The sequence below is a fragment of the Salmo trutta genome, chromosome 29 (assembly GCF_901001165.1).
Source record: "Salmo trutta chromosome 29, fSalTru1.1, whole genome shotgun sequence".
Lineage (NCBI taxonomy): Eukaryota > Metazoa > Chordata > Actinopteri > Salmoniformes > Salmonidae > Salmo > Salmo trutta.
In genome coordinates, this window is record NC_042985.1 from 33,782,308 (window position 1) to 33,853,141 (window position 70,834).

At 41.3% G+C, this 70,834-nt stretch overlaps 5 protein-coding genes and 1 pseudogene across 14 annotated transcripts; 4 read left to right on the forward strand and 2 right to left on the reverse strand.

Moving 5' to 3' along the window:
- The first annotated feature begins 15,920 nt into the window (after window positions 1-15,920).
- Window positions 15,921-18,973, forward strand: pop4 (POP4 homolog, ribonuclease P/MRP subunit). Of its 3 annotated transcripts, none has more exons than XM_029721859.1 (7): window positions 15,921-16,064; window positions 16,251-16,303; window positions 16,871-17,094; window positions 17,221-17,298; window positions 17,392-17,453; window positions 17,740-17,838; window positions 17,961-18,973. In XM_029721859.1, the coding sequence occupies exons 1-7, from the start codon at window positions 16,058-16,060 to the stop codon at window positions 18,095-18,097; spliced, it is 660 nt and encodes a 219-aa protein (XP_029577719.1). In that variant the 5' UTR covers window positions 15,921-16,057; the 3' UTR covers window positions 18,098-18,973. The 3 variants fall into 3 exon arrangements, with proteins under 3 accessions (XP_029577719.1, XP_029577718.1, XP_029577720.1); XM_029721858.1 differs by having other exon boundaries at window positions 15,922-16,064; window positions 17,737-17,838; XM_029721860.1 differs by lacking the exon at window positions 15,921-16,064 and having other exon boundaries at window positions 16,266-16,317; window positions 17,737-17,838.
- A 2,236-nt stretch (window positions 18,974-21,209) lies between these two features.
- On the forward strand, window positions 21,210-22,873 carry plekhf1 (pleckstrin homology domain containing, family F (with FYVE domain) member 1). Its single transcript, XM_029721861.1, has 2 exons — window positions 21,210-21,369; window positions 21,515-22,873. The coding sequence occupies exon 2, from the start codon at window positions 21,534-21,536 to the stop codon at window positions 22,404-22,406; it is 873 nt and encodes a 290-aa protein (XP_029577721.1). The 5' UTR covers window positions 21,210-21,369; window positions 21,515-21,533; the 3' UTR covers window positions 22,407-22,873.
- Window positions 22,874-25,067: 2,194 nt separating this feature from the next.
- Window positions 25,068-37,347, reverse strand: LOC115167447 (protein C19orf12 homolog). Of its 5 annotated transcripts, none has more exons than XM_029721867.1 (3): window positions 30,601-31,064; window positions 29,765-29,938; window positions 25,068-25,755 (listed from the first exon to the last, which is right to left on the reverse strand). In XM_029721867.1, exons 1-3 carry the CDS (start codon window positions 30,698-30,700, stop codon window positions 25,490-25,492), a joined length of 540 nt encoding a protein of 179 aa, XP_029577727.1. In that variant the 5' UTR covers window positions 30,701-31,064; the 3' UTR covers window positions 25,068-25,489. The 5 variants fall into 5 exon arrangements, with proteins under 5 accessions (XP_029577727.1, XP_029577728.1, XP_029577729.1 ...); XM_029721868.1 differs by lacking the exon at window positions 30,601-31,064 and adding an exon at window positions 30,512-30,585; XM_029721869.1 differs by lacking the exon at window positions 30,601-31,064 and adding an exon at window positions 30,033-30,497.
- LOC115167449 (tumor protein p53-inducible nuclear protein 2-like) lies at window positions 31,208-34,252 on the forward strand. The gene is made up of 4 exons (XM_029721872.1): window positions 31,208-31,354; window positions 32,627-32,793; window positions 33,000-33,129; window positions 33,244-34,252. The coding sequence occupies exons 2-4, from the start codon at window positions 32,667-32,669 to the stop codon at window positions 33,470-33,472; spliced, it is 486 nt and encodes a 161-aa protein (XP_029577732.1). The 5' UTR covers window positions 31,208-31,354; window positions 32,627-32,666; the 3' UTR covers window positions 33,473-34,252.
- Window positions 34,138-36,719, reverse strand: LOC115167711 (uncharacterized protein F13E9.13, mitochondrial-like; annotated as a pseudogene).
- A 253-nt stretch (window positions 37,348-37,600) lies between the features above and the next one.
- Window positions 37,601-47,353, forward strand: ccne1 (cyclin E1). Of its 4 annotated transcripts, none has more exons than XM_029721865.1 (13): window positions 37,601-37,804; window positions 38,310-38,357; window positions 38,550-38,637; window positions 38,728-38,787; window positions 39,030-39,199; window positions 39,649-39,784; window positions 40,199-40,345; window positions 40,433-40,528; window positions 40,800-40,934; window positions 41,192-41,303; window positions 41,424-41,581; window positions 41,763-41,889; window positions 47,166-47,353. In XM_029721865.1, exons 2-12 carry the CDS (start codon window positions 38,344-38,346, stop codon window positions 41,877-41,879), a joined length of 1,233 nt encoding a protein of 410 aa, XP_029577725.1. In that variant the 5' UTR covers window positions 37,601-37,804; window positions 38,310-38,343; the 3' UTR covers window positions 41,880-41,889; window positions 47,166-47,353. The 4 variants fall into 4 exon arrangements, with proteins under 4 accessions (XP_029577725.1, XP_029577726.1, XP_029577724.1 ...); XM_029721866.1 differs by lacking the exon at window positions 47,166-47,353 and adding an exon at window positions 44,910-44,934; XM_029721864.1 differs by lacking the exon at window positions 47,166-47,353 and adding an exon at window positions 42,007-42,432.
- Window positions 47,354-70,834: the final 23,481 nt, after the last annotated feature.

A 70,834-nucleotide genomic window follows, 5' to 3' on the forward strand; every position in this document is an offset into this window, starting at 1 on the left:
TATTTGTATAACTCTCAGCTGACAAACTACAATATGACTTAGCTAATAGCAATTACTAATTAATCACATCACTGGTGAGCTCACCATTGATCGAAATAATTGAGTAAAACATTTTCTAGAAATCGAAAGTAATCCGACGATGATTAGTTTCAGCGTGCTGCCATGCTTTTTTTCTTCACAAAAACCAAAGATAATAAGAGAAGACAAGATGAGTTTGGTACGTTTATAGTATGCATTTTGAAGGGGTGTGTCGTCTACCATTGTTCACATCCCACCATTCACTTCCTGAAGTTATCAAAAAATGAGTGAACCCTTACTCACCTCATTTTGCTATAGCATCTTTGGTCCGACAGACGATTATGTGAAACCCAGAATGCATTGTATGTCAACAAACATGGCTCCACACATAGCTGGAATTAGCTTAGCTCATCATAATCAGTACAACTTTCAAAAAAGTATTTTACACACATAACATGTGCCCATTACAATCTATGCAAGAATCGGAATGCATGATTTATCACTGTTACTTGAAAACGTGAATAAAACAGTAAATATATCAATAATTACCACATAAAACATTTTCTGATAGTGATTTATTGATACAAGTGGTGCATGCCGGCAGTCAATCACGTTTCCTCTCACTCCCACTCTGAGCCATTCAGTGTTGTTTATGTATGTAGCTAATGAACTAAGCTGTAGCATTAGCAATGTCTTTCAAAAGGAGACAACTCACAAACACAAAAATTCTGGATATTTTTTTTAATTCTGACAATGAGTCTGAGTATGAAAGTCAGAAATCAGATTCTGACAGTGACAGTGAGGAGCTGCCCGCCAGCCATTGAGAACCCTGAATCTGAGGACCCCTTGTCCACTGACAAAGTCCCAGTTCCCTTTGAAGATGCTGGTGGTGATGGAGGCAGACCGAAAGTGAACGAAGTACAGGAGTTCTGTGGTAGCTGGAAGGCTGACAGCCATTTCACCCCTCCTGGCCCTGCTGTTTGCTTTGATAAGTCCCAGTCTGGAGTGCAACGCCCCTTACCATTTCCATCTGAGGCAGAGTGCTTCAAGTTGTTTCTGACAGAGGAGCTGGTGGGAGACCTAGTAGAGACCAATCGCTATGCCTTGGAGCTACAGGAGAAGAGAGAGCCAGGAGTGGGGGAGAACTTGCTAAATGGGTAACAACCACAATTAGTGAAATGTATACCTTCCTGGTGACAGTCCCCCGCATGGGGATAGTAAAGAAGAACTCCCTAAGAGAATACTGGGGCATAGATCCTATGTTTGCAACTCCCTTCTTTGCCACCCTGTTTTCCCAAGAACGCGTCTTAGTTCTGATGTGATGACTGCATTTCATCTACTTCCATCCTAAATGACCCGTTATACAAAATAAGAAATGTTAACAGCTGGCAGTAAAGTGGCATGACAAACGAGACATCCATTTCCTCTCCACTGTCCATAGAGCAACCATGTCGGCCACAGGGAAGGTGGACCACCTGAGAGGAGAGAGAAATCAAACCAGACTGCATGCTTGACTATAACGTCAAAATGGGGGCAGTGGATAAGGCAGACATGATAAACAGCTTTGTGGAATGCACTCAGAAAACGACCAAGTGGTACAAGAAGATATTTTTCCATTTTTACAGGCTAGCTTCAAAATACAACAAGCCAATACTTCTGACGCAATTAGCATTGCTTTACAGAGCTAATAGAAGAATGTAGGTAGCTACATAAGCACGATTGACTATAACACCATAAAGGTTATGAAATGAGTAACGTTACCTCGCGTGTCCGCGGTTATAAGGAATATACACACAAATATATTATGTTCCATACACACAGTGAGCTACAGTAGAAACGGTATAACACGACATACAGAAACTATTATAACGTAATAAGGCACTTACTTTGATAGAAACGCAGTCTGAATTTGAGCCTGTGTGTCTGTAGTGACGCTGTGCCTTAGACAGCTGCGCCACTTGGGAGTCATAAGGCCAGGATAGCTTAAAAATACAACACATGCTAAAACGTCTCTGACGCAATTAGCATTGTTTTCCAGAGCTAATAGAAGAATGTAGCTAGCTACCTAAGCATTGAGTATAACACCATAAAGGTTATGAAATGAGTAACGTTACCTCGCATGTCCGCGGTTAGAAGGAATATACACAAATATATTATGTTACAGTAGAAACGACATAACACGACATGCAGAAACTATTATAACATAATAAGGCACAACTTTGATAGAAACGCACACATTTCCAAAGTTATTATTGGTAACGAAAACAACTATGACTGCGATGCAGGCAACAGACGGAAAATGTGAACACGTGTGTGCAGGACGGGAGATGAGCAAATGTCTGCAGACTTGAACTGCACAAACAATTGGGAAGTGTTTGGGGAAATTTGTCCGGGTTAGAAATGTCCAAAAAATGTATTGGTCCGCAAAAGTAAAAATGACTACTTTTATGTGAATGAATGAGGCGGAACACACCTAAATTCAAACTGTTCTTAGAAATGAATTTGAAATTGACAAGTTGAAAACAGCCTATAAACAAAAACAGGCTGTGTGCTTTGGTTTGAGGGCAGCATGGATTAAATGTTCTGTTGCGTAACAATCACATTCTGGAATGGAGAGAACATTCTAACATCACGTGCATAAAAAAACTCACGCTTGGGTGACCGCTAGAGATATTTGGAACTCAGGCATGAAAAGGTTAAAGAGATAGGTGGGGCTAAGGCTTAAGAGGGTGTGAACGATAATGAATGGGGGTAGACAAAGAAGAGCTCTCCAGTAGTTATACCAAAATATTCAAGGACCATTTTCTCAAATGTGGGCTTACAATTTTATCAACTTTCAAAGCAGAATTACTTTCCCATTGTTCCTCAACTGCAGGGTATGATATACTATTTTCTAGCTACTTTTATCCAATGTAAAAAACATAATTTCAAATTTTGCTACATAAGACCGAATCGAGGCGGTCGGTCACATACAGTACATTCGGAAAGTATTCAGACCCCTTGGCTTTTTCCATATTTTGTTACGTTACAGCTTTATTCTAAAATTGATTCAATAATTTTTTTCTCATCAATCTACACACAATACCCCATAATGACAAAGCATAAACAGGTTCTTTAAAAAAAAATGTTTTATGCAGAATAAAAACAGAAATACCTTAATTACATAAGTATTCAGACGCTTTTTTATGAGACTCGAAATTGAGCTCAGGTGCATCCTGTTTCCATTGATCATCCTTGAGGTGTTTCTACAACTTGAATGGAGTGCACCTGTGGTAAAAAAAATTGATTGGACATTATTTGGAAAGGCACACACCTGTCTATATAAGGTCCCACAGTTGATGGTGCATTTCAGAGCAAAAACCAATTCATGAGGTCGAAGGAATTGGCCGTAGAGCTCCGAGACAGGATTGTGTTGAGGCACAGATCTGGAGAAGGGTACCAACACATTTCTGCAGCATCGAAGGTCCCCAAAAACACAGTGGCCACCATCATTCTTAAATTGAAGAAGTTTGGAACCACCAAACTGAGCAATTGGGCGAGAAGGGTCTTGGTCAGGGAGGCAACCAAGAACCCGATTGCCACTCTGAAAGAGCTCCAGAGCTCCTCTGTGGGGATAGGAAAACCTTCCAGAAGAACAATCATTTCTGCACCAATCAGACCTTTATGGTAGAGTGGCTAGACTGAATGCACTCCTCAGTAAAAGGTACATGACAGCCCTCTAGGAGTTTGCCAAAAGGCTCTCAGACCATGAGAAACAAGATTCTCTGGTCTGATGAAACAAAGATTGAACTCTTTGGCCTGAATGGCAAGTGTCACGTCTGGACGAAACCTGGCACCATCCTTACGGTGAAGGATGGTGGTGGCAGCATCATGCTGTGGGGATGTTTTTCAGCGGCAGGGACTGGGAGACTAGTCAGGGATTGAGGGAAAGATGAACGGAGCAAAGTACAGAGAGATCGTTGATGAAAACCTGCTCCAGAGCGCTGAGGACCTCAGACTGGGGTGAAGTTTCATCTTCCAACAGGACAACGACCCTAAGCACACAGCCAAGACAACGCAGGAGTGGCTTCTGGACAAGACTCTGAATGTCCTTGAGTGGCCCAGCCAGAGCCCGGACTTGAACCCGGTCAAACATCTCTGGAGAGACCTGAAAATACCTGTGCAGCGACGCTCCCCATCCAACCTGACAGAGCTTGAGAGGATCTGCAGGGAAGAATGGGAGAAACTCCCCATATCAGGTGTGCCAAGCTTGTATCCTCATAAGGCTGTAACGTAATCAAATGTGGAAAAAGTAAAGGGGTCTGAATACATTCCGAATGCACTGTATGACAGATATGGTATGTACTGGTCATGCAGCCGAGCCCTTTTGTACAGTCAGTTTGTTATCTTATGTTTAGCAGACCTAGGTAGAACATGTGAACTCAGCTCTTTTGTGGATGGTAGAAATTGAGTGGGAAATAGTCAGTGCCTGTGTTATCATAATGATTAGCAGGGCTAGTTTAAACATCAAAAAACAGACAGTGTGTTATGTGTCAATAAGATTCAGATATTTATGAAATCTTTTCCTTGGGTAAACATTTTAACTCAAAGGAGCCCATGGATATGTTTTAAGATTGCATTCCATTCTAATGTATTTTTTTATATTTAATCTTTGTTTAACTAGACAAGTCAGCTAATAATGATGGCCTACACCAGCCAAACCTAGACAACGTTGGGCCAATTGTGATACAGCCTGGATTTGAACTAAGGTGTCTGTAATGATGCCCCTAGCACTGAGATGCAGTGCCTTAGACCGCTGCGCCACTCAGGAGTCATCTGCTTGTAGGTGTTGCAGGGGGGTGGTGTTTTGGACAGTCCAGAGAGGGTCCATCTACAGGTGGTTCTTCGCCCCTTGATTCATCATCTCCCCATTCTGGTTCATCACCTCTCCTGCCCCTCTCCCCAACACCCAGGCCCTTCTCACCAACACCCAACCCACCGTCCAGGCGCACCCTTGCTCTACAACTCCATCAACCTCCACCCCATCTTCTCGACCAAGCTCCAATGGCCGGAAAAGGAAGACAGCTGAGGATCCTTTGGACACTGACATCACGACCGGCATGCTTTTCAATGTCAGGGACTGGGAGACTGGTAAGGATAAATTGAACAATGAATGGATCCAAATCCTTGATGAGAACCTGCTTCAGAGTGCAAACGACCTTAGACTGGGGCAAAGATTTACGTTACAACAGGACAATGACCCCAAGCATACAGACAAAGCAACGCTAGAGTGGCTTGAGAACAAGAATGTAAAAGCCATTGAATGTCCCAGCCAAAGCCCAGACTTGAATCCCATTGAATATCTGTGGAAAGACTTGAAGATTGCTGTTCACCGCCGCTCCCCATTTGATTTGATTTGATTTTGAATACATTTATTAGGATCCCCATTAGCCGACGCCAATGGCAACAGCTAGTCTCACTGGGGTCTGACACATAACGAAAAATACATTACAGACAACATACTTTACAATTTACATACATTTAAAAACATTAACATGTAGTATGCATCTGTCAGTTACACATACATGTCAGTACATACACACAACAAGTAGGTTACATGGGGGAGAGGCGTTGTGCCGTGAAGGTGTTGGTTTATTTGTTTTTTGAAATGAGGTTTGCTGTTAACTTGCGCTATATAAGATGGAAGGGAGTTCCATGCACTCATGGCTCTGTATAATACTGTACGTTTCCTTGAATTTGTTCTGGACCTGGGGACTGTGAAAATACCCCTGGTGGCATGTCTGGTGGGGTAAGTGTGTGTGTCAGTGTTGTGTATGAGTTGACTATGCAAACAATTTGGAATTTCCAACACATGAATGTATCTTACAAAAACAACAACTCTCAGCCAAGAGAGACAGGCATGCATAGTATTAATATTTGACTATATTATTAAGACTGTTTCAATGACAGCTTTTTTCCATCTACATAACACTGCAAAAATCAGAAACTTTCTGTCCAAAAATGATGCAGAAACATTTATCCATGCTTTTATCACTTCTATGTTAGACTACTGCAATGCTCTACTTTCCAGCTACCTGGATAAAGCACTAAATAAACTTCAGTTAGTGCTAAACACGGCTGCTAGAATCTTGACTAGAACCAAAAAATGTGATCATATTATCCCAGTACTAGCCTCTCTACAATGGCTTCCTGTTAAGGCTAGGGCTGATTTCAAGGTTTTACTGCTAACCTTCAAAGCATTACATGGGCTTGCTCCTACCTATCTTTCCGACTTGGTCCTGCCGTACATACCTACACGTACGCTATGGTCACAAGGCCTCCTTACTGTCCCTAGAATTTCTAAGCAAACAGCTGGAGGCAGGGCTTTCTCCTATAGAGCTCAATTTTTCTGGAATGGTCTGCCTATCCATGTGAGAGACGTAGACCCGGCCTCGACCTTTAAGTCTTTATTGAAGACTCATCTCTTCAGTAGGTCCTATGATTGAGTGTAGTCTGGCCCAGGAGTGTGAAGGTGAACGGAAAGGCACTGGAGCAACGAACTGCCCTTGCTGTCTCTGCCTGGCGGGTTCCCCTCTCTCCACTGGGATTCTCCGCCTCAACCCCTATTAAAGGGGCTGAGTCATTGGCTTACTGGTGCTCTTCAATGCCGTCCCTAGGAGGGGTGCATCATTTGAGTGGGTTGAGTCACTGATGTGATCTTCCTGTCCGGGTTGGCACCCCCCCTTGGGTTCATGCCGTGGGGGAGATCTTCGTGGGCTTTACTCGGCCTTGTCTCAGGATAGTAAGTTGGTGGTTGAAGATATCCCTCTAGTGGTGTGGGGGCTGTGCTTTGGCAAAATGGGTGGGGTTATATTCTGCCTGTTTGGCTCTGTACGGGGATATCATCGGACGGGGCCACAGTGTCTCCCAACCCCTCCTGTCTCAGCTACCAGTATTTATACTGCAATAGTTTGTGTCGGGAGGCTAGGGTCAGTCTGTTATATCTGGAGTATTTTTCCTGTCTTATCCGGTGTCCTGTGTGAATTTAAGTATGCTCTCTCTAATTCTCTCTCTCTCTCTCTCTTTCTCTCAGAGGACCTGAGCTATAGGACCATGCCTCAGGACTACCTGGCATGATGACTCCTTGCTGTCCCTAGTCCACCTGGCCGTGCTCCTGCTCCAGTTTCAACTGTTCTGCCTGCGGCTATGGAACACTGACCTGTTCACCGGACGTGCTACCTTGTCCCAGACCTGCTGTTTTCAACTCTCTAGAGACAGCAGGAGCGGTAGAGATACTCTAAATGATCGGCCAAGAAAAGCCAACTGACATTTATTCCCGAGGTGCTGACCTGTTGCACCCTCTACAAACACTGTGATTATTATTATTTGACCCTGCTGGTCATCTATGAACATTTGAACATCTTGGCCATGTTCTGTTATAATCTCCACCCGGCACAGCCAGAAGAGGGCTGGTCACCCCTCATAGCCTGGATCCTCTCTAAGTTTCTTCCTAGGTTCTGGCCTTTCTAGGGAGTTTTTCCTAGCCACCGTGCTTCTACACCTGCATTGCTTGCTATTTGGGGTTTTAGGTTGGGTTTCTGTACAGCACTTTGTGACATCAGCTGATGTAAGAAGGGCTTTATAAATAAATTTGATTAATATTATCCCTCTGATTAAAAAGAAGAGGAAGATGTGCTGCTCTGTTCTGGGCCAGCTGCAGCTTAACAAGGTCTTTATTTGCAGCACTTTACCATATGTGCGTCGTTTCAGGAAATGAGACGTGTCACGGGTCACTACTTCACAGGAGAGCCTTTTGAATGTAAACTTTTTTTTAAAATCAAAATGTGTTTTTTTGGCAGAAATGCCATCTCGATCAGGTGAATTTTCATGTGCCTTAAAAACAAACTTGTATGCCATCTGTAAATAGGAATTAAATTGTTAAATTACGAGCCTAGTTGGTTTAGCCACAGAAAAAGCCAGCAACCTTCCCGCTAGCCATAATTGGCTGAGATAATGAATGTGCTGGACATGCCGAGAGATGAGTTTGGACTGGTCAGTTTGTGTAGGTAATCTTTTTTAACGCGGCTTTTAAAAATATATATTGCATAGTAAAACTGCATAAGTGTTGCGCTCCACTTTCTGGAGGACCGAGTTTTGAAATCAGTGGAATTCGAGTATGATAGCTAAGGAGATGGAGAAAACACATGTCTCCGGATTACATCTTCAAACTAAGCGCAACCATGGCACCCGTGACAGGGAGACACATCCATCCATGATGTATACGGGTAAGAAAGTCTAGCTAGCTACATTTTGGTTAGCTACCTGCAGATTCATGCAGTGTAGAAACGTCAGGAGTTGGGATTATGGTTCATTGTTTACCTAGCTAGCTAGCTAGCTTCATGTCTTAACAAAAGACTCCACTATGCAAGTAACCATTTCGGGTGCGTTTGTAAATTCAGTCTGGCCATGTACTCCAATTTCAGAGCACTCTCGTCTGAGTGTGCCAGAGCGCAGAATAACTGATGAATATACGAACGCTCAACACCCGTTGAATATGGCCGGTGTCTGTAAACGTTGGCAAAAAAGTGTAATTAAATTGTTGCCAGCAGCACAGTTACAGTCACCAACACTGGATAACATGAAAACAGCCTAACCAGCTCTGCAAGGGCGAGTAAAATGGTCCGAGTTTGGGTGGGGGCTAAAGCTTAAGAGGGTGTGAACGATTCTGAATGGGTGTAGACAAAGAAGAGCTCTCCAGTATGTACCAAAACATTCAAAGGCCATTTTCTCAAAAGTTTATCAACTTTCAAAGCATAATTACATAAAAACATAATTTCAAATGTTGTTACATAAGACTGAATCAAGGCGGTCGGTCATATATGACTGGACAGTAATCAAGATAAGATCAAACTAGATCCTGCAGGACTTGCTTTGCTAAGTGTGGTGTCAAAAAAGCAGAGCATCTATTGCATTTATTACAGACCTTTCCCAATCTTTACAACTATTGAATCTACATGGTTTGAACATGACAGTTCACAATCTAAGGTAACACCAAGTAATTGAATCTCCCCAACTTGTTCAACAGCCACACCATTCATAACCAGATTCAGCTGAGATCTTGAACTTGAACCAAATACAATGCACTTAGTTTTAGAGATGTTCAGGACCAGTTTATTACTGGCCACCCATTCCAAAACTGACTGCAAGGATTTCAGTGACTTCCTTTCCTGTGGTTGCTGATGCGTATATGGTTGAATCATCAGCATTCATGAACACACATGCTTTGTTTAATGCCAGTGGCACATCATTGGTAAAAGTAGAAGACCTCAATGCCTGCCCTGTAATATACCACACTTTACATGTTTGACATTAGAAAAGCTTCCACTAAAGAAAACCCTTTAAGTTATATTAGATAGTTAGCTCTGAATCAACGATATGGCAGAGGTTGACAAGCCATAAGACATACATTTTTTCAACAAATACAACAAAAACAAAAAAATCTAACAGTTTGCTAAAAGTTGGCAGCAAGCTGATAGGTCTGCTAATAGAACCAGCAAAGGCCGCTTTACCACTCTTGGGTAGTGGAATGACTTTGGCTTCCCTCCAAGCCTGAGGACAAAGACTTTCCTCTAGGCTCAGATTAAAGATTTGACAGATAGGAGTGGCTATAGAGTCATCTACCATCCTCAGTACCTTTCCCTCTAAGTTGTCAATCCCAGGAGGATTGTCATTATTGATCGATAACAATCATTTTCCCACTTCTCCCACACTAACTTTACAAAAGTCAAACTTACAATGCCTCTATTATTAGTTTTTTAATGCATGAGTACAATGGCTCACTGTTCGTTGTTGGCAATTCCTTTCTAAGTTTGCCCAATGAAGTAATCATTAAAATATTTGGCAACATCAAATGGTTTTGTAATGAATAAGCCATCTGATTTGATTAAAGATAGAGTTGAATTTGGCTTTTTGGTCATCATTTCATTTAAAATACTCCAAGTTGTTTTCAATAATTCTTTATATCATTGATCTTTGCTTCATAACTTAACAGAGCTTGAGAAAATCTGCAAGGAATAATGGGAAAAAATCCCCAAATCCGGATCTGCAAAGCTGATACAGACATACCCTAGACGACTCAAATCTGTCATCACCACCAAAGGTGCTTCTACAAAGCATTGGCTCAAGGGTGTGAAGCCTTGTGTAATGAGACGTTTCTGTATTTCATTTTCAATAAAAGTTTAATACATTCTACAACCATGTTTTCACTTTGTCATTATGGGGTATTTTTATTCATTTTGAATTATGTAACACAACAAAATGTGGAATAAGTCAAGGGGTATGAATACTTTTTGAAGGCGTTATATCTTGCATCACTTCTTCATCGGTATTGCTGTCACAGAAATGCAGGGCTCTGAAGTGAACCAATGGGAATTTTTATGTGAGCAGATAGTTAACAGAACACCCTCTACTTGGTGCTATATTTTAAGAATTCCTCAAAGACAAAACCACTGACTTTAATAGCCAGACACATGGTTATACATTTTATTTTGCTTGTCAGGGAGATTTGTTCTGCTCATTCATTGTGACAGACATTTGAGTCCTTCTAAATCATTGAGGACCTTGCATATCAAGCTTTAAATGATTTAGACATTTTTACATGTGATTAATAGTGTAAATCACGGCCCTATTCAATATGCTGAGATTTTAGTTTTTTTTAGCTTCCAATTACATTCTGCTCTTTGTTCTACCATAGTTCTTGGGATACTGTCTGGAAGCCTATGGCTATGTGTTTTTCTTTTGTAGGTGAACATAGTACACTCTTAGAAAAAAAGGGTTCCAAAATGGTTCTTCAGCTGTCCGAATTGGAGAACCCTTTTTGGTTCCAGGTAGGAACCCTTTTAGGTTCTAAATAACAAACAAAAAAATATGTAAAGAGTGTATGTGCACACACGTTCCTTTTTTATTTAGTAGAAACAATTACTCCGATAGATTTGCAGTCCCTACAGCTATGTATTGCCCATTCAATGACCAAACCCCAACAGTGGTATTAGTAGCAGTCTGTTCTAACCAACTGAGCTACCTCGCTCCTAAGCAAGTGTAAAAACCTGGAGGACAGAACAACTAAGTGTAAAGAAGAGTAAAGGTCAGTGAAGTCCAGCAGAGCTGCAGAGACTGAGGTGAATTAAAACTGATCTGTGACCTTCACAATAACACATCAGAGCACAACAGTAGAGGAGAGCTCTAATCTCCCAGATATCCGGCAAGTAGCCTACCTACTGTGGCAGTAGTCAAAAAGGGCCACATGAGAATCCCCTCCTACCAAGTGCCAATATAAATTTTAAGAACAGTCAAATCAATAGTCAAATCATGACTTAATTCTCACGTCCTAGGGCGTAAGCCAGAGACCAATCATTTAGTCTTTAAGGTGAAAAGAAACAGACAGAAGAATACAAGTCAGTCAGCTAGATAAGCAAAACAGGGGTTGAGTAAAGATGCTGAACATCTTTTGACGGCCTCCTTAATAATATTTGCTGGAGTACATTAAGACTACCTAAACTAGAAGAAACACACAGGTGCATATAACAAAGTAGAACAGGTATCAGGGGAGCAGAAAGCTGGTGGGCATAACATAGGCTTAGTGCACTTCATTGCCCAACAACAGCGTTTTGATGCTTCACTTAAATCGAGTCTTTAAAATAAAAAGTAATCTAGTTTTTCTGGGGCTAAATTGATCTGTCACTATGAAACTAAAACAGCATGCTTGTTGAGGAGGGGGGATTATCACTGTTGGGGCATAAGACTACAAAGAGACTCTCTCGCCAGCAAAACAAATATGACTATAATTGTAGAATATTTGTCTGGTATAATTTGTGTGGATGCCATTTCGATTTATTTTGAAAATGCTATACATATGCTATTTTAGGAGCAGGATGCATGTTCATGACTTATGGAGAATAACTAGCTAGCTAAACATTCAAAAAATTACTCACTCAAGTATCAGCTTCCTAAATAATGTGATAACCATTCATATTAAGCCTCTTCACGCATTAGTCTAGTTGTAGGGTAGCCAACTACACAACTCCTCGATTTACGATGAAGGTGAGCGGCGACTAGTATGAGTGGACTGGAGCTCCGATGTCACATAAAATTACGTTTTTATTCAAAAAACAACTGATTTCAGCACCCAAAGAATAGCCCGCAATTACGCAGAACAATGGCGTGTGTAATTGCAGGCTATTATTTGGGTGCTGAAATTAGTAGTTTTATTTAAAAAATCTAGAAGATTGAAATACTGCTCGCTTTTAATAACTGCTAGTTTTTCGTCAGCATGCTAGGCTAGCTAATGGTCAAGTAGTCCATTAGATCAGAGATTTGGATATAATGACGAGATACCTATGTCTCCACCCTAACAATGGGATTCATTATCCACAGAGCCGAGCGGCGGGCTGTCAAGCTTGCCTATTCCTCTCTTTGGATTGGTGGATAAAACTTTTTTAATATTCAATGTGGGGTGTTGAAGTCAACAGCCTGTATTCAATGGAGAGAGATGCTATGCTACTAGCCTCATGTCATGAATATGCATAGCCATCGAGACAACTCCGATATGAAGTGTTTTTTCTCAAAAATCCTGGGATGTCACGTGTCCTACTCATATCAGTACACCCGTAACAACCTAAGCATTACAAAACTTCTATTAGATCAAATAAACTTCACGTAGCAAATAAGCGATTACATTTTTTGTTGACCAAATTCGACACTCTCATTGACCTCCATACAAAAACTCCTCGCTTGGTGAGCGAAAGAAACGAAACAACACCACCTGCTGGAGAAGACAGCATTTTGTCCCAGTTAGCAGGCTGACGGAACAACTAGCAATCATAAAACACTAGCAGTATTTCAATCTTCTCGATTTGTCAGTTGGGATAATGGGACAATTAGCAGTACACTGCCATCTCCCATCCCTGGATTGAGGTACGTTTCCCGAGCCATATCTTGCAACAGCTCTGCACTGTCCTGATCGTGGCATAGCCACATTCTATGGAGCAATATACCTGCCAAGAGGTTGACCATACATACTGTTATGATCGCAAGAAAATCCATACATAAATTGTTAGGATCGTAAGAAAAGCCATGCGTGAAACATAAATGTACACGTGAAATTTAATCTGTGAACATACAAACACCATGTTATGATTACGGACTAACATTTTAGGCTTGAACAAATATTGTGTTGCAATTCTGACGTACAATAATACCTTTCAGAGTTTTGGCAGTTTCATCTCACCAGCAAAAAAAACATACACCAAATGGCCTGTGAGGAGTGCTACCCAAACTAGCATTCCGGGAAAGAGGTATCCTGCACGTTTTCAAGTTAAAAGTCTCCATTCTCTATTACCTCTCAGTTGGTTTACTTTACATTTAGGTAGCAAATGGATACTGGCCCAATGCTCTTAACCACTAGGCTACATGACACCTAATAAACATAGGCTATAGATAGTCTTGACCATTTGGGACCCCTTGGCTATTTCGCTCCGGACAGGTTATAGACAAGACTTAATCAATATTTTGTTTTGTCTTATTTATTGATATGGATATAGCCTCTGCGTGATGGGGTTATGCAATGAAAATTGGTATAACAAGCCTACATACAGAGTGGAATTCACTAATACAACAGCCAGAATGCCTAATATAAGTCCTACAATCCGTGCTCCCAAATACTGTAAATAGTGTGATTCATTTGGTTACATGATCACCACAATAGCCCCAAGTGGCAAAAAAAATGAATTATGCAATTATATGGCCATTAAATAACACACAACAGCATGGCATATTTAGATAGAGCACTACCTGTTTGGAGCCCAACATTTTTGGGGAGCTTGCCTGTTTTGCATGTTATTTTGATTATTTTGACATTAATACGTGTCACATATCAGTTTGCAAACAATGTAAAAAAAAATATATATATATCATTGCGTTAATAAAGCCGCATATAAACATTGTCTCTTTTTTTGTTTCTTGAGTAAGGCAGCTCCAAAATGCAGGTGTTCCAGCCTAACTCAGTGCTTTCTGTGGTGGTGGGGCAAGCCAGCAGAAAATACGGAGCATTGCGCCGTGATTGGCTCAGTGTTCTGTCACTTATGGGGACACTACGTCACCGCCAAGTCTATGGGTAGAGCTAGAAAATTCTAGCCCCTTGGGTGCTGCCATAGAGTTACATAGAAGTGCCCATCGAAGAAGGCTCAAGGTCATTGTCCACAGATAAAATGAAGTCAAATCAAGTTGTATGTACAGTAGCTTTGATTGGCGGCCTATGCATATTTGTAAACAACAGCTGGTGCACGAAATCTAAGGAAGTCTCGAGGATTTGCTCGCCTGAGGTAGAGTATCTCATGATAAGCTGTAGACCACACTATGTGCAACCAGAGGGAAAACAACTCTGGACCACCTATGCTCCACACACAGAGACCCATACAAAGCTCTCCCTCGCCCTCCATTTGGCAAATTTGACCATAAATCTATCCTCTTGATTTCCTGCTTAGAAGCTAAAACTAAAGCAGGAGGCACCAATTGACTCGGTCAATAAGAAAGTGGTCAGACGAAGCACATGCTAAGCTACAGGACTGTTTTGCTAGCACAGACTGGAATATGTTCTGGGATTCTTCTGATGGCATTGAGGAGTATACCACATTAGTCACTGGCTTCATCAATAAGTGCATCGATGATGTCATCATCACTGTGACCGATCGATCGTACATACCTCAACCAGAAGCCATGGATTACAGGCAACATCCACACTCAGCTAAAGGGTAGAGCTGCCGCTTTCAAGGAGCGGGACTCTAACCCGGAAGCCTATAAGAAATCCAGCTATGCTACGTCTGTAGCCATGAAGTGCTTTGAAAGGCTGGTCATGGCTCACATCAACACCAATTATCCCAGAAACCCTAGACCCCCTCCAATTTGCATACCGCCCCAATAGATCCACAGCTGATGCAATCTCAATTGCACTCAACACTGCCATTTCCCACCTGGACAAAAGGAACACCTATGTGAGAATGCTATTCATTGACTACAGCTCAGCATTCAACACCATAGTGTCCTCAAAGCTCATCACAAAGCTAAGGACCCTGGGACTAAACACCTCACTCTGCAACTGGATCCTGGACTTCCTGATGGGCCGCCCCCAGGTGGTAAGGGTAGGGAACAACACACCCGCCACGCTGATCCTCAACATGGGGGCCCCTCAGGGGTGCGTGCTTAGTCCCCTCCTGTACTCCCTGTTCACTCATGACTGCATGGCCAGGCATGACTCCAACACCATCATTAAGTTTGCCGATGACACAACAGTGGTAGGCCTGATCACCGACAACGATGAGACAGCCTATAGGCAATTTCTCGCATGGAATAGCCTTCATTTCTCAGAACAAGAATAGAATAGCCTTTTAAAATGATAAACTTGGATTAGCTAACACAACGTGCCATTGGAACACAGGAGTGAGGGTTGCTGACAATGGGCCTCTGTACGCCTATGTAGATATTCCATAAAAAAATTGCAGTTTCTAACTACAATAGTCCTTTACAACATTAACAATGTCTACACTGTATTTCTGATCAATTTGATTTTCTTTCAAAAACAAGGACATTTCTAAGTGACCCCAAACTTTTGAACCGTAGTGTATATTTTTCAGAATTTTCAGGGGGTGCTGCACCCTACTTCACGCGGCTATGACCATAAGCGGTGCGTGTTAATGTTCAGACCAAGCATTGGGGTTCTTAACAAAACGCCCCCATACAGAAGACACCTTCTTCCAATGACTCGTATGTATAATATAATGGAACATATAGTCATGATCAAGGGCTAGGTTTACGGTAGGAACGTCTCAAGGATCCCATATAGCAATAACCTTAGCCTCTCGCCGGCCAAAGTCAGTGTTGCAGCTGTGCGCCTGCGTACGGTAGTCCCATGTGTTGTGAATACATGCATTGACAAGTTGAGTGCTAGCTAGCTATTTTACAACGGTAGCTGTGGCTTCTACAGGCATACTTGCATACCAGGTGAAATATGGAGAGTGAGTATCCTAACCTGTCTTTTTTAAACGAACTATTAGTCACATGAATCCATTCGTTGTTCATTATTTAAAGATTAGCTAGCTACAAGTTTACGCACGTTAGCATATGTGTTGTTCCTAGCTACATCTCACAACATTAGCTAAAATGCTAACTGATAACATAACATTTGTTCTCCTATCTTCTAGGACTCGTGCAGGCTAGCCTACCTCCTGATCAGGGACATATTCTGGGCATAGTGGTGGGTATCCTACGGTACTGATGTGATACTGTTGTGTTAGCTATCATAATGTAGCCAGGAATTAGGTTGGACACAACCTGAGACAGGCATTTATAGAAAGCCCTCCACTGCAACTAGGTAGTCTGCTGTTAGGATCTAATCACAGTCACTCTTTAACATATTCACCATTATAAACTGGGTGGTTCGCAACCGAACCAATAGAATGAACGACCAGCCGGCTTGGGTAGCAGCCCTAGATTTGTGTTGGAACTATATCTTGTGGAAGGATGTACTAGTATGAGTAAATTCATACTATGTCAGTCATTATTTGAATATGTTGGTAACCCGTTGTATAAAAGTGATAATGCTTTCGAAGCCAGTGTTTGGAGGATATATTGGCATGGTTTGCCGGCCCTCTACTAATATATATATCCTTCAAACACCAGCTTCTCAGGCATTATCACTTAAATATGCTGTCACATAGCCTAATTGTTTTCAGTTGTGCAGACAAGCTAGCTACATAGCCTAACTAGCCTGTTAGTTGTAGTTGTCTCGTGATGGTGTATGTCTGTTCTGGTGCCCATACAGTCTCAGAGTGATAAGCAGGCGGAGATGTTCACAAATGGCTTTCTGAAGAACAGTTTACCGGGTATGAGCAAGAAGAACATCGGCGACTTCATGCTTCGCAAGGCTGTGGTTCTAAAGTATGCAAAAAAGAAAAAGGAGAAGAAAAAGAAAAAGCGAGCCAAGGGTCTCAATGCTAAACAAAGGAGAGAGATGAAGGTCTTTCAGCTGAAACCAGAGCATCAAAAGTTTGTACATACTTTTTCCTTGTAGTAGGACTAAATATGCTGTTTACACTGTAAGAGGTTTACATCCTAATAAGGCATATATATATATATTTTTTTTTACATGCTTATTATTTTTTATCTCTGTAGATATGAGCTTTTCTTGCCCTTGCATGAGCTATGGAAACAGTACATCAGAGATCTGTGCAACGGATTGAAACCAGAGAGGTAAGAAATGCATTTTATTTGGTTCATGTAGGACAAAGTTTTTTTTGTATGGCTAGAATGTTAAATCCTAATAAAATAACATCTATGTTGAAGCAACCCACAGACAATTCAGCAGAGGCTGTTGAAGGCTGATTTTCATGGTGCCATTCTTACAGGTGAGAGCTTGTTTATTTGGTCAAAACACTTTAGCTGTTACTGTCACTAATCGATGCCAGTCTTCAGGATCTTAATTAGCACATCTATGGCACATTGTATATAATCATCAAATCAAATCAAATTTATTTATATAGCCCTTCGTACATCAGCTGAAATCTCAAAGTGCTGTACAGAAACCCAGCCTAAAACCCCAAACAGCAAGCAATGCATGTGAAAGAAGCACGGTGGCTATATAATCATGTCTATGTAATGATCACCAATGTTTTTTCGTGTGTGAAACAGTAGCCAGGTCCAAATGCCCCTCGTATGTAGGCACCACAGGAATCCTAGTGCAGGAGATGAAGCACGTCTTCAAAATCATCACAAAGGAGGACAGACTGAAAGGTTTGTACGCCACATTTCAGTACCTTTTTGTTTAGGTACTCATTAAGTCCGCTGTTATTGAACTGTTTTTCAACTGCCAAACTGCCATTCTATTTTCTTCCTCATCTCTCCTTCTTCTGCAGTCATACCCAAGCGAAACAGCGTGTTTGCCGTGGAGATTGACGGCTTTGTCTCCCATATCTACGGCAGCAAGTTTGAACTCCGCTCCAGCGAGCGATCCGCAAAGAAATTTAAAGTCAAAGGAACCATAGACCTGTGATCCTGTTGAAGTGTAGTAATGAGACTGAGCTCAGAGGCTCAAAGGACAGAGAAGTAAACGACTCCTGTCAGGATCTACAATAAGGACTATCACCATCTTCAATTCTTATTTTCAAGTCATACGGGAAACCTCAGCATCTGTTTTGGATGCAAGTCCTGTTCTATAGCATTTTGTACTGTGGCAAAGACAGAAGACCTGAGGGACTCAAAGCAATCAAAACATAGTTGTGATTAGAGAGCATTTGTGTTGGTATTTTCTTTTTTTGTAAACGTATCCATTGATTGGTCAATGATTCAATTATTTTACATAATTGTAAATGCATAATGATCTGTTTTCAGTTGTTTTGAGCAACACTACCTATGTCCACAAGGTGGCACTAAATCAATCTGCTTCAATGTATGTACAATAAACATCTATACATTTTTGTCAAATGACAGGTTACATTTTCTTGATCACCTAGTTTGAAGTTACACAATGAGTTACAATACAATTATACTACCATGTGGAAACTGAAAATGTGGCTGTCTTGGTATACAAGATGCTTAACTTCCTGATAATTTGCGAATTTCCTAGTTGGTCAACTTTTTATAAGGTACCTGTTGTATATTGTTGGTTTGGATGTTGGTTTGTCAATTGAAGTGACGTAGGTACTAGAAACATTGCTGACCTGAAATGTTCATTTGGTAGTTGAGTTTTATTGACAAGTAAGTCTCTCATGGTTGGCTTTTGGATAGCTCATATTTGTTTCTTTATTAACCACGAGTATGATTTTGTCAACTTTTTATGCTATTACAATAATGAAAACTGAGTAATTGAATTTATATATATTTTTTAATCAATTTAATAAACAAAGCATTTGCTGTCTGTTTTGTAAAATATTGTAACATTTTATTTCCCTATTCAATACCCAGTAAAAAGCCTATCCCTGTTCTCAGTAGTGTGCTGATGCATGAGATATTTCGTTATTTGGGCAGGGTGGTGTGTATGAGACCGACTGGAAGGGAACAACTTAACGTCATCACTTCCTTCTTCACTGGTAATTCAAATATGCTTTCTACTTTCTTTTCACAGGGTGTAAGGTCTTGGTCTAGAGGCCTGGTGTATCAGTCCATGCAATGCAACACGTGCGTCTATGACCTCATTTGATGCTGTAAAAAGCATTCATTTTATTCAACCAAGTATGTGTAATATTCAAGTCCAATGTTTCTTGCATGCATGTGCTATGTTTATTTGTTCAGCCCTGGTGACTTGGAATTCCATGCTAAAGAATAGCCATACTGGGACATATTGTTTTCCCTCATAAAAAAAACACAGGATGTACATTAACCAGATTTCACCATTTTTTTTTTCGTTCTACTTCTGTATTCTTGTAAAGCGTAGAGGTCGTTGGAAATCTGTCATATTTGTCATGGTATAATGGCCAGTAAGAGTATTCCTTGAAACAATGTGTTCATCTTTTTCTCCACCTGTACAGTCTTTGCTGTATTCTGCTCAACCAGACAGACAACATTGGGGTTATTTTTTACATTTTGGTTGATGATAGTCTGTTTTAAAAATAGAATGCCTTTTTGGTAAACATCAGGCACAGTTAAACTGTACTTTCATGTGTTTTTTTTCTACTGAAAAAAGGCCAACCTTGTTAGCTGTAATAACTCTTGCACCTAGTTCAATGATACACACGTTTGAGCTAACACAACACAATTACATTGTTTACTCATTCTTTTGGGGAGATGGAGATAGTTGTGTTTAAGGAAGTTATGGCCTCTGAAAATGGCAAGTTTGTGCGTTTGCTTTTTTAATCTGCGTGTTTCATAAGGTGGCCTGAGAAGACACCCCTACTGAAGGAAATCACCTATGATTGTTTGAATTGTGATGTCATTACATTTTGCAATGCTTCCCTATCAGAAGTTGGTCTTTGTGTAGGCCTATGTCCTAGTTTATACAACATTCCATAAGAGTGATCCATCAAGAGAACACTTTCTCATACTACCGAATATTTGTGGTTTTCCCCGGAGCGAGAATCTGATCAACATGCAGCAAAATCTTTTGTGATTTTCCATTCAATGCTGCTTTTCAATTATAGCAAGTTCATTGTTTTGTTTTTCAGTTGCAACCATTAGCTACTATCACTAACCATCATTATATTCCTATAATTTATAGCCATGCAATTTTTTCCCTATCATTACATTGTTATTAATATTTCTGCTTAAAGCTGGAATCCTTGGTTGCTACGTACATTTTTGGACCTATAAATTAATGATAAACTTTGAACGGGGTATGGTAGTAGGTGCCAGGTGCACCGGTTTAAGTGTATCAAGTACTGCACACTGCTGGGTTTTTCACTCAACAGTTTCCTGTGTTTTATCAAGAATGGTCCATCAAAAGAGGGTGTAACTCAATATTAGACGATGCAAATAGGAGTCAGGAGTCTTATGACTTGTGGGTAGAAGCTGTTAGTACTTTTGGACCTAGACTGATTGAAGTGGATTGAACAAGTGACATCAATAAAGGATCATAGCTTTCACCTGGATTCACCTGGCCAGTCTATGTCACGGAAAGAACAGTTCTTAATGTTTTGTACACTCATACCCATTGATTCTTGAAGAATTATAAATGCAACATGAGCATAGGTCAACTGTTGTTTTTTACTCCAATGTTTGTAAACAATGTAAATGTAAACAAACACTGTGTAGCCTCAAAACATTGTTCAAAAATATAATGTTGATATCATGGATGATCAGTCCTTGCATCCATAGCTCTGTCTATGAATTTGAGAGTGTTTACATTTCTCCAAGGCCCATCCCTCAGCTTTTAACCAAAACACTGGCGGGATGACAGCTTTGTTATTGTTTCAATTAAGGATGCTAGTTCTAATGCTGTCCAACAGGGGTTTTCCTGTATTCATAGTCCTAGAATTCGCAATTACAATACTTGTATTTACTGTAATTTAACAGGATCTCTATGCCCCGAGTCACATCCCGTCATGTTTGGGAATCTGGTCTTGCCTGTTTTCCCTCTTTCTAATTGCTCTCTTTCTCGCTCTCTCTCCACATCAAGTTGTTTTGGAACTCCCCATGCCGTGCGACTCAACAGGAAATGTGAGTTTCACATATAAAGGACCTCTCGTGGCAACTCACTCTTCATTACAGAAGCTACTACTTGACACTGACAAAACCTGCTGTATGGTGGTCAAACGGGAACTAAGCGATTTACTACTGAGACAGACTGCTGCAGCGTAAACAAGATATTAATCGCAAAACAGAGAGTAAAAGGTACAATTTACTATTTTTCACTATACTTTTATTCGATCATTAGTGACATAGGCCTACCATTTCGTCTCATGTGTAAATCTTAATGTAATCTTTTGTTATTTCAATTGTATTTACATTTTGTGGATGTTTTGTTAATTTCCTGTAGTGTTGTAATCCAGCTCATCATGGTGGACCAGCTGGCATTCACGCAAGAGAACAGAGAGCGGATCCAGGCAGTGGAGAACTCATTTGGCCCCTCTGGGAAGTCCCTGTTCAGACCTGGCCGGGTCTTGATAGGCGAGGGGCGGCTGATGAAGCTGTGTCGACGCCGCCCACAGCCCAAAGTATTTTACTTGTTTAATGACATTTTGGTCTACGGTAGCATCATCCTTCATGGACACTGGCACAAGAACCAGCAGATAATCTCCCTGGAGGATATCCAGCTAGAGGACCTGGAGGATGGGGTCAGCATGGAGAACCAGTGGCTGATCCGCACCCCACGGAAGTCATTTTATGTGTCAGCTGCCTCTGCTGAGGAGAAGCATGCCTGGATGGAACACATCGAGGACTGCAGGTCCAAGCAGCTGCAACATGCCGGCTGCCAGCCCGGATGCACCTTCGCCACCACCTGGATCCCTGACCGGGCGTCCGCCATCTGCATGCGCTGCTCTAAAACGTTTCGGGTCAACAAACGTCGCCACCACTGTCGTCGCTGCGGCTTCATCGTCTGCAACGCCTGCTCCAAGAACCGGGCCGTAATCTGCCACATCTCTACTAAGCCTGTGAGGGTATGTCGACTGTGTCACCTCAGTCTCCAGGACCATGGGGCACTGACCCAGGACGAGGTGCATTCACGGGGGGACAGTGATGGGAGGAACTGCTCTGATGAATACGAACTGGTCATGCCTGAGTACGAGGCGACTATCGACGATGAGGCAGATGACCACGCACCACACAAGTGGGTTGAGTCTCAGATCAACTCTTGGTCCCCGTATCACTATTTAAAACCGCACCACCAAAGTCCCAATCTCACTGGCTTGTCAAACCACTTGACTTGAATTGGATCGACTTTTGGACAATGTGAGAGGACACTGAAAAGTATTTACTGAATGGGTATGTGGTGAAGAAAAGTGTCAAATCAAGACGTTACATGATAACATGTAATCATAAATATTGTGCATATATGAACACTACTGGATCAATATATTCCTGTTAATATACCTTTGAGTGTATTGGGGTGCTTATTTGTGTTATCCGTTTGATAAATGTTAACCTGTATTATGCATCGTTGACTGTCCATTATACACACACGCAGCATCTTTGTTTACATGAAATATTTTGCACTGAATACTTTTATATTCATCCTATACTTATCTTCTTTAAAAAAAGGCATGTTGACTAAGATAATGTGCCTATGTTATGTGTACCTGTAATTATAACTCTAAATGACAACAATACCTGTACTTCTTTATTTATCACATTCACATCAACCATTTACCTATAAAATAAAATATTTTGATAGCAACCTTTGGTCATCCTTGTCCTGAACACCTGGTAAGACTGCTTATTGACCTCCAAACAGCTGTACTCAAACTATTAAGTGCTTAGTGTTACAAAGTCCAGCAGACACATGAAACCGTCCTGAGGCAACAGGTGCAGTAAATAACCCTTTAGAGAAAGTTCTTGCGTCACCTGATTTTCCTAACTCTAGTGTTGTCATTGGCAATACTCAGGCCAACTGCCAATGACATTTTGGAAAGAACATATTCAAATGCAACATGTCTATTATTAACGCTTTATCTAGAAGTCTTTGCTAGGTAAAGCTCCGCCTTAGCTCACTGGTCACCATAACACCCACCCCTAGAACAAAAATCTCTGAAATTGGAGACATATCTCCCTCACTAACTTTAAGCATCACCTATCTGAGCAGTTTACCGATCGCTGCAGCTGTACACAGCCCATCTGTAAATAGCCCATCCAATCTACCTACCTCATCCCCATATTGTTTTTATTTACTTTTTTTGCTGTTTTGCACACCAGTGTTTCTACTTGCACATCATCATCATCTGCACATCTATCACTCCAGTGTTAATTTGATAAATTGTAATTACTTCGCTACTATTGGCCTATTTATTGCCTTACCTCCTTAATCCATTTGCACACACTGTATATAGATTGTTCTATTGACTGTACTTTCGTTAATCCCATGTGTAACTGTGTTATTGTTTTTGTCGCACTGCTTTGCTTTATTTTAGCCAGGTCGCAGTTGTAAATGAGAACTTGTTCTCAACTGGCCTACTTGGTTAAATAAAGGTGAAATAAAATGTAAAAAATAACACTTCATAGGCATTTCAAACAAAATCAGTTTAAATCGTGCTCTCTGATTTCTGAAAAGAACTGTCTAAAAGGTTTTTGAACGAAGATATAAAACTGCTCTCACATCCCAGACTACCAATAAAGTGGTGATGTAATATGATATCGTGAGACTTCAAACCATTGGAATTTGAAAAAGCTGCAATTAAACGGTTTATTAGTAAACCATACCTACAAGACTAACAACCATCTCTCAGAAACGAATGACATAGCTTCTTATGAAATTTCTACTCGAGATTAATAATCTATTTTTCTCTGTCTGATGTTATGACAACCTGCATGACCAAGTTTGCTTGCAAAGGAACAAGGAAACGTCTAGAAAAATAAATGAAAGAAATGCACAAAGGCGTCATAAAACAACCTTTGCATATACTTCAAAAAGTGCTTTGATATCTTAAGATATATATAATATATTCTAGTATTATTCAAAAGTCTACATTTGAAACATTGAAAACGAGGAACTATGTTTCAGAAAGCCAGAACAAAAATACTGCGTAATTGCGTCAGATGAGATACCATTCTGTTACTTGCACGCATCTGTCTAGGAGAGATTACATTGTGTAGCATTGACTTCCTTTTTCTTACAAATAATGTGTTAAGTGGTTGAATTTCCCTTATGAAACTGTCAGTTGATTCACTGAAACAACATGTTTTCTGGCTTAATGATGTCATACTAAAAGCTTGTGGTGATCATACAATAGTCACGTTTATCCTTTATTTCATTTATCATGATTTTCATATAAACACTTTAGTACAGAGCATTACAAAAAGTGTCCATGATTTTTCCAATTAGTTCATTCTAGGCCTGGGACTTATCACCATTATGCGGCAGGAGTATCAAGGCCGGTTTCTCAGAAGTACTCATCTCTTACAATGTTCACAACGCATGAGTCGCTTGAGATCCCAGGCACACTTACCAGAGGAGTGATCAGGGTTATTTTGTCATTGTCTTGCATTTGTTGCAAATAATGGAAATTATAAATGCACAACAATATTCAACGTGTACATTTCAGTGCAGAATATTGCCCTACAGTACAAACAAAGTACACCATATTGATTAATTGCTGGACTGTTCTTACAAGAGAAGTTTCAATCATACTGCTACATTCAGAGGTAAAACCTTCTTATCTAAAACAAAACAAATGTGTACATTAAAGGGCAATTCCACCACTTTTCAACATCATATTCATTATCTCCAGTGTCATACCAGTGTCAACATACAGTATGTAAAAACAGCGCGTTTTTATGATCTGTGGTTAAAAAGATAAGAAGAAAGGTCATAAAAATGCTTCTCTGTGACATCACAGGCTAGGATTAAAAGTAACAAAACAGTGATTTTCAAAAAAGTTCCTCGCATCACTGTGAATCTCAGTGTTTTGAAAATCACTGTTTTTAAATATGTTCTAACTTTTGATGATGTCATTGGGTAGAACTTTTAACTTCATATTTGTTTCTACAAAACGTAGAAATGTGCCATTTCCACACACGTAGACACTGGTATTGTTCTGGAGATAATGAAAATCAAGTGAAAAAGTGGTGAAATTGTCCATTAAGTGCTTTATCAAAGGATATGATCAGATGATATTAGGTAACATGACAGGTCTGACATGAGCCTCAATGTATTAGCTCCATAAGGCCTCTTCCACTGAAGGTTATTTCAGTCTCCAAAAATAAGCTTGAGTTGAATTTGAGTACAAAAAGTTGTTTCTTTCAAAAGGCAGCAAATGTGTGTTCTAAGGAGTTCCTCCAGATTTTCAGTCTGTGTAGATCAGTCCCCGTATCTCACCTCTGCTCTCAGTTCCTTTGTGATATAACGAAGTAGAGCAGCAGTGACCTGCTGCTGGAGAGTAGCATTCCCCATGACCAGGGCGGTCAGCTGGGCCAGGTCTGTCCAGTCCAGTGAGCCCAAAACGCCCATGATATCAGCATAGAGCCTCTGCTGCTGGTGGGGAGGCAGCTCCATGATGATCTGAGGGAGAGGTCTGAACTCTCCACTGGTCATCCACCATCCCAACAGGCCACCTACTGCACCACCTAAAGAGCCACACAAACGAGATCTGTGTCAGACGACCAAGAGGGGAGAAGAGCTGCAGCCCACAGATGGTTAAACACTCATGGTTATAAGATCTACAGAGAAGACAGAAATACCAATGGTGGAGGTGTGGCTGTTTATATTTAGAACCACATTCCTGTAAGGCATAGAGAGGATCTCATGTGAAATACTGTTGAAGTAATATGGCTACAGGTTCATCTGCCTCACCTAAAGCCCATTCTGGTGGGAAGCTGCTACAGACCACCGAGTGCTAACAGTCAGTATCTGGATAACATGTGTGAAATGCTTGATTATGTATGTGATATCAACAGAGAGGTATATTTTCTGGGTGATTTAAATATTGATTGGCTTTCATCAAGCTGCCCACTCAAGAGAAAGCTTCAAACTGTAACTAGTGCCTACAACCTGGTTCAGGTTATAAGTCAACCTAGTTACAAACAGCACAGGAATGAAATCATCAACATGTATTGATCACATCTTTACTAATGCTGCAGAAATTAGCTTGAAAGCAGTATCCAAATCCATCGGATGTAGTGATCACCATATTGCAGGCATATCTAGGAAAGCCAACGTTCCAAAGGCTGGGCCTAATATAGTGTATAAGAGGTCATACAATACGTTTTGTAGTGATTCCTATGTTGTTGATGTGAAGAATATTTGTTGGTACGTGGTGTGTAATGACAAACAACCAGACGCTGCACTTGACACATTTATGAAATTGCTTATCCCAGTTACTAATAAGCACGCACCCATTAGGAAAAGCACTGTAAAAATGTTAAATCCCCATGGATTGATGAGAAATTGAAAACATTTAATAGTTGAGAGGGATGAGGCCAAAAATATGGCATATATGTCTGGTTGTACAACCAATTGGCAAATGTACTGCAAATTGAGAAATCATGTGACTAAACGGAATTTAAAAAAATAAGAAACTACACTATAAAACAAAGATAAATGACAAAATAATGATAGTAAAAAGCTTTGGAGCACCTTAAATGAAATTTCGGACAAAAAGGCAAACCCCGCTGCATCATTCATTGAATCAGATGGCTCATTCATCATAAAACCAACTGATATTGCCAACTGCCTTAAGGATTTTTTCATTGGCAAAATTAGCAAACTTAGGCAAATACTGACACTACACATCCAAGTATATCTGACCAAATTATAAAATACAACTGCTGTATTTTTGAATTCCATAAAATAAGTGTGGAAGTGGTGAAAAATGTATTGTTGTCTATCAAAAATGACAAGCCACCGGGGTTTGACAACTTGGATGGAAAATTACTGAGGATAATAGCAGACGATATTGCCACTCCTATTTACCGTATCTTCAATTTAAGCCTACTAGAATGTAGGAAAGCAAAAGTTATTCCCCTACCTAAGAATAGTAAAGCCTCCTTAACTGGCTCAAATAGCCGACCAATCACCCTGTTACCAAGCCTTAGTAAACTTCTGGAAAAAACTGTGTTTGACCAGATACAATGCTATTTTACAGTAAACAAATTGACAATAGAAGGACATTCAACAAGCACAGAACTTACACAAATGACTGATGATTGGCTGAGAGAAATTGATGATAAAAAGTTTGTTGGGGCTGTTTTGTTAGACTTCAGTGCGGCTTTTGACATTATCGTTCATAGTCTGTTGCTGGAAAAACGTATGTGTTATGGTTTTACACCCCCTGCTATATTGTGGATAAAGAGTTACCTGTCTAACTGAACATAGAGGTTATTCTTCAATGGAAGCCTCTCCAACAAATTCCAGGTAGAATCAGGAATTCCCCAGGGCATTGAGTAAAGCCAGTGTGTCTATGTATGCAGATGACTCAACACTATACACGTCAGCAACCACAGCAACTGAAGTGACAACAACACTAAACAAAGAGCTGCAGTTAGTTTCAGAATGGGTGGCAAGGAATAGGTTAGTCCTAAATATTTAAAAAAACGAAAAGTATTGTATTTTGGAGAAATCATTCACTAAACTCAAAACCTACACTAAATATTTTAATGAATAATGTGTAAATTGAGCAAGTTGAGGAGACTAAACGGCTTGGAATAAGCCTGGATTGTAAACTGTCATGGTCAAAACATATTGATACTACAGTAGCTAGGAAGGGGAGAGTCTGTCTATAATAAAGCGCTGCTCTGCATTCTTAACAGCACTATCAACAAGGCAGGTCCTACAGGCCCAAGTTGTCGCACCTGGACTACTGTTCAGTCATGTGGTCAGGTGCCACAAAGAGGGACTTAGGAAAAATTTTAGTGGCTCAGAACAGGGCAGCACGGCTGTCCCTTGGATGCACAGAATCTTTCTACCCTAATGCTATACTTTATAAGCCGACTGCATATACCTTGAAAATCTCATAGCTGCACACACACACAGAGCTAACATAGTCAATCTCTCCTGGCTCAAAGTGGAGGAGAGATTGACTTCATCACTACTTGTATTTGTGAGAGGTATTGACATGATTGTGGACTACAGGAAAAAGAGGACTGAGCATGCCCCAATTCTCATCGACGGGGCTGCAGTAGAGCAGGTTGAGAGCTTCAAGTTCCTTGGTGTCCACATCACCAACAAACTAACATGGTCCAAGCACACCAAGACAGTCGTGAAGAGGGCACGACAAAACCTATTCCCCCTTAGCAGACTGAAAAGACATGGCATGGGTCCTCAGATCCTCAAAAGGTTCTACAGCTGCACCATCGAGAGCATCCTGACTGGTTGCATCACTGCCTGGTATGGCAACTGCTCGGCCCCCGACCGCAAGGCCCTACAGAGGGTAGTGTGAACGGCCCAGTACATCACTGGGGCCAATCTCCCTGCCATCCAGGACCTCTATACCAGGCGGTGTCAGAAGAAAGCCCTAAAAATTATTAAAGACTCCAGCCACCCTAGTCATAGACTGTTCTCTCTGCTACCGCACGGCAAGCGATACCGGAGCGCTAAGTCTAGGTCCAAGAGGCTTCTAAACAGCTTCTACCCCCAAGCCATAAAACTCCTGAACACCTAATCAAATGGCTACCCAGACTATTTGCATTGCCCCCCCCCCCCCCCTCTTTCACACCGCTGCTACTTGTTGTTATCATCTATGCATAGTCACTTAAATAACTCTACCTACATGTACATATTACCTCAACTGTACACACATTGATCCTGTACCGGTACCCCCCCTGTATATAGTCCCGATATTGTTATTTTACTGCTGCTCTTTAATTACTTGCTACTTTTATTTCTTATCCGTATTTTTTTACAACTGCATTTGGCTAGGGACTCGTAAGTAAGCATTTCACTGTAAGGTTTACACCTGTTGTATTCGGCGCATGTGACTAATACAATTTGATTTGATGATGCACCGAGCTGTCTGTTTAAACTACTGGCACACAGCTCAGACAGCCATGCAGTCCAGAACAGACTATTGGAAGTGCACAGTACTACATAGTGCCATGATTACATGGAACTCTATTCCACATCAAGTAACTCATGCCAGCAGTAAAATTAGATTTTAAAAACAGATAAAATATACCTTATGGAACAGCGGGGAAACATAGACACATGCATACAAACACACAATAATATACGCACTATACACACGTACACATGCATTTTGTGTTATAGATATGTGGTAGTAGAGCAGAAGCCTGAGGGCACACACTTAATATGTTGTGAAATCTGTTATGAATGTATTGTAATGTTTTTTAAATGTATAACTGCCTTCATTTTGCTGGACCCCAGGAAGAGTAGCTGCTGCCTTAAATGAAAATAAACACCCATATTTATCCAAATCTACCTCACCAATCATAAGACAACATTGGCTGAGAATTATTCTACCCTAATGCCATACTTTATAGGCCTACTGCATATACACTGAAAATCTCATAGCTGCACTCAATACAATTGGTTTGAGAAAGGATATGGCTCCATCTTGTGGTTGAAGCAGGGAAATGCAGATGATTATAATTATGGTTACTTAATTGATAGGATCCTTACCAACAGCAATCCCTGGGGGACCACCTAGAAGACCCCCTAAAAATGCAGTCCCTCCTGCTACTGCTGATCCTTTCCCAGAATTCTTCACTGCTGCTTTTATCTGCTGATTTGCAGACAGGTCACTGCATAGTTGCATGACATCATCCATACGTGAAGCCATTGTAGCTGCTCTCCCTGGTGTTGTGACAAGAGGGACACTGAAGATCAACATGCAACCAAGCCAACTCATCTGTCTCTAGTATACATTGCGAGTAAAAATAGCCACTACCAATTTAACACTGGAAGAGATGTATGGCTTGACTTCTGTGAAATATCCTGAAGACTAGGAGTATGCCATCTTCTGGTAATGAACTGCATTACACAGCTGAGAGTAGCCGATACCAAAAGTGAAATAAACTATTGTTCAAATGAACGGTATAGGCCTTTTTCACTCCAAATGTTGACAAAACCAGGCAACTATATTATTGTAATCAATTTAGTTATCAGATTTAGCATACAGAGACTGGGAAAATAACTGATAACTTAATGCAGACCATTGTCATAAGTGAATAACTTCTCACACAAGAGATTCGACATGCTTCCCTCGGATTTATGTTATAACCACAATAATAACGACCGCAGATAACAATAATTCCACATCACTTCTGATATGTAGGCCTTTTATAATGGCGTTAAGACGACATATTGTTAGTGTGTGTCATCATGTGGCCATCAGCTTTCTGTCTCCGTTAAAAGTGTGGCAATAACCTTTACATAACGGCATAGTTGTCCACATCACACAGGACGGACTCTAACGTTGGCCGACATGAAAACAGCCTAAAATGGTGAATCCCTACCGTCAGATCTCGCACTTCGACTATGTGTATAATAACCGTTGGTTAAATAAAAATAGGACCGCGGTGAATGACGGGACAGTCGTTTAAAACAAGCCCACATCCTGTTAAAACGATTCGCTGTGGTTTGTTAGAATCACAATACAACACACATAGACAAATAAATAGGTATCAGTGGGGCAACGTGGCATTATTGTCGTTTACTCTGCAAATATTTGCAACAATGTTGCACGAAGAGTAATTGATACAATTCCCCCCCTTTTCGTCATATTGGTGGGGTTCGTTTTGCATGGCCCGGTGCTCAAGGTTGGTGGAGACTCCTCTTAAGAATCAATGTATTTATCTAAAAAATCCAACTCCGCTCAAACGGGGCACCGGGCCATGCAAAACTGACTGCAAACAGCTGTACAAAAAAAAATCTTCCACTCTTATGTATTTTGACTTGTTATTATAGACTACACGCCTAGACTATTTGAAAGATTGGACATCGGTTGAAACCGGGTATCTAGGTATGTTTCAAGGATCGACACTTTTGTTCACTTGACAGCTAGTTGCCAAAATATGATGACAAAGGTCAGTTAGTGCGCAACCAACTGAAGCTCCGCCTTCGAGTTGGGATTTTTGTTTACGTTCACCATCCACGGAAGCAAAGGGAAGCAGTTGGTGTTCATAAACAAGTCTGTATCGAAACAATTACAGATCAGTTATAGTTTCGAGCTAGCCGTCGGCCACCACCCGTTAAATATACATTTGTCAGGTAAGAAAAAAATACACCATCGCCTTCAACATTGTGCGAGAGGTTGTATCCGTGTAGCAGCCTTTGTTCATGTGTAGTCTAGACACTTTTCTTTAGCCTACTAACTTATCTATCCATTGCATGTTTGTTTTGATTTCTACATCCCAAATGTGTCCTATTAAGCCAACTTTTTAGTTTGGTAGACTACCATGTAATTGTAACCATGTCATGTGTAATTTTGTATGTAGGTTAGTTTATTTGTTTGATTGTCAGCGAATTACATATAGTAAATGCAGTTCTTAATTATTAACTTATTTATTGAAGAAGTTTAAACGCAATTAATGCCATATCAAGGTCACCCAAACTACTCTCGTATGTTTTTTTAAAATGTTTTAATAGTTTCTATCACACATTTATATATCTTGAATAGGGTCTAGTGTAAGGATTGTCTTACATGTCTTTAAACTTCCGACTTATGGACTTTTTGATGGAACACCAGAAAAGATATGCAAAACATTTAGCACCTTATGAGTTAATTCTGTCTGGGCACCGTTGGATCTTCCCTTGCTGGCAGGCTGGGGTGTAGCTGTATATTGACAGTACAGGTTGACAAGTACACCAAGGCATTCAAAGACCGTGGCTGTCTGGACAGCCCAAGGTCTATAAGTGGACGTTGTGTTATTCTGTCTAGTCTATGACACATCAAGCCTGAAAGACATACACATACTGTTTATACCTGATTATGTTTTTAATAGGCCTATTTGACTAGAAATGTAGGCCTTTTAAATCAAATGATACACACTAAAATGTTGTTGTTTTTTGACAAACCAGCTGTTTTCACCATAGTTTGGCCAATTGGCTTCATATTCACCAAATTAGTTTATTCATAACATATCGTAAGATTCAGATTCTGGCTTGAAATGAGATTGCCAGTCAGAAAGGATGCCATGTCCTCCAGTCTGCAGATAGCTTCAAAGGGGAATGCTGTTCCTCATTCTGTTGTGCTGGCAGGGTCATTAACCCAGGACCCAATGTTAAAAACTAAAGGTCATAATGTATGGTGTTGTTCAGTGTCTGCTTCCTGGGAATCATTTCCAATCTATTTTCTGTCAATGTGGATATTAAACTACACATGCCTTTTCAGGTTGTGCTGTTTTCTTGCATTTGATGCAATGTTTTACCATGATCAGTTTTGCAATTTTACCAGTTTAGCAATAATTGCATCCGTTGTGCAATTGTTTACCTTATGTGGGCGACATACTGTAACACTATGTTAACTCGTTTTCTTTGCAGACTGCAATAAGAGGGCCAAGGGAGGCAAAACATATACACAATGATTGGAAAGATATTTGCCCATTTCCTCGGTAGCACAGATGATGATTTTCCCACAGATGACAATGAAACCTATGAGGAGCTCATTGAGTTTGAGGAGGGAGGATGGGTCGTTATCAACATTCAAGGTAAGCCGATAAATATGTTCCCTGAAAGTTGAAATCACAAGTTAGTTGTTAAACTGGTATGGGCATTGTTGTCTGCAGTTACTTTTATTGTAAATGGAAGCATTGCAGTTATTTGGATAGTAGATCTAATGGTCACTATTAAAGGTCTCACTAGTGTTTTTCCTCTTTGGTCTCGGTTTAGTAAATTTGTGGTCTGATGTTTCCAGAGAACAACTCCCTGACCCCGCCTGAGGAAGACCCTCTGGAGAACCTGCTGATTGAGCACCCCAGTATGTCTGTATACCAGATCAGACACCAGACCAGCGATGAGGTAGACTCAGATGAAGCTTCTCCCAGGTCAGTTTTCATCCAGGGGATCCATCTACTTTGTCAGTGTGATAACACAACCGTTATCCTAGAGAAAGGAGCACCACATGTTACAGTTATTCTGTCCTCCCCCTCCCCCTGCAGGCCTGTGCCAGTCAAACAGCATGTGTCCTGGAGGTTAGCTGCCTGGGGCAGCCCGCTTCCATGCAACGTCCAACTGCTTGCCATACAGCGAGCCAGGACTCACATGGAGTGCAAGGAGCTGACCAGGAGTGCTCTCCAGAGACAGAACCTTGCCAAGGTGCGATTCTCCCCCTCTGACAGACGCTTTGGTCACTTCAAACAACCCTGCCAGCGTCTGTACAACTACTGAGTGTCTACTGAGTAGCCACGTCACTGTGTGACGCCACTTAACATACAGACCTTAGACATATTACCTTGTGAATATCTTTACCCTGATCAAGGGAAGCCCCTTTACTGAGTATGTTATTAACATGCTGAGCCCAGTTTGAGAGTGAAATTGCCTTGAGTAGATGTGTGTGCGCATGTGAAAAGTATTAACTGGCTTGTTACTGTTTAGTCTTATGGCTCTGATAAACTTTTATTTAGTGTATGAAATGCAAAAGGTTTTAGCACTTGCAAATATGAATTTTATTGGATATGGTACACTTTTTGCTATTACTTTGTGTGCCTTAGATACGTTGTGGGTATATTGCTTTAAGGAAAAGTTGTTAAGTTTCATAGCTATGAAAAGCTATTTTGTATATGATATGTGACGACACAAAACATCACTCTTGAGTAATTGGACCTCTGAACAAATACAATGTATGCAAGGATTACCAAATAATGATGAACACTGTTTCTAATGTATGTTTTGTACTGAGTGAATCTGAGTACTGAGTGTTTTCATACATTTATTCCCAGTGTGTTCTTTATGTTTGCTGTACTGCTACAAGATCTGTTTGTAAATATATTCAGATTTTTTGTTGTTGCTATTTTGGTGTATATTTAAATGTTAAAAATTGTTAAACAAGTCTGTTTTGTTTGGGTATTATTTGTGTTTTATTAAATGGCATGAGACAACTACAGTAATTACATGTATTATTACCACCAAATGTATTTCATTGTTCTGCATTAAATTATTTTAGTAGCACATTTAGTGGATTTCATTTTTGAAGCAAACGCACCTTCCCCCTGAACTTCTTAACGCTTTCTGGATCAACAGCATTTGCCCAAACGCCTCCCCTCTTGAAATGAGAGCCAATTTATCATTGCAATAGCATCAAGGTAGTGTTCCACGTTGTCATGGGTCACTCCTGAGCCAATAAGAACTGGGAGTCTTACAGACCCTGCAACATCTGCAAATAGAAAATAAAAGATTGTTGAGTAAATATTTGGAGATGTTACATTATGTTTACTGAGTTCATTATATTGGAAAGCTGTGGAAGAGCTTGTATGAAACAAATACCTAAATGGTTGGATTTAGGAATGCATTGCAAGTGTCATGCATCATCTCTGAAAAGTAAATGGTAAACGTATGTTCACAGATGATATGAGAAAAACACATGAGGAAAGAGATCAATCCAGACTCAAGCAGCTCCATATACCAATCTGACAACAGAGCCAGCCCAATAAAATCATACTGGGAGACTGTAAGAGCACCTCCAAACTAGGCAGCAGGGTTGTGAGGCAGCCTGCCTGTGTTTAGAGCCTTCTGTCTAAGTCAGCCATCTGTAGGCTGTGCTTAAAAATAGCAGACGATGTTGGTGTCTATATTAGCCAAGCAGGGCTGTGGCAGGCAAGGGCAGGACCGGGCTGTGTGCCCATGGTCAGCATGATCCAGACTGGGGGTGACTGTAAGGCTGCCATCCTCTCCCCAGACGAGGCTGCTCTTTATAAGGCCAGCAGCAAGGCTCAGAGGCTCCATGGGCTTTAGGGAAGCTTAACCTCTGGGCTACATGAAAAACTAACGCCAGGAACTATCTGCCCTTTCAAATGTAGGAAGTATGCCATAGACTCGTATGCAGTGGGAGTGGTATGGAATTGAGTGAGGTGCCTGAACATACTTTTGTTAGGGTGTGAGTTATGGTTAGAGAGAATGTATGACATTTAGAAAAAGGGCACTCCCTTATTAACCAAGACTACAGGCATGTTTGAGAGAAAATTAAAAAGGGAATGTAAACCATCTAGAGATGTGAAAACTATGTTTGTACTAAGGTGCATGCTGAGCATTCCTATAATGATACACCGAGCATTATGCTTCAGATATATAATATATGTGCTGAGTGTCGGCTGCCCTTTGTTCCAAGTGGTAAAATAGTGATTACATAGTAATAGCCTATGCCTTATTTGTTTCTTTGGGATTCATTTAAACGAGTTGGGGGTCTTTTTATATTACTGTATGTGTCAGTATGTTTGTGCGTCATACCATACAAGTGTGTATGTGTCATACCGTACATACATGTCTGTATGTGTCAGAGCATTCAGAGACAGGACACACCTCTGAGTTCCACTGGATCTGCCTGAAGCCCTGTGGCTGTTCCAGTGATAATGAGCCCGGCAGAGAGGAAAACACTCAGCCGCCCTGGCCATCTCCACTATTCTCACATCTGAAGTCAGGGCATGGGAGCTAGGAACACAAACACATACCCACAAATCATAAAACATCCAATTACACTTACTACAAAAGTCAGAAATGTTACCTTCATCTCCTTGCAGTACTGTTTACGGATAATATTAGCCGCAATACTTGGATGTTGAAAACCTTCTGAAATACCATATCAGGACATCTAGGCTAGCCAGTGGGGTTGTCTGACTGGAATGTTTTTTGAACGATTGCTCACCCGTGCTTCTTTTTTATATCAGTGAAGATCTGTACATGTTCAGCCTTTATTTGCTTGCCGTATTACAAAAGGACTCCGACACATGCATTCAAAAGGCCTTCATCAGCAACATGTGAGAAGACATATTCCTCTGCCCTGATAAAATCCATACCTTGGAAATAGACAACAACGAAATAGGTAGCTAAACATTTGCTTTTCCCAACCTCTTAATACGGATCTTTCCATTAAACTAAAATTCCAGGCTAGCCTGAAGCACTCTTGCATGCATGTATTAATCAGTAATAAGCAAAGCCAGCTATATCAACCTGAAGCCAGTGCAACAGCAAGAGCTGTTTGCTGCAGAAAGGATCTGACCTCCAAAAGGCAGAGATGGACAGATCCCCCTCCCAGCTGCACACACTGCTGTCATAGAGGCATACACCTCAGGTCCAATTGAGAATGTGTACGGAACGTGATGCATGTTCTCAATGATCAGCCCATCCTGTTCAAAAGATCAACAGACAATTCATTTCCAGTCATCCTTGAGGATGAATATTGTGGTTTACATAGGCTACAGTATTAGTAACATCAAAAAGTAAGGAGTTCTTTGTGTCCTTGCTTATACTTACAATTCCTGCATTGTGATAGATTCGTGGCGTGCTTCCTCAATAATTTGAGGCCATGCTTCCAAAAGGTGTGCCCGAATAACATAAAATAAAAAATAAAAATAAAAAGAGAGTAAAAAACGACATATGCGTCTCAATAATCTTTACCTGGTAAGGCTTGAACATGAACCATTCCAATAACCACAGAAACTTCATTTTTGTTCTTTCAACCCAGTTGCAATGTGGAGGCACAGTGGCGTTGAAATTAGACTCGTTCCCATGTAGCTGCTAGCTTGATTACGTGCCTGGTCAAAGTGTACGTTTATGCAGGTTTCGAGATCTATGAGTGATTGTCACCCAATCCAGTGTTTTCTTCGTGTGGCTCATGAAACATATTAAAATAACAGTTATGACTGACAAAGGGCACATAGGGTGCAGATTAGCCTCCTCCTCTTCTGATAAGAAAACGCAAATGTATGAATTATATATGAAAGCATAAGATGGTCCCTAAAATGTATTTTACTAAACCTGCACTGTTATTTTCCAACAAATCATTAGTGTAGACAAGATGAAGCCACTAAACGTAGCGAATGCACTAGTGCCGGGCGCCATCGCCATTCTCGTTGAGCAAATTGCGCGGCATTAATTTGATCTTAAAATAATGACATACCTCTTTCATTATGGACAGTGAAAGTTCATTCTGTCGGCTTGATAGAGAAACATTTTCAAAAACGTCAGGAAAAATCGGCACAACGTCCGGATTTGCAGGTTTTTGAGAAGGACACAGTATTTGTTTACATCCGTCTTCCCTAGCCACGCGGTACTTCGTGCTTCCGGATTCTAAGCACCGCCCCTGAGCTGTCGCCGCACCAGCCACGCCTCCCTTTTGCCGGGTAAATGCAATATTTGGAACACCATTATAATGTACATTTCTCACACCGCATACGATTTCAGGTGATTTGACTCTTCACTTCTGAACAATTCATGACTAATAATAATGTTCGTTGAAATGTAACTGCAAAGGATTACTGAACAGCGCCAAGTATTTAAATCACCCGCTCGGACCGCCCCTTCTGATATGTAGACAGCAAGCAGTTTATAAGCCAAGGCGCAAAACTCACCGCACTAGCGAAGAATAAGTAGCTGGCAAAGTTCTCAGCTCCCTTTTGATGACAGAGGCCACGAATCGAACGATAATTGAATAGCTAGTAACTGTAGCTATATATTGTCTGATCCTTTCAGCCAAGTGTGGACTTCTTCGCAGGGGAGTATTTTTAGGTAAGCTGGCAAAGAATTGAAACATCTCTTGTTAGCTAGTAGTCTTGCAACTTTTCAATCAAACTCCCTCAACGTGATTCGAATTGAGTGATAAGATTGTAAATATCCTGAACTTGAAAGGCGATGGACAACATTGGATGGATAGTTTTTTGGGGGGGTGAGAAAGCTTGTTAGAGCGGGTGAATGGAAAATGGCATACTTGATGGCTCGGCCATTTTCTGTCAAGCTTCTCTCTCTCATTTAGAATAAATTAACTCGTTTCCATCGACTGTATGTCAAACTGTTACGTTTATGTGATAGTGTGGAATCTGGTGTCGATGTATTCGTGGTTTTGTGACAATTGTTGCAGTATTTCATATTGTTTGTCGTCCTTTAACATTGTCCCACTTCCATTTGCCCGCGCCCAGAGCTTTTGACGAGTTGGCTTTGTGAGACTTACGTGGGGGGTTGGGTTGTGGTGTTATTACCTATAAATCTGAACAAATAAAATACTTAATGTTTGCAGGCTCTCTATAGTGGAGGGATACGCGTGGGCTATAATGCCAAGAAAGGGGTAAGTTTCAGTTTTGCAGTTTGACCTAGTCTTGTCAATGTAGCTAGCTAGGTGACGAAAAAAAGTTCACGCTAGGTAGCTGGCTTGCTAACTAACTAGCCGCGGATTAGCTAGTTAGCGAGCAATAACTAACACGTTTCTTAGCATTTCAGCAGGATGCATATTGTAATTCAACATTTACTGTCATTTCAGGACAAATGTGGACTCCAGGTCTATTGATCATGAGATGCCCAAGGAAACTACAGTGAGATCCAGGAAAAGAAAAGCAGACGTTGCCATTGTAAGTTATTGCTACTGTAGCGAGATGGTTACCTGGCTGTCTTTTTAATACGGTTTATCAGAATGAACATTTTCCTTATTCAATCCTCAGTATTTGCAAGACCCAGATGAAGTGGCAGATATGATAAAAAAGAAACAGTGTGGAACTCAGGTAACTACATGCGCTGTGCTGTTCCAATGCAGTCCCATGCAGACCATGCATTTGTTGGATTTAGTTAGCAACACGCACCAGGCAGTGACCTACACAGGTTAATCAGGACTGTTCAATAAATGAGACGATTGTGTTTAATCAGGTTCCTTAATCAGTTGCTGTTGGTGTCAGTCTCAGAATCCTCTTCATGCTGTTTGTTTTTATCAGTTGGACTTCTCTTTTCTTCTCCCTCTCCTGTGCAGGTGAGCTGGAATACCGAGTCGGTTTTCACAAGCCCGTGCAGGCGGATCCCCACGCCTGACAATGAAGTCGATCAACCAGTTGCCTTGAATACCGCTGGGTTTTCTGCTCAATACACTTTCAAAAACATATTTGTCACCCCCACCAGGTCTTCCCCTCTTCCTGTGCTATGGTGAGTCACTTCTGGTATCTGGGACAACGTGGGCAAGATGCAGTGACGCTGCTAAAGAGCAGGAGTGGTTACTTGACATGTTTGATAAGTAATGTGTGATTTTTATTTTTTATTTTTTTCATTAGGAGATTGCATAACCTCCTACCTTGAACTCTGCACTTACACTGTCCAAGGCCAAGCATTATGATAACCAATGTGTTCACCTGTTTCATTTGAATGTAACAGACCATGTCCTCCTCTCACTACTCTTGTCTTTCTAAGAGTGTACAGTCTGCTGTTATAAGAACAGATCCCTCCTTGACACTCATTATGTGTACCTGTATACTATTTAGTCTTACAGTTCTGTGTTTGCACTCGGAATCAAGTTGAGGGATTCTTCGTTGATCCCTTTAATTTGATAACTACACATTTTAAATAGACGCTAACCCTCGATGTGTTTCTCTTTGTAGCTGGGCAAGCAGAGATGATGTATGGAACAACCTGTTGAAGAAAGACGAGACGTATTCTCGAGACATCCACATCATGAACAAACACCCACACCTCCAACCCAAGATGAGGGCTATTCTTCTGGACTGGCTAATAGAGGTTTGTAGCTCTCTCTGTATCAAACTCCTAAATTTGTCTCCCACAGTGCATCTACTACTTTGATCAAAACCCTCATGTTACTTGATCAGTGTCATCCATGTTTATCTTAAGGTGGTGAGTGTATTAGCTTTACCAATAGATGTATGACAGAAGATGGCTGTCAGGTGATGCGTATTAGATAAGCTCTGACATTCTAAGGGGAAGCCTAGTCGGCTACACGACTGAATGCATTCAACCAAAATGTCTTGCGCCTTTAACCCAATTCTTCTGAATCAGCATTGATCTTTAAAGTTGGGGCGTGTCAGACCTATGGTATAGAGAATCATGATCAATGCTTTTACGTGGGGATCTCTTCCTTAGCTACTCTGTGACATTGCCTACAACTTGTATTCTCGACCTTGTTTTCTCTCTCAGGTGTGCGAGGTGTACAAGCTACACAGAGAAACCTTCTACCTGGCTCAGGATTACTTTGATAGGTTCATGGCCACGCAGACCAACGTTTTCAAGTCAACACTACAGCTCATCGGCATCTCTTCTCTGTTTATAGCTGCCAAAATGGAGGTAGGAAGAAGCCTCTTCTACAACCTGTCAAGTTATTTTGTATTCGAGTGAGATTTTTAACATGTTCACTACCTTTTTCCTTTTCAGGAAATCTACCCTCCAAAGGTGCATCAATTTGCCTATGTTACTGATGGTGCCTGCACTGAGGATGATATCTTATGTATGGAGCTAATCATTATGAAGGTATGCCTCTCAAACGCTTTACGTCCCAGTGGTTTCTCAGTACGGATGGGTCACACATCCTTATTGTTGTCTGAAGCTTGTCGAGCCATGATCAACGTTTAGCCACTTACTGTTAAAAATGACTACTTGTATTCCTAATGGCGCCCTGTCACTAATGGTAGTTCCTGTTTAACGTGATAGTTCACATATTTCTTCTGAGCTGGGGAGCTCTTCTCTGTGGAATGAAATCCTCATGTGGCTCTTGTTTCTACTGTGTCCCCCCTTTGCTCAGGAGCTGAAGTGGCGTTTGAGTCCCCTGACATCTGTGTCCTGGCTAAACATCTACATGCAGATTGCCTACCTGAAAGAGTCCGAGGAGGTTCTCATCCCACAGTACCCACAAACTACGTTTGTACAGATTGCTGAGGTAAGGTCACGACAGATTTCCCGCCACTGCAAGTGATTCATAGTATCGTACAACAAAATATACCTAAGACCAACACAAAATATGCTCTCACAGACGACACAGCTTTTGCTTATACGCGATGGCGTTGTAAGACAATGGTTTCACGTTTCCTCTCCTTAGAACGGCTCATTGCTTCAAGTCGGTGTTGTGCACGTGCGGTATTATTGTGCTCGCGCTCTCATCCCCCCCCCCCCCCCTCTTTTGTTTTCTCACCATAGCTCCTGGACCTGTGTGTGTTGGATGTGAAATCTCTGGAGTTCTGCTATGGCGTGCTGGCTGCCTCTGCCCTGTTCCATTTCTCCTCGCTGGAGCTGGTGGAGAAAGTCTCCGGTAGGGTGTTTCATTCTGAAGCTGTTCAGGTCAATCCACATCTTCAATCCAACCACTGAGTTGTAGTGGTTTGGTGGATTTAGCCCTAACCAGACCCCCTCTTTGTTTTGATCTGTGCAGCTCTAAAGTGGTTAGACGTCGAGGCGTGTGTGAGGTGGATGGTCCCCTTTGCCATGTCCATCAGAGAAGTGGGCAGCTCAGCCCTGAGGCCCTTCAAAGGAATCCCTGCGGATGACATGCATAACATCCAGACCCATGCTGCCTATCTGGACTGGATGGTGAGGGCGGCGTTTGTGATTTGTATGGTTTTCAACCACAATGTCAAACATTGGCGTATGACATTGTATAAGGCTGTTCAGAGTGAATATTTTTTTGTTTCCCCTCCGCTTGTTTCTTGTGTTCAGTGGTACACAGCTGAGTTGCAGCCTGTATTGAGAGTTCTGTTGGTTTCTTCTTTAGGCGAAGGCATGCTCCTACCCACAAGTGGATGTAGATCGCAGCCAGAGTTCCCCAATACCGTTCGGCGTGCTCACTCCGCCCCCCAGCAGCGAGAAACCAGAGGGCACCGTCTCTTGATTTTCATTGGGTTAGTATGGGCACGGGCTGAGGAAGTCTCAAGATGGGACCAAGATATTGTAGGACTGGGAGAAATCCATGGCATAACACCAACATGGGTGCAAATGCTTTTTCTACATGCGTGCAGGTGTTTTGGTGCTAAGGTGAATGGATGTTTTTGGATGTCTCTGCCTTGAGTGACTGACAGTTTTTAATTGGAGTGATGCCAAGCTGGACCACCTGCCAAAAACCCAGAGCTGTCATTGGCTCTGAGTGCTGCTAAAGAAGGTGGACTTGGCTTGATGGAACAGTGGATGGATGAGTGTGTGTGTGTAGCTCACGCTTGCCATTTTGAGAAAGATAATACTGCCAGGTTTGGGGACCAGTAGCTCTGCTGCCAAAATGGACAAGTGGAAGAGCCTGCTTCAGAAGCAGAAATATGGATTGTATTTTAACTCTGCAACTTTCTCTCTTGCATTTGAGTTCTTACCTAAATGTATATTTGTTTTTGAAATGAGATGCTGCTACTTATTTTTTAAATAAAGTCACTGTCGCAGACAGCTTTTATGTTTTACAATGTTGTGGGTCTTTGCCTTGTCCGGGGACAGGGATTGGAGCCTGGTTGAACCAGCCTGACTGCTGTGTTCACTATTCTGTTTTACTGCGTGTGAAATCGCTTGGTGAACTCAATGATCAGGTTGGTTCCACCTAGATGAATGTGACTATGCATAGATAGTGTAGCAGCAGTATAAAGGGGGGAGGGTGGGCAATGCAACTAGTCTGGGTAGCCATTTGATTAGCTGTTCAGGGGTAGAAGCTGTTAAGAAGCCTTTTGAACCTAGACTTGGCGCTACGGTACACCTTGTCGTGTGGTAGCAGAGAGAACAGATAATTACTAGGGTGGCTGGAGTCTTTGACTATTTTTAGGGCCTTCCTCTGACACTGCCTGGTACAGAGGCCAGGCGGCGCTGAAGTGATGTAGTGGGCCGTACGCACTACCCTCTAGTGCCTTGCGGTTGGAGGACGAGCAGTTGCCTTGTCGGGATTCTCGATGGTGCATCTGTAGAACTTTGAGGATCTCAGGACCCATGTCAAATCTTTTCAGTCTCCTGAGGGGGTATAGGCTTTGTGCCCTCTTCGCGACTTTCTTGGTGTGTTTGGACTATGATAGTTTGGTGACGTGGACAAAGGAACTTGAATCTCTCAACCTGCGCCACTACAGCCCCGTCGCTGAGAATGGGGTCGTGCTCGGTCCTCTTCCTGTAGTCGACGATCGCGTTGAGGAAGAGGTTGTTGTCCTTGCACCACATGGCCATGTCTCTGAACCTATAGGCTGTCTTGTCGGTGATCAGGCCTAGCACTGTTGTCATCGGCGAACTTAATGATGGTGTTGGAGTCGTGCCTGGCCATGCCAGGGATGGGTCTTAAGGACAAGACGGACCAACATGCATGTCAGCTGTGCACAGTAGATCATTGGCTGGTTGGCTACTGTGTTGGTCTGCCTTGTACTTTAAGGTGTGGCCACATTGGAGATTTCTGTCATTCTGGAGCCAATGGTTATTCAATGATTCATCATCATGGAGAGGCCAATGATAACAGCTTTTAAGCCAACAGCATCACCATCTGGCACCACCATCTAATTCAGTTTAGGAGCCTGAGCTTGCAGATCCACTGAGGAAGTCCTGCTGTAGCCTATGATGATGCCGTCCTATCATTTTTGTTGTGTTACGCTGAATGTGTAACCCAAGTAGGCCTAGTAGGCTAGGTCTACTGTAGCATAGGTCTACAGTGTCTTTTTGTTTTACCATTTAATAGGACCACAATGAAGTCAACTTTTGTCATCAGTTTTAAATGCATTATCCACGTGGTTGTATTTTGAAATTGTCAAATCATCTTTGCTGGATTAATGACTAACCTACAATATGTTGACTTTCGTAGTTATGTAACTCACCTAAAAAATATGTAGTATAGAGCAGAGTTGAACGTGTCACCGGCAATGATGTACAGTACCAGTCAAATGTTTGTACACCTATTCATTCCAGGGTTTTTAATTTTGACTCTTTTCCATCATGTAACATTTGTCAACTATGAAATGACACATGGAATCATGTAACCAAAAAAGTGTTAAACAAATATATTTGACATTCTTCAAAATAGCCACCCTTTGCCTTGATGACAGATTTGCATGCTCTCAACCAGCTTCATGAGGTAGTCACCTGGAATGCATTTCAATTAACAGGTGTGCCTTTAATTTGTGGAAGTTCTTTCCTCAATTCGTTTGAGCTATTCAGTTGTGTTGTGACATGGTCGGGTTGGTATACAGAGGATAGCCCTATTTGGTGAGAGACCAAGTCCATATTACAGCAAGAACGGCTCAAATAAGCAAAGGGTATTCACAGTCCATTACTTTAAGACAAAAGTCAGTCAATCTGTAAATTGTGAAGAATGTTTCTTAAAGTGCAGTTGCAAAAACCATCAACCGCTATGATAACACTATCTCTTGTGAGGACCGCCACAGGAGAGGAAGACCCAGAGTTACCTCTGCTGCAGTGCATAAGTTCATTAGTTACCAGCCTCAGAAATTGAAGGCCAAATAAATGCTTCAGAGTTCAAGTAACAGACACATCTCAACCTCAACTGTTCAGAGGAGATTGCGTGAATCAGGCCTCATGGTCAAATTGCTACAAAAAAAAACACTACTTAAGGACACCGATAAGAAGAGACTTGGTTGTGCCAACACAAGCAATGAACATTAGACAGGTGGAAATCTGTCCTTTGGTCTGATGAGTCCAAATATGAGATTTTTTTTTTGTTCCAACCACCATGTCTTTGTGAGACGCAGAGTAGGTGAACAGATCCATCTCCGCGTGTGTGGTTTCCACCATGAAGCATGGAGGAGGTGTGATGGTGTGGGGATGCTTTGCTGGTGACACTGTCAGTGATTTATTTAAAGTCAAGGCACACTTAACCAGCATGGCTACCACAGCATTCTGCGGCGATACGACATCCTGTCTGGTTTGCACTTAGTGTGACTCATTTGTTTTTCAACAGGACAATGACGCGGCCCAACACAACTCCAGGTTGTGTAAGGCATATTTGACCAAGATGGAGAGTGATGGAGTGCTGCATCAGATGATCTGACCCCCACAATCACCTGACCTCAACCCAATTTAGATGGTTTATGATGAGTTGGACCGCAGAGTGAAGGAAAAGCAGCCAGCAAGTGCTCAGCATATGTGGGAACTCATTCAAGACTTTTGGAAAAGCATTCCAGGTGAAGCTGGTTGAGAGAATGCCAAGAGTGTGGAAAGCTGCCATCAAGGAAAATGGTGGTTACATTGAAGAATCTAACATATACTTTGATTTGTTTAACACTTTTTTTGGTTTCTACATTATTCCGTATGTGTTATTTCATAGTTTTGATGTCTTCAATATTATTCTACAATGTAGAAAATAGTAAAAATAAAGAAAAACCCCTAAATGAGTTGGTGTGTCTAAACTGTTGACTGGTACTATACGTCTACCATTTCATTAGTGTTCATGCTTCTCAATGTGGTGTACCCTTAGATGCCCTTTTAAAGCCTTACCATTTTTATACGTGCCTCTTGCTAAACTAAAGTTTATGCTGAAAGTTATTGAAGTTCATAAGATTTAAACTGTTTAAGAGAAGAGTGAGAGAAAAGCACATTTCTGTAAAATATAAATCACTAGAAACATCTGCTTTTCTTTAAACTCACAAAATATTGTTGAAAGTTAATGGATTGGTCACAAAGATGACATCTGAGCTGGTGCACTGGGCTAATGTAAAGTACAGAAAACAGGAGTTATGTGAAAGGTTTAGATGTAAACATCTTCAGTGTCATTTGTTTGTATTGTTATTCACTGTAACTTGCCATAATTTGGAATCAAAGGGGACAAAAATTAAAGTCATCTGAATGAAAACAAAATGGAGCATAGGGATGGCCTCTATAATGGCTGTCTCTTTCATGCGTTCACTGACAGACAGTGCCCTCTGCTTGCAGTCAAGGAGTCTGTGTGCTTAAAGATACACAGGACTAATCCACTAGATGTCAGTATGACGCTTTCGCTGTCAAAGCTGCTCTCTCGTAAGACTTGCCGGGGACTACTCGACAGATGCTGCTGGGAGTAATTCTTGTACTTGTCTAATTCTCTGGTCCTTCACTTTGTCACAAACCAGATTGGATCACCTAAGGGTTTGTTTTTCTTTGGCCAGCTGAATTTATCAGATGCATTTATCAAATGGATTGATACTATTGTCTTACTAAATCATTTGGATATTCAGTCTACATCAATTCTTCACTCTTTTTTTTACTAATGGCAGGAATATGAATCAACCATGCCGTCTGAAGTTATCCCCTATACTATTTTTCAACTATTTCAAACGATTGTTGAAAATATATGGACTGTTCCTTTTCTGCTCTGGTGCTCTTCACACCCATCGACTGTTCTGCATCGATGTTCAGTGATTAACGCTGCGTTAAAGCAGCAGCGGCCCTTGCTGTCTCTTTAAAGATAGGGGGGGGCTTCGCCCATCAGACAGGCTCTTGGGGCATGGGGCCCTCAGGCAGCCAGGCAGGAAACAGCACAACAGCTGTTATGCGCTCAATGGTCCCTTTGTTCTCGCAGCTCAGACGCTTGTGGCAGTAGCAGGTGCCCATTGGCTAAGCCACCAGCCGCACAAGAGTTCACACCTAGATAGGGGGTACAGTAGACACCAATCACTGAAAATGCTAAAAGGATTCCACCTACATATACTAACAGTCTTAGGCCAGCGTTTTGTGTTTTATATCATTCATACATTGCAATTAAAATGGCACCATGTGTCAACATTGGAATGACTAAATTGATGTAATGATCCTGCTTTGATCAAGAAAAAGGTACATGTATTCTTAATTAAAATTCGGTCAAAGGTGCAAGGGAAAACATTTGTGCTGACGTATTTTTCAATTGGGAGGCTTGACTCTGTGACACTTTAGGGTCAATAGAAATGTGTTTTGTCATGTCAAATAAGCCACTTGGTGACACATTTTATCCCTGAGGCAAGGCAGGGGGTAGCAGAGGGAGGGTAGCAGTACAATAGCGCTGATATTCATCATGTATTCAGGTTTCCCATAGTCCCACATGCAGTATTACATTTTTGAAATGATTAATATCAATCAACATATTCAATGAGTCTATTAGTTGAGCTCTATTGGTTTGCAGTACATGCCTATACCAATAACCTATATCTACCTAGGTTGTTTAGTCAGTTTTTGGCCCCTAACCAGACCCTCTTGATCTGTGCAGCTCTGAAGCGGTCCAACGTTGAGGATTGTGTGAGGTGGATGGGTCCCCTTGCTATGTCCATCAGAGAAGTGGGCAGTTCAGCCATGAAGACCTTCAAAGGACTCACAGACTACAAACATCCATACCAATGTTGCCTATCTGGACTGGATGGTGAGTTTCTGTTTTTCAAGGAGCTTGAGAGACTGGAGGGAATAAACAAAAATATGCAAAAAACAAATTATAGTTCCACTAAGCGCAAACCAGATGAGATGGCGTATTGCTGCTGAATGCTATGGTAGCCATGCTGGTTAAGTGTGCCTTGAATTCTAAATAATCACTGACAGTGTCACCAGCAAAGCACCATCACGCCTCCTCCATGCTTCACGGTGGGAACCACACATGCAGAGATCATCCATTCACCTACTCTGTGTCTCACAAAGACACGGTGGTTGTAACCAAAAATCGCAAATTTGGACTCATCAGACCAAAGGACAGATTTCCACCAGTCTAATGTCCATTGCTCGTTTTTCTTGGCCCAAGCAAGTCTCTTCTTATTATTGATGTCCTTTAGTGGTGTTTTTTTGTTGTTGCAGCAATTCAACCATAAAGGCCTGATTCAGTCTCCACTGAAAAGTTGATGTTGAGATGTGTCTGTTACTTGAACTCTGTGAATCATTTATTTGGTCTGCAATTTCTGAGGCTGGTAACTCTAATGAACTTATCCTCTGCAGAAGAGGTAACTCTGGGTCTTCCTTCCTGTGGCGGTCCTCATGAGAGACAGTGTTATCATAGCGCTTGATGGTTTTTGCGACTACACTTGAAGAAACTTTCAAAGTTCTCGAAGTAACTTTCAAAGTTCTTGAAATTTTCCGGATTGACTGACCTTCATGTCTTAAAGTAAGGATGGGCTGTCATTTCTCTTTGTTTGTTTGAGCTTTTCTTGCCATAATATGGACTTGGTCTTTTACCAAATAGGGTTATCTTCTGAATACCAACCCTACCTTGTCACAACACAACTGATTGGCTCAAACGCATTAAGAAGGAAAGAAATTCCACAAATTAACAAGGCACACCTGTTAATTGAAATGCATTCCAGGTGACTACCTCATGATGCTGGTTGAGAGAATGCCAAGAGTGTGCAAAGCTGTCATCAATGCAAAGGGTGTCTACTTTGAAGAATCTCAAATATAACATATATTTAGATTTCCTTAAGACTTTTTTTGGTTACTACATGATTCCATATGTGTTATTTCCTTGTTTTGATGTTTTCACTATTATTCTACAATGTAGAAAATAGTACAAATAAAGAAAAACCCTGGAATAAGTAGGTGTGTCCAAACTTTTGACTGGTACTTAGGTGTCAACATAGGTGCACTGTGCAGTTGAGAGAGAGGGAAACATGAAGAGAAGATATGGAAGTATTCTATCTATGTGCACTCAATTCATTTTGCGAATGATTTTAGAAGGTTAACAGCACAGAAGGGTGAGGGGAAGATTGATTTATACTGTAGGTCCACTTCGTTGTACCCTATAGGGCATGCCCTAAAATCAGGCTGTCGTTAGCTGGCCAACCTCACCAAAGCCCCCTTGCTGTCTTTTTAAAGGGGGTGCTAATGAACCACATTCCACAGGAACTTTCATTCAGTCAGAGCACTGGGGAATTTCAGGCTCCCTTCCATGACCCTTTAGTGAACACTGAAGTAAAGTGCTGTGAGCGGTCTCTGGGGATGACCTGTCAAGCTCTTCAAATGGGCCTATGCAGTATGTGTTGTCCTACTCTCATGCAAATGAAACAAAAATGATATTGTTATTATGGTAACGTTGTGCAATGTTATACTAATTTGGGACAAAATGTAATAGGCTATAGAAGGGCTTAGATGTTATTTTTCATGATGTATTCAAATCCAGGCGTCAAGGTTTGCAGCACTACTGATTTTCCTCCTTTCCCCTCTAGGACTGATTGGGTCCTGGGACCCCATTGGCCAATCAATAATATTAGTCAATCAATTAACTACAAAGACGAGAGCTACAGTTCTGACCTCAAGGCCAGTATTTACATTTCAGCTTATAATAGTATGTTAATTCACTAGATAAGCTTATTCTAAGATACCACAGTTTAAAGCAAGACTCCTTAGTTGCTACGTACATGTTTTGCCTTATGAATGAATCATATATACCCATTGATTCTTGAGAATATAACTTAGAAATAGCTGATGAGTTTAGTTCAACTGTCGTACCCCATCAGAACCCAAAATATAAGCTCCAATGTTTGTAAACAACATAAATGGAAACAAACACTGTATAGCCTCAAAACATACATTTGATATCATGGATGGTCAGTCCTTGCATCCATAGCTCTGTCTACGCATTTGAGAGTGGTTACATTTCAGGTATAAAGCTTTGTTATTGTTTCAATAAAGGATTATAGCTTTAAATAATCAACTCCCACAAAAAATATGAAAAGAGAAGAAAGTATGGAAACGACATAATGGCAAAAGGGGGGGGGAGGCCTGATAATCAAGCAAAATAAATAGATGAGAGAGCTGCAGTATCTGTCACTGTCAAAGGAGCTGTCAATGAGGGACCACGTGGCTTTGAGACGGCATGCTAGTGTTTACATATGGGACTACACGAAACACGCCCCCTATTTCTTTTCACGCCCACAAAGGGAGGTGCGGGGAAACTGTATTTATATAAACCACGCCCCAACCACACTGTCCTTGTCCCTTTCATTTAGAAACGGTGTTGTGTCCAGTAGTCAGATAGAGTTGTGTCACGCGTTAAATGTGAAGTCAATGCATTTGCAACCTTTTATTATGCTGAACGGCAAAAGTGCCATTTCCACAACGGCAGAAGTTGAGAGAGGAAAGTGGAGTCATTTTTGAGACAGCATAGCGAGAAGGAAGTTATTTGCCAAGGTAGTGCCGCAGAATGAACTTTAACATTTTTAAAAAGTATTCATCAAGTCCAACACGTATGTTGTTCCTTTGTACAAGTTGTGTATGTATGCCTGTATGTATGTATGTATGTACCAAGACGGTACATACAGTCGGCTTATAAATTGTTGGCTGCACTGCAAGTGACAAATAAACACAGTCAGAGCCTATGTAGGCCTACAAACAGTATACCGGTAGACTGCTGACCAACACACAATTTCAATCTTGTTCAAACTAGATATAGTTTGTAGATCTATAGATATACATATATCCACACTCTCCTACATATTTATTTGGACAGTGAAGCTAAAACGTTTAATTTGTCTCTACTTAAGCATCTTGGATTTGAGATCAAATGTGTCTTATGAGGCAACAGTACAGAATGTCACCTTATATTTGAGGGTGTTTTCATACATTTCCATTTGACCGTTTACAAATTAAATCACTATGTATCTAGTATGATCATTTGAAGGTTTCAAGTATTTGGACAAATTAACTTATACTGTATGTGTATTAAAGTAGTCAAAAGTTTAATTGGGGGACTAGATACATAAAGTGCTTTAATTTCTAAAAGGTAAAACAAATATGTATGTAAATACCCTCAAATAAAATGTGGCATTCTGTACTGTCCCATTTACGTTTTACATGTTAGTCATTTAGCAGACGCTCTTATCCACAGCGACTTCCAGTTAGTGCATTCATCTTAATATAGCTAGGTGAGACAACCACAAATCACAGTCGTAGGAAGTCATTTTTTCCTAAATAAAGAAGTTATCAGCAAAGTTAGTGCTCTAAGTAAAAGACAAGTGGGGGGGGGGGGTAGACTGACTGAGATTTCTTATATAACATACTCTTTGAAGAGGTGGGGTTTATATGAAACATTTGAAACATCCAAAATGCTGTAGTTTGCAGCCAAATTAAAAGTTTTAGCTTCACTGTCCAATTAAATACGTAGGGAAGTGTATTTTTTATCTACATATAGATGTGCAAACTATCTATATATAAACCACTTTATAATTCAAATTAGCCTATATTCCTACAGACCGGTTTTTGTTGACTTACAGTATGTTGTGGATGATTAAAAATATATCATTTAAATTGTCTAATTCTAGGCCCATAGGCCGATGACGTAGAACTACTGTCAACAAAAGTTGTTGTATTTTCCAGCACATGCAAAGACAGTGAACTAAACTTGTGTTTGGTGTGTGAATACAGGTGACCTTGGAGCATTCATCAAAGACACCTGATGAAGCCCTACCTATCGGATAAGAGGTTAGTGATATACTCCACTGTGAAAATATTAGCATTTGAAGATATTCTACTATACGTTTACATACTATGTTAGGATGGGAATACAGGTAAAACTGATCATGGAAAATGAACAGATTTTAGATACAGTATTAGTGTGACTGTGCCAATGATATCCCCTCAAAATATTCTCAGCATAATCTTATGACACTTATTTACCTAAACTGGCTGCATTATCCCTCATAACTCAATGCGTTTTTACCCTATAGTCTGTATCCGTCTTCCACCATCTGAATGGCAACTACAAGTGTCTACAAATACTTTTTTTTTTTTTTACTGCTATGTTACGTTGCCCCGGAACTGTTAGAAGTAGGTTGAGGGTGGAGGTGGGTATGATACGTCCTAGAAAACACTCTGCTGGTATTTCGTACTTCCCACAGCGAGAGGCTGTTCACAGCACTTGTTTTTGTTTTCTAATAACCAGGCTATTCCCTTCAGGGACACATTAGCTCTTGTAAACAAGTTGCTACAGTGTGTATATATGCTTTGATGTCACTGATTTAGTATCTTCTCTTACACTTCAATATTTTATTAACTATATTCATAATTACGATATAAAGCAATGCTCATGAAGATATTTTCAATAAATGTAACGCCTCAGCTAGCTAACAGTTCATCTTATATTTAGGCTATGGAAGTGAAACCATGCTCTTAGCCATGCGTGGTTTCTACTAGTTGAATACCAGCTTTTTCTAAAAGTTCCCCGTGTGCTGCCATGGCAGCTTATTGCAATTAAAGTACAGTATAATACACTTCATTGTTGCTCATTTGTTAATTTGCTTCGTTATCATCAGTTTCCTTCACTTCTCACTTCTCCCTCAAATGACGTAGTCGGACTGAGATGGCGTTTGAACGTCAACGTAATACAGCATGGCGTCAACGGGATGTTTGTCAGGACACACGTCTTGATTTGATTGTGACGTTGCTATACGTCTTGTGAAGGCTTATCTCACTGTAATATTGAGGAAACATTAAGGGTCGTGGCGTGGTAAAATGAACCTTATCATAGGGGTAATTGTTATTAATGATAATAACAACTGAGTTGATGAAGGAGATTAACGCAGAGTGATAGGTCAGTGAGGGCTCAGTATTATAATACAATAGTAGAATTGCAGTGCTGCAAATGTATTAGTTTGAGCGTATACATCTATTGTATTACTCCCTATTCATTTGGTTTTCTCGAGTAAGACAAAATGGATTAATATGGACTGTATTCAGGAACAAATCTGTTGTTTTGCATTTGGTACATGTAGTTCTGAGTATCCTTATGGCCAAGATTAAGCTCTCATGGTGTGATCAACAGCTGTGAGCACTAGAAATCTGATCTAGTTCATCTAGTGCTCTTCCATTACGTGGAATCTCTGTTGAACAGACAGTGGAGCAGAGAGATTGAACATCGCTCTGGTTTTGTTATGCTGTTTTGGTGTGCGTCTGCCACCCCCTTGTGGCCTCACACATTAACTGCAGGGTCAGTGAAGCTATGGCTTTCTACAAATTGTGACTATTTTGGCTATTCTTTGCTCAAGCTGCAGTATTCTGCCTCCATGGTGTTTGGACAACAATAGCTCTCAGAACTGCCGGTAGTGTGATTTGGGATTTGAAAGGTTGCTTTGATGTGTAACGTAACGAAGTGTTGATTCAATGTCAGAACAAAAACCCTCCCACGACCCTTTGATTCTTATTTGCTGTCATTGCACAAACAAACCAGCAGGGTTATCAATTGCATCATCCTTGTTAATAAATGAAAAAAATAAACATTTAATTTGTCTTATTTTAACATTATATCTGTAGTTGCCGTAGTACCAGTCTTTGGCCTAGTGTTTTAAATTGAAGAGGACAGCTATGATCAAATCTCAAACTAGACTGTACAATGATGTGTATAATAAAGCATGAGGGAATTATAGGCTTATTTGAAAAGGGCAACACAAAGGCCTTCTTGTTCCTTTAAGTCTTTATGTTTTTTGGAGGGAGTGTGTGTCGAACACGAGGGCCGCTTCCTGTCAATTCTGTTCCACATATTCCCGGTTCCTTTCCATTGTAATTCCTTTAATTAAAGTGATTTTATTCACAGGCACACAGCTGGCACCGGCTACTTTCCATTAGGCATCTGAGTGGCCGCCTCGTTGGTTGGAGGACCCGCACTGGGGCTGCTTCCTAGGGAGCACAATACTATTTTCATCTCCCCTCTGAGTTTGTTGTGTGTTTTGAATTTATTAATCATTGATTTTAATGCTCGCCTCTTGACAGTGGCAGCTACCCGCGCATTAATTAATTCCAGTGTCCCTGTTTAACAAAATGGCATTTAGAAACAATGTGAGGTCGGCTGGTGTTCCCTCTGACCTATAAATGAAGGCGTTGCATGCAAAATGTCAAAATTAGCTTTTATTTGTTCTTCACTATTTGTTCTTTGTACTATTTATTTGATGGCGTAGATATAAATGAGGCCATTTCTGCTCTATTGAAGTATCTGTAAACACAGTTAGTTTTTTAATATTCAGCAGTATTTTGGTAGATCATAAAACACAAAAATGTCTCTTTTGTTCAGCGTCCTTCTTCAATACTCCTGCTTTGCATGCAGCCTCTGTCGGTCGCTGAATGGCATATTCTCAAAGGAATTGTCGGTCTTAAATTGAGAATAAAGGTGCTGTGCCGTCAACAATAGGTGGGCTATGTTTATCCTTTGAGGTCTTAAGTAAGTATGTTAAAAGATTGCCTTCAGTGAATTTCCGAGGAATAAAAAGAAAGATTAGATCTCACATTAGGCATATGGTGTTGGAATTTGAATTGGGTTAGGATTTGAATGTATTTATGTGAGTATTTGAAGAGAACTAAACTATTCATCCATTTAAATGAGTGACTGGTCTGTGTGGTTGAATAGATAAAAGCTTGCTCATAATCCTTATTGACAAGAGGGATGCGTAAAGACAGCTATTCCTAAGTCCCAGCCGTGCCCTGCCCTGTGGATGGGCCTTATCCTTATTCAAGGAGGGTTTCTTAATGCTAAAGATTTCCTGACAGATTGCTTTCACCAGATTGATTAGCACATGTTGTTAGTAAGTGAACTGTGTCTGTGTGTGTGTGTGTGTATGTGTGTGTGTCTGTGTGTGTCTGTGTGTGTCTGTGTGTGTGTGTGCACGAGCGCCTCTGAGAGAGGGGGGGGGACATGGAGTGCTTATCATTCTGAAAATTAAAAGAAGCAAACAACCACAGCCGTAACATGATGGCATTTAGCTGGCATCCTGCTGGGGTTTAGCACAACACTCTAACTGTGCTGACATCTGCAAAAGATAATGCAGAAAAGAGACTCGAGGATCACCTCGCTCAAACTCAAAGTGCAGTAACTACACAGTAGCATACAGTATGTTTGCATAATATTATTTTTTCCTGTAGTCAAAGCAACAGGATAATTGCCGAATGTAAAATAGCAGGAAGCCTCCTCACAGGTCGTCCAGTCCAGTTTTGTTGACATGCTGTTCTCTAGCCATTGTATGAAGTAATGGTGTGAAATTGCTTGTATGCAAATACACTGTATAGCATGTTCAATTGGACCCTTGTGATGAAACAATTAGGGCTTTGAAGAAGGTTCCCACTATTCCTGCTGCACCTATGAAGCCTAAAGCAGGTTGGCCTTTCCCTTCTTCCCTCCCTCCCCTCCTGCCTCCTTCCCTCTCCTCCCTCCTCTCTGAAGGGGGGATAACAGAGAGGAGAGGATCCATCGATCAGTGCCGATCGTTCAGCGCCCTGCCTGCACCCTGCCTCATTGTTTTTATCTTGTCTCTCAAGCAGGGCGAACCCTGTTGCCATGGCATCCCCCACACATTGGAGATGGCACTTCAACCCTTTTGCTTAATGATCTCTTGGATGATAGCCTACTTGTCAGGCGTTCATGTTCTGTTGAGACGCGAGGGTTTCTGAACGTTCTATCGCAACGTTACTGTACCGAACAGGGGTCCATTCTCTGCTTTCGCAAATCAAAGTGAGCTTCTTTCCCTTTTAATTATTTCGAGTGCTATGATTTGTTTCCACTGGGTATGTTCTCAAAGACGGACGTTCTAAATGGAGAGAAACCAATTTGCATTCATTTAGTGCCTTTTTTTGTTTTTAGGCATTACTTTAAACCATCACTCTTTTGGCAGTTCAGTGCTGGGTGAGGGATTATTGCTCATATAAATAGCTGCCATTGATTTGACAAAAAAGAGACTACTCTATGTCATTATGAAGGCAGAAAATCCTAATTTAGAAATGTGAACAAAAAAGCTGAGCGTTCAATTCAATTCCATAATCCTCCATATTGCATGAAATCAGGGGTGTCGTGTTACAATACACCGTTTTAGTCAATGCTGCGATGGAGACAAAGGTGGCGCCTGCAGCCATCATAATGTACTGAGCAAGGAAATGTGTTCAGAAACGGTTTTATTTTATTATTCTATATCTGTCAACTCCCATGCAGTGTCTTTTCCAGTTCTATATGTATCTGGTGTGCCTGCATGTGTTATGTGCTTTAAATGTTTCATAAGACATGCAGTGCAATGGTTAGAGCCCCTGTTAATTAGTTGAATGTATTTCCCCCCCCTCTGCTCGGCAGTGGATGAAACAGTCGTGTCTAATCGTATATGACTTTGGGGACATGATACGTGCCACAATGCCATCACGTTTCCTGTTATTTAAATATGGAATCAAGCGTCTCAGACATTATTGACCGGTGTTGATTGGGAATCCGGGAAGAGCTGTCTGGTGTAAACGCTAGTCAGTTCGATCACATCTGACCTATTATTCATGTGGTAAAAGAAGGGGGGGTGGGAGAGATGGAGAGGGGAGAGAAGTTTGAACATAATCGGGAGAAGGACAGAGTTGTTGCTTTAGTCGTGTTAAGATTCGTCTCGCGCCTCATGGATCACTCATCAACAGTCTCCGAATAACACCACGGGAAGCGTGTGAAGGATTTTTCAAGACTTGCGTTTTGTGATCTTAGAATGAAGAGAAGACTATTGGTTGAGGAACTTCCATTTGGAACATTTAGCCTAGTGTTTCTTCCGTTCGTTGTTTTCTTCTGTTAAAGGGCCTGTAGAGGCAAAGCGAGCATCTGTGTCCGTCGGAAAGGAGCACAGTTGATATCAGAGACAGTGATCCTGCATGGCTAACATATAAAGTATAAGATTTGAGGGAATTGGAGAATGGATATTTTAGCACTATGCAGGATGACTCTGATTCATAGCTCCATATGCTCCACCAAACACTACCAGTGGGTGGCCATGTCTCTTTGTTTTATTGCTCTGTCTCAAAGGCAGGAGAAATATGTTACCCGTGTCTGTTCCAAAAGGATTTCTCTCCCTTTATTAGTCTTTTGTTTAACCTGTTGTTACCCATAATGTGTTGTAGAAAAGTTGTATTTCTTGTGAGCAAACCCCCCCCCCCTAACGGCCCATGTTTTCTGGCCCATGTTACTTAGTCTTGCTTGCCAGCCTTGTGCGCCTTGGAGACAATCGTATAGATAAAAGATTTTTTTTACTTGTAGGTCAATGTTATAATTTGCCTTATTGTCTCCACAGACATATTTTGCTGTCATTCCCAAGGTTTCTGTGGACTTACAGACTTGTAGATAATGTGGTCTCTCAATATTTGCGGTGGGTTTTCTCCGTAAATGAGAACACAGAACTCTCCTACTAGGCTAAGTTCAGTTCTGTCTGGAGTCGCTTGCAAATCTTTTATCTATACGATTGTCTCCAAGGCGCACAAGGCTGGCAAGCAAGACTAAGTAACGTCTATCTGGTGTATTCAATAGCTGGGAGTGACCTCTCAGACGTTGTTGAGAGTTGTTTGAATCACTCAGAAAGGATCTTCTTCACTACTCCACACTTAAAGAACAAGAGGAAAAATGAACCTCCTTTTTTACATGCTTTTATCTCTGTGCATACTAGAGCCTACAGAATCAGCTTGATGTCTTTTCACTCTCATAATGCGATATGGGGAAGACTTCCTGCATGTCATAAGGTATTGGAAGGTAAAATTGAATTAAACTAAAGGGCTCTGAAGAATGGGACTGGGAAGTACTCACTTTCCCTCTATTTGACAATGAGGATTGCTGTAAATTGACACTGAAATGGTTCGTCTCGCACCCTCTCAAATGACCTCTCAAACGGATAACATGCATATTAACTGGCTCATCGCAAATTGTGTTGAAATGGGACAGAATGCAGTAAATGAGATATCCATCGTCTCCATGATGAGCACTTCCCCCTCATCAGGGTTGCTTTATTTCCCCACTACCGTTGATGGGTTATGACGTAGGCCAATTAGCTGACCTTGTTGCACTGTCCTCTCGGACTAGTCTACGTTGTGTTGTTTGACAAAACTATGGGTTTAATGTGAGTTTGCCAGCATTTTCTGTACTTAGGCACGTTGTTTGAAACACAGACCGCTTTCTAGAAGTATTAAAAAAAAAGAAAAATTAAAAATGATTTAACAAGGCAAGTCAGTTAAGAAGAAATAATTTTTTACAAAGACGGCCTACCCCGGCCAAACCCTAACCCGGACGACGCTGGGCCAATTGTGAGCCGCCCTATGGGGACTCCTAATCACAGCCGGTTGTGATACAGCCTGGAATCAAACCGGGGTCTGTAGTGACGCCTCTAGCACTGAGATGCAGTGCCTTAGACCGCAGCTCCACTCAGTACTTAGTTAACATCCTTCCTTGGGTTTAGTGTAAGGGGGATACTTTCTCTTCCTCGAGTGGCAACTGTCTGGGATTATTTTTGTGCATCTGAAAAAAGAGATGCCTTGAATATACATATTATTAATAATTAACTCCATACTTTATTTCCCTTTGAAAGTTATTATGCAGAATTAATATTTCATATGGGTACAAGCCTTACATGACAACTGTACTAAGACAAAGGATAGTAATGGCACAAAGTTTGACAAGTCTGTGTAGGCTTGCTCTAAAATCATTGGCCTTCATCATAAATTTAGCATTCAAGAGACGTCAATGGCGAATCTCTATTTTTGTTCATTTTCTATTTATGTATTCTGTTTTTGTTTTCTGACTTTCATGCAAACATATAAATGTCCTTACATTCTGAATTCTAGCCTTTCCAGTGCTCGACTGCTCGTTCCTACATTTGGAGTGGATAGCAGTTTGTGGCCTATTTAGATCTGAGACCCATCTCTTTCATTTCTGTTTTGACTGTGTCTAAACTGAGTCCACCTGCAGGGGGAAGTAACAGGCCAGATAACTCAGTCCTCTTCTCAGCCAAGGTTGCAGGATCCCTGTCTGGTGTGCGTTTGTCCAATGACATCACTGTCCCCCTCACGCTGTTTTCTCTTTGGTCTGTGTCTCTTTCTCCCACTTTCTCTTGTCTCCCAATATGCCGCAGAGAGATACAATTATCCACTTCATTTGAGTCGTCGTGGTAATGGTTCGCCCACCCCTCTCGGGGAAATAGGTAGCAGTAATTGTAAATTGTGTAATGAATGTGGAATCGCGACCGTGCCGGGCGACGCCATTATAACCGACCCGCTCATGACCCCCGCCCCAACAACAAGTGAGACCCCCGGCCTTTAGTGTTCATGAGCCACAGCGGAAATATTTAGGCTCTGAGGCAATTAATCCTAAGTGATGTGCTTTTTACCTCTTTAAAATCTTTCCCTCCATTTACTTCTCTTTATTTCCTCGATTCTCTCCTTCTCTGACACCTTTTAGGGTGTCATTATGATGGTATATAACACTGTTATACTGTTTTGAGGATCTTCTTCTTCCTCTTCCTCCTGGCCCTGCAGCAGCTGTTCTTTGCTCAGAGGGTAGGAGTGAAAGACTAGATATCCTGCTCCTCCAGCGATGACACCTTCTGCACCTGTGTCGGAGACAGGTGAGTGAGCTCAGTGACGCGCCCTAATTATCAGAAGTGACATTGTGTCAGTGAATTATCTTGGTTAAGAAGTCTGCAGTGCTGGGGAGCAGCGGGAGGCCACAGAACCTGAGGCACTATTAATCTGAGAGTGTTGCCGTTGAAACCCCTTCTCCTTGTGTGTGTGATGAGCCGCTTATCATGGATTCCTGCTGTTTCCGAGTGGGGAAGCGGTGGGTTTGCTTTAAAATGCTTTGTATTAATTAACCCCCCCCCCCACCCCCACTAGCTCCCTGTTGTACACGTGTCACTTTACTTTGTTGTTCTTGAATCACGGATCCTTAGTCCTGTAATGTTCCAGTTCAGCAGTTTTAGTTCTTACAGACGTTTGACTTTATTACGGCTGCCCCATGGGCACTTCTCATGGCTTTGTACATCCACAATGTTACAAGGGCCAAAACGCTGGTGATTTTAAGGTGTAATTGTCCCTCTTACTCCATGAAGGTAGATGGTGTTAGATCCAGGGGTTTGGCCACAGACCGGAGATGAAAACAGGAGGTCAGAGGAGCAGGAGGCACTCATAAAGGGAGACTGTTAGTGAGGGGCCCCGCACCTCTATTTGATATATAGCACATCATAAGTCCTTCACTTAACAAAGATAAGAATCTGGCCTTCAAAGATGGGGTCAGTGAGAGAGACTTTGACTGTGTCATTAACGGAGAGAGACATAGGGGGCAGATCACCGAGGCAGTCTGAGATGGGGAGGGTATGGGAGACTAGAAGGTAGGCGTCTGCTGTCCAGCTGAGCCTTGTCTACTCCCCTTCAGCCTCCAGCACACCCCCTCATTGTCATACAGTAACTCCCAAGAGGCATTGCGTCTTCAGTGTCTCTCTGCTGAAGGGGAAAAGCAGAAAGCCTGCCTATCACACTCACTGTCATACTCTCACACTTTCCCACGGGGCTGCATTACTGATAATGTCTCATATGGCAGAGAGGACCTGTCAGTGTCCCTCCTATCAGAATGATTCCTGTTTTGTCCAGCAGGGGGTGGTGTTGCAACTGGTTTACCTAGAGTTGAAATGCCAATACAGTCTAGAGAAGGGGGAAAGAAGGCACACACAAAAAAACACATCAGACATTTGGTATTAACGGAGTGAAGAAAGATTATTTTTGTTCAAAGTTGTGATGTCAAGGTCATTCGTGAGTCAAAAGATGAGATTGAATTGTGTTGCCGTTGTAACTGGGTGGCAGGTAGCCTAGTGGTTAGAGAGTTGGGCCATTAACCGAAAGGTTGCTGGATCAAATCCCCGAGCGGACAAGGTAAAAATCTGACGTTCTGCCCCTGAACAAGGCAGTTAACCCACTGTTCCCCCGGTAGGCCGTCATTGTAAATAAGAAAATGTTCTTAACTGACTTGCCTAGTTAAATAAAGGTAAAAAATATGTGACATGATTAGACGTTCATCTCAATTCCCTGAACATACTGTATGTGTTTGATCAGGGTGGTAAAGGCATCATCTAAATAAATAATTGTGGTCTCACAATGCATATGTATTTTAGCATGTGTGTATTAAATTACCCATCCTTAAAAATATTATATAGGCTAATCCAGATTTGTTCAACCAAAAGACTCCACCCCCCATTGATCTGAGTAAAAAATATGCCCTTAAAAATGCTATTCCACCGGATTTAAACTCAGTCAGGCACATTATCAGGTTGGGCTCAGTGAAGCAAAAACATTCCATAACCCCAACCTTCTCCCTGACCCCTCCCTGCTTTTAACAACTGCCGACATAGTTTTGCACTGTTATGTGATCATGCTTGGATGAAATCTGTCAAACAGCTCCCTGAGTTATTAGGCTGTCTGCATCTGACCTTTCCGCAATCAAAGATATATGACTTAAGGGCTCAGATTTGCCATGGCAACGGGTCCAATTTGCCGCCGTGAGAAAAGGTCTAATTGTTGCAGAAATTTAATGATCTAGCGCGACATCAGGGGCTGTGAGATTTTATGAACTGTTTACGCTATAATTTTCTTTTGTTAATGCATTCCGGCTTAACCCTTTCCATGCTGGATGCCTGAAGGGAGGAGAGGGGGCTCTCTGCTGCTGCTGCTGTCTGTGTGAGCGATCTGCCTCAACCTGTTTGCATGTCTGGCGCCTTTAAAAAAAAGGGCACTTCTGTCTTTAAGAAAAACCAGCAACATTATCGCCTCAGCGATGTAGACATCAGTAATATATTCTACAAGGTCAAAGACAACTGAGATTAAAATGTCTAATCAGTTAATTTGTTTTATTGAGAAGGACTGGTGTGTGATTGGACAGAGCGGGAGAGAGAGAGAGGGGGGATAGAGATGGAGGGTTTGAGCTGCTTAGATTTGCACATTGGTATTTTGACTGTGCGCGATGCTGGAAAATATGGCTGTGGCATTCTGTTATAGAATGTTGATGAACCTCAGACACCCTGTTTTTTTTTCCCCCTCCTCCCTCCCTTGCCCTTCGTCTCTCTTCCGCTCACCATTCACTTTCAATCTATGGCACATTCATACAAGACTGATTTTATTATTTGCCTAAATAGACTTATATTTTATATCTCATTAAATATTCAAAATAAATTCAGCATATTTGAGATGTTCATACATATTCAGATTTGGTAACAAGGATCAGAATATTTTGATTGAGCCCATACAGCGAAGACATTTTGAATTTTCTTTTTGTGTGCAAATAATTCTATTCAGAGGAATGAGTTGAATCACAATTGATCTCATTGTTTTCTTTTTTTCTCTCACAATCAAATGTGAAAGAACATATTTTGCATGGCCAGGCTGTTATAGGTTTGTACAGTATGTACATATTTGATAACTGTTTGATTCACTTGAAAACGTAATCACTCTCAAGTTTTTGTTTATGCACACATCACATCCTCATATACATCAATCAGAATTTTCCAAATATAGTCAGACGGTCCTAAAACGTATTATGTTCTCTCCTGATCCATATGTCTTTGAACAAAAGAGAAGGGTTTTGTCCCTTTTCCTGCCTGAGAATATTCAATCATGTGTGTGTGTGTGTTGGGTAAATGAGTCTCTCAGAATGTGACCCCCATCAGGTCCAGGGAAAGTAGAGCCGTCCAGCTCTGTTTGTTTTGCGTTAAGTTGCTGGAGTAGTGGCCAGGCCTTGATTTATTAGCGCCGTGTGCCAAATGACCATGATGAAGTGCATTTCCATTTTAAAAGACTTTACAGCTCTATCTGGAAAGGTAAGAAGCAGAAAACAACTCAGCCAGAGGGGAGGGGGCGCAACCAAAGCTAGAGCAGAGACCCAAGCTGACATAGATGAGTTGTGAAATAGGCCAGGTGTAGAGAAGAGGGAGAGAAGAGAGAGAGAGAGAGAGACTGTGTTTGTAGAAGGGACATTGATGTTTAATATTTAATCCTGGGTACAGTTCTTAACATACAGTATGTAAGATGGCAGATTTAAGGGGGAAAACATTTGGAGCACTCAAGGCCAAACTTTGCAATCACGCGAGGGTTTTATGAGGAAATTTTTTTTTTTTTTTTGCTAGTGTACACGAGCAATACAACCTCCCTTTGACGTGGTCATGTTGCCATATTTCTCAGCCAACGAGTTCAGACGTTATGTTACACAAGTGATTTGGTGACAAAGTAAAACATTTTGGGTGACCCAAGGTTACTATAAGGTTTGGCATTGAAAGTAGACCCTCCAAAATGCACCTGCGTGCATCTGTAGTGTGTGCAACAAACAGGCTTACATCCAGAAAAGTGATGAAGTGATTGTTGAATGAAAATACACCCGTCTTACGGACAAATATGTGGCACTAATTACTTGTCTAACCTAAATCTCCCTGCGCCAGATGTTGCTAAAATATAGTGAGACGGAGACAAATTGCACAATGTTGTTTTAGCCCTCACAGAAATATAGACGTTTAAATCATATTTTCCTTGACCCTGTTACGGAGTTGTTCAATGTGAATGTGAAGTGCGCCGGCAGAAACTAATTGTAAAGATATGGTAGGTATCGCGTAATCTTGCCCTCTAAAGCATGTCCCTAAGAAGGATTACGTTTGGATCTTTTCCTCTTTTAATTCAGATTTCTATTTCAGTTACAGTATGTTGACTTCACCCCCACCTCCCTCTGTATCCTTCTGCTCCCTCCTCTCTACTGGTCTTGGCTCGCATTTGTTAAAAAAAAAAACGTACTTGACGACTTGTACAAAGTGGTGAAGAATTTCGAAGCCAGAGTCGGATTCGCAGAAGACCTTGAAAAACTTTCAGGTGTAAGTTACAGTAACTCAATAATAACCCTTTCATAAGAAGCCCCAGCCCCACCTCCGTCTGACTGCCTGCTATAGCAGCCGATAGAGCAATCAACTCTATCCCCTTCTCTGCTTCTCTCCGTCTCTCTATTGCCTGACTGTCCATATTTGAATTATAAGTGAAGGGGAAATTATGCGCGGGCACCACAAGCACCTTGCCTCTCCCTTTCGTTAAAAGACAGGATAATGAGACGGAATATCTATTTGCACAGCGTAATGTGTGTGTTCCAGCCAGCGCTAAGAGACTCAAACGTCTTCTAGTAGACATTCTCCTCCAGCAGGATAAAGCCTGAACAGGAGAGGAGGGGAAAGACTGGATTTGCATTACAGTGCTCAAAGGTAGATGGGAGAGCTGTGCAGGTATATCAGCCTTAATGTAGTGTATCTATCTTCAGCCTGTTATATCAGTCTTTTACAAACACATTCGCAGCCTTCCCTCAGTGCTGTCTCGTTATTCATCAGATAAAGGTAGACATCAGGGAGTGTTGGTATACGGATAATAGGTGCACTGTGATTGGTCCGTCGGCCTGCCAGTCTTAATCAGGGCTAACTGGAATGGAACAGAGGTAAATATGTCCATTAGTGGCCGCAGAGGGAGGGATTAACCAGCGAACGGCCTCTTAAATGCAAATTGTCCTATTCGGAATGCCGTACACAGTGTCCTGTGTGATATCAGTCATGAGCGTTCATTCTAATTATTTGGGCAAATGTACTAATTAGCTAGCAGGTGCCGCCCTTATCATCCTCCCCAACATCTTTTGTATTCAAAATAGGTTCCGCAGCATGGGAATTTTTCAGGCCATCAGCAAATATTTACCAGTTCCATCTCATTACTTTTTGAGCACCGGTTTGTGGTTAAAAACTGGCCGTGAATATCTTATGGCCCTGCACATGTGCTCTAAACTTTGCCTTGACCTTTTCCCACTGGCCGGGTCTACTGGCATGGTGCTGTGTGTTCATTTGTAGATACACACTGTGTCCTCGCGCCTGTCTGACTGCTCGGCTCTGGAGTTAACACTTAAGCAAACTGAGGATTAGGCATAGAGAAACCCACCCACATCTCCTCGATAGCTAGTCCGTTAACGTCCCCATCACTGGGCCTGGGTTTGATCTATCCATTAACAGACATCCCATATATTTCAGCTTTAGTACGATCAGGGGAAATGCTGACAGTTTTCATTTCTTTGGCTTAGTGATTAGCAAGTTGGGACTTGTCAATACAATAGTAATGAATGATTCAGATAAACATGAATTGGGGCCATAATCTTTTTTTTTTTTCTGTGATAGTCTGATATTGCTGGTCTGCGTTTTTGCTTGAAAAGAAAGTGATTAATCAATAATTAATTTGAAGCCAGCACATTGATAGAAGCGATGCGATGTAAACATTCCCTATAAATCTGTGCTTTATTACCAGCGCAATTGAAAGATGCGTTACAGAGGCTCGTGTGTCACGTTAAGTATGTTGTGAACATTCTGTATGGTTGGAAAAAGCCCATGCCATTTCAAAATCTCAATGTGTCTTGTTTTGCTGCTGAGAGACTCTTTGTGCTTATTAATTGCATTTGGAACTTGGAAAGTTCATCTCTTCAATTGACAAATCTCAAGAAGGGTGGTCTGCACGCTTAACTTTTGAAGAGTCATTGTTGCGGAGACGGTGAGCTTCTCTGGCGTCGTTCCTCAGTAGAGCCCCAACATCATGACTGGTGGATATGCTGTTGGGTTGACCTACAGCAGGGGCTTGACCCTTTCCCTTGAGATGATCCTGAATCTAGCAGTTTACCAGTCAGCAGTAAAACGTTACTATACACAGAGAGTAAGTCAACTTTACTAGGATGATCTTTGTTGCAATCGTTACATTTCGTCCTATTTGGCCCTGTATCACAATGGCTTCTGTTCAATGGCTACTCATTCATCGTCAAGTCAGACTAGAAGGACTGATTACATTTCAGCAGACATTAATAGGAAACTCTAATTCACTTTTGACATTTTACCCAATATCTAGATAAAGCAGATCGACAGGGCTGTCTGCGTCAATGCTTCACCAGCAGTGTCTGAAGCCTAAGTGATAAAACAAAAAGTTTTTGCCCAAAATATCCAGCTTCATCATCTCCTCCGACGTGTTGAGGCATATGTGTTGTGTTTAAAGACAATGCTGTGAATTTAAAGACAATGCTGTGTATGTGCCAGAGCTTTGATGATGAAGCCAAGTCCTCTCTCCCAGGCGGTATTTACCCGAAGCTCTTCCTACAGCATTGTTGAAGCCTACTGCCGTACATTTTTAGAGCCACATTGTTGCGCTGAATGACTTTTTATGTTCATTTACTTTCGACTATGTGGTGTTTGCTCTGTGCTTTCACCTGGAAATGTCTAGGTTATTATTTTTAGCCGTTCAGAGTGCAGACATGACTGTAAAGACACAACATCCTCTTCCTCCGACGAAGAGAAAGACCATGGTGACCGCATGGACGTCTAGCTGCATGGCCCCCTGTCCCCCCAGGGTCTGCCAGGACCTGTGTGTTTGTGTGTTTTGAGGTGTTGTCTGAAGTCTCAGTGTGACCATGATAGAGACCCGGAGGAGGAGGAGGAGAAAGGCAGTTGTGCTCCAGCCATCTGCTTGCCTCACACAGTGAAGTAGAAGAAGGTGAGGTCTGTCCACATCCCCTCTGGCCCCACATCAGAAAGCCTCCGTTGGCCCCGCCGCGTCCAGCCCGACCCGAGCTGCTCTGTTTGATTTAATGAGTAGAGCTGGGGTGCCATGGCCAGAGACGGCAGAGAGTCCCTCACACGCCCAGCCTATTCAGAGCTGCCATCCAAACACCCATCCAAACCCAGCCAACCTTACAAGGATGTGTGGAAAGTCACATGACCCCGGAAAATGTCGCAGCTGAAAATTTGAAAATGAAAAAGAGTATACCCTTGTGGTTTTCTCACCTTTTTGGATTTTCACATATTTGTAGAATTTGTAACTGTTTATAGGGGGGATGCAAATAGCGGGGAGTGTGAAAGCCTGCCTCGTCTCTCGCCCAGCCAGCAAGTGTGGCAGTGTTTTAATGATGCATCTGCTCATGTCAAATGATTCTGGACACATGGCAAACTCTGGGCTGCCGGTCTCTTTGATGTCATTGAACACACACAAACACATGCACACAGACACACACTCATATGCAGCTATGTACCGGGCACCGGTTCACTTGGGCCCCCTCTGATGCTGTGGTGGCTGGTTTTAATGTCCCTGCCTAATGATCTGGCACGCCTCGAAAGGTAGATGATAATTTGCTTTAAGTGGAGCCTTTAGGCGGAAAAGCCTTGTAGGGCTTAACTCTTTCAAAATGACAGTGTTTACGACAAGCATCCGACAGATTTTTATTTCAAATGGGATTTTTGGTGTGAAAATGCATCACATCGCAACACCACACTGCTGACTGTCATTTGAACAGACCGATGGTCTGTATGACGATTCTGTGAGATCCTCCATGAAGGCAGCTAGGCTGTGATTGAACAGGCTTCAGTTGGAGCCTAACTGGTGGACACAGCACTAAGAATTACAGAGAAGAAATTACTAATTCTGGGAATGATGGAGAGGATACAGTGAAAGCACATTCTGCAGAGACTGCAAGGACATGCAGCCTAGTGTAGTCTTTGTAGAGGAAATCTGGGCGATTTCAAATGAGTCCTCATCACTGAAAAGGACTCATTATCACTTTTGTATACTCTCTCCATTTCATTCTTCATCAGGCCTTTGTAAGCATAAAAAGTGCTAAAACAGTTTTTGCCCAATTCTTTCTACTTGCAAATCATTTGAAATTCAGCACACGTGATGAGTGAAGGACTTCATAATGGATGTATTATAAACACTTTAATGACCGTATTCTTTCTCTGGCATTAGGCCCATAATCAATATGCAATGCCCAAATCCCCCTGCCCCTACCTGTCCATTCCCTATCCCCTTTTCATTACGTCATCTTCCTCTCCTCTTTAGTCAAGAAGTGTTTAATTAATACACTTTTTCTCCAAACTGTGCCAGATGCTAATGCAAGTGTATATTTGAACTTGAGTCTCCCAAGAGCTGTACTTGTGCTCTCAAAGTCGCTACCTCACTTTCTAAGTTGAACAGGTGTTAAATGAGTGAGTAGTTTGTCTGTCACCAGTCAAAACCCTGGACCGTGCCGAACCTCCTGTCCGAGAGCTGTGATATCATGAGATCTCAACATCCATTGTTGGGTTGAGCTGACAGGGGAAGATGTCAGCCATGGCAGTACTGGCAATAATAGCAGCAGTACCCACAATACCAGAGCAGTACCAGCAGAACAAGTAGTGCCAGAGGAGTACAAAGCAGTACTAGCAGTACCAGTCAGTAGTACCAGAGCAGTACTATCAGTAAAAGCAGTACCAGAAATTAAAAGCAGTACCATTAATAAAAGCAGTACTAGTAGTAAAATCAGTACTAGTAGTAAAAGCAGTACCAGCAGTAAAATCAGTACCAGTAGTAAAGCAGTACCAGTCAGTAGTACCAGAGCAGTACTATCAGTACCAGCAGTACTAGCAGTAAAAGCAGTACTAGCAGTACCAGTCAGTAGTACCAGAGCAGTACTATCAGTACTATCAGTAAAAGCAGTACCAGCAGTAAAAGCAGTACCATTAATAAAAGCAGTACTAGTAGTAAAATCAGTACTAGTAGTAAAAGCAGTACCAGCAGTAAAATCAGTACCAGTAGTAAAGCAGTACCAGTCAGTAGTACCAGAGCAGTACTATCAGTACCAGCAGTACTAGCAGTAAAAGCAGTACTAGCAGTAAAAGCAGTACCAGGACCATTAATAAAAGCAGTACTAGTAGTAAAAGCAGTACCAGCAGTAAAAGCAATACCAGTAGTAAAAGCAGTACTAGTAGTAAAATCAGTATCAGTAGTAAAAGCAGTACCGGTCAGTAGTACCAGTGCAGTACTATCAGTACCAGCAGTAAAAGCAGTACTACTAGTAAAAGCAGTACCAGCAGTAAAAGCAGTACCAGTAGTAAAAACAGTACCAGCAGTAAAAGCAGTACCAGCAGTAAAAGCAGTACTAGCAGTAAAAGCAGTACCAGCAGTAAAGCAGTACCAGTCAGTAGTACCAGAGCAGTAACAGAGCAGTACTATTAGTACCAGCAGTATTAGCAGTAAAAGCAGTTAAAGCAGTACCAGCAGTAAAATAAGTACCAATAGTAAAAGCAGTACCATTAATAAAAGCAGTACCAGCAGTAAAAGCAGTACCAGTACCATTAATAAAAGCAGTACCTGTAGTAAAAGCAGTACCAGTAGTAAAATCAGTACCAGTAGTAAAAGCAGTACCAGCAGTAAAATCAGTACCAGTAGTAAAAACAGTACCAGTCAGTAGTACCAGAGCAGTACCAGTGCAGTACTATTAGTACCAGTAGTAAAAGCAGTACCAGCAGTAAAAGCAGTACCATTAATAAAAGCAGAACCAACAGTAAAAGCAGTACCATTAATAAAAGCAGTACCAGTACCATTAATAAAAGCAGTACTAGTAGTAAAAGCAGTACCCTTAATAAAAGCAGTACTAGTAGTAAAAGCAGTGCTAGCAGTAAAATCAGTACCAGCAGTAAAAGCAGTACCAGTCAGTAGTACCAGCAGTCAAGCAGTTAAAGTAGTACCAGTAGTAAAAGCATTACCAGTAGCACCAGCAGTAAAATCTGTACTAGTAGTAAAATCAGTACTAGTAGTAAAAGCAGTACCAGTCAGTAGTGTGAGCAGTACCAGAGCAGTACTATCAGTACCATTAGTAAAAGCAGTACTAGCGGTAAAATCAGAACCAGTAGTAAAAAACAGTACTAGCAGTAAAAGCAGTAGCAGCAGTAAAAGCAGTAGCAGCAGTAAAAGCAGTACTAGTAGTAAAAGCAATACCAGTAGTAAAAGCAGTACCATTAATAAAAGAAGTACCAGTAGTAAAAGCAGTACCATTAATAAAAGCAGTACCAGTAGTAAAAGCAGTACCATTAATAAAAGCAGTACTAGTAGTAAAAGCAGTACCATTAATAAGAGCAGTACCATTAATAAAAGCAGTACCATTAATAAAAGCAGTACCAGTAGTAAAAGCAGTACCATTAATAAAAACAGTACCAGTAGTAAAAGCAGTACCATTAATAAGAGCAGTACCATTAATAAAAGCAGTACCATTAATAAAAGCAGTACCATTAATAAGAGCAGTACCATTAATAAAAGCAGTACCATTAATAAAAGCAGTACTAGCAGTAAAAGCAGTACCATTAATAAAAGCAGTACTAGTAGTAAAAGCAGTACCATTAATAAAAGCAGTACCATTAATAAAAGCAGTACTAGCAGTAAAAGCAGTACCATTAATAAAAACAGTACCAGTAGTAAAAGCAGTACCATTAATAAAAGAAGTACCAGTAGTAAAAGCAGTACCATTAATAAAAGCAGTACCAGTACCATTAATAAAAGCAGTACTAGTAGTAAAAGCAGTACCATTAATAAAAGCAGTACTAGTAGTAAAAGCAGTACCATTAATAAGAGCAGTACCATTAATAAAAGCAGTACCAGCAGTTAAAGCAGTGCTAGCAGTAAAAGCAGTACCAGTAGTAAAATCTGTACCAGCAGTAAATCCAGTATCAGTAGTAAAAGCAGTACCAGTCAGTAGTACCAGAGCAGTACTATCAGTACCAGCAGTAAAAGCAGTACCAGCAATAAAAGCAGTACCAGTAATACAAGCAGTACCAGGAGTAAAAGCAGTACCAGCAGTACTATCAGTACAAGCAGTAAAAGCAGTACCAATAGTAGAAGCAGTACTAGTATTAAAAGCAGTAGTACCAGCAAAATCAGTACCAGCAATAAAATCAGTACCAGTAGTAAAAGCAGTACCAGTCAGTAGTGTTAGCTGTACCAGAGCAGTACTATCAGTACCATTAGTAAAAGCAGTACTAGCAGTAAAAGCAGTTCTAGCGGTATAATCAGAACCTGTAGTACAAGTAGTAAAAGCAGTACCAGCAGTAAAAAACAGTACTAGCAGTAAAAGCAGTACCAGCAGTAAAAACATTACCAGTAGCAGCAGCAGTAAAATCAGTACCAGTAGTTAAAGCAGTACCAGCAGTAGAAGCAGTACCAGTAGTAACAATACTATTAGCAGTAAAAGCAGTACCAGCAGTACTATTAGTAAAAGCAGTACCATTATTAAAAGCTGTACCAGTAGGACCAGAAGTAAATGCAGTACCGCTAGTAAAAGCAGTACCAGCAGTCAAAGCAGTACCAGTAGTAAAC

Bases quoted from the DNA above. Each gene is read 5' to 3' on its own strand.
- LOC115167449 (XM_029721872.1), top strand. From the start codon at position 32,667: ATGATTGGAAAGATATTTGCCCATTTCCTCGGTAGCACAGATGATGAT. The intron at 32,794-32,999 runs GTAAGCCGATAA...TGATGTTTCCAG, and splicing joins GGTCGTTATCAACATTCAAG to AGAACAACTCCCTGACCCCG. The intron at 33,130-33,243 runs GTCAGTTTTCAT...CTCCCCCTGCAG, and splicing joins TCAGATGAAGCTTCTCCCAG to GCCTGTGCCAGTCAAACAGC.
- LOC115167447 (XM_029721867.1), bottom strand. From the start codon at position 30,700: ATGTGGGCTTGTTTTAAACGACTGTCCCGTCATTCACCGCGGTCCTAT. The intron at 29,939-30,600 runs GTAGGGATTCAC...TCACAACACCAG, and splicing joins TCGAAGTGCGAGATCTGACG to GGAGAGCAGCTACAATGGCT. The intron at 25,756-29,764 runs GTAAGGATCCTA...GTGGCTCTTTAG, and splicing joins TCCCCCAGGGATTGCTGTTG to GTGGTGCAGTAGGTGGCCTG.
- plekhf1 (XM_029721861.1), top strand. From the start codon at position 21,534: ATGGTGGACCAGCTGGCATTCACGCAAGAGAACAGAGAGCGGATCCAG.
- ccne1 (XM_029721865.1), top strand. The intron at 40,935-41,191 runs GTAAGGTCACGA...TTCTCACCATAG, and splicing joins CGTTTGTACAGATTGCTGAG to CTCCTGGACCTGTGTGTGTT. The intron at 41,582-41,762 runs GTGAGGGCGGCG...TTTCTTCTTTAG, and splicing joins CTGCCTATCTGGACTGGATG to GCGAAGGCATGCTCCTACCC.
- pop4 (XM_029721858.1), top strand. The intron at 17,095-17,220 runs GTTTGTACATAC...TTATCTCTGTAG, and splicing joins CTGAAACCAGAGCATCAAAA to ATATGAGCTTTTCTTGCCCT. The intron at 17,299-17,391 runs GTAAGAAATGCA...TCTATGTTGAAG, and splicing joins AACGGATTGAAACCAGAGAG to CAACCCACAGACAATTCAGC.